Source organism: Cydia pomonella, chromosome 2 (assembly GCF_033807575.1).
Source record: "Cydia pomonella isolate Wapato2018A chromosome 2, ilCydPomo1, whole genome shotgun sequence".
NCBI classification, from domain to species: domain Eukaryota; kingdom Metazoa; phylum Arthropoda; class Insecta; order Lepidoptera; family Tortricidae; genus Cydia; species Cydia pomonella.
In genome coordinates, this window is record NC_084704.1 from 7,448,531 (window position 1) to 7,509,478 (window position 60,948).

Below are 60,948 nucleotides of genomic sequence, written 5' to 3' on the forward strand. Positions count from 1 at the left end.
TATATATATATATATAGTGTAGTGTAGTATTAGTTTTAAAAAAAATACCAAATGTTAAGAAAATGAACATTCAAAAAATATTATTTATTTACCTTGTGATTGGCATCCAAGAGATTTCGAACATAGCCATCCCCCAAAATTCCATGACTTTTTGTGGGCTCTGGAAATATTACTAGAATTTCGTAACTGGCACAAATTTCAGCCAGGGAACTTAGAATAATTACCAAGATCGTTCGATGAATGAATTCCATTTTTAGCTGAAAAACGAACAGTATCAAATTATGAATGTTTTACAATTTAAAACTACAAACAATTATTTTTTATAAAAAACTAATCGAACTTAAATTGACAAAAATTCATACCAAACTATCACTGGACAGTGATTTTGCATTAAGAATGTACCTAGCCCTACTATTACTACTTACTAACTTCCGGTTGGTTTAAATAATTAATTTTCAAACAGGCTTAACACAAATATGATCTAGGCCATCATTCATCGCCAATGATAAATGGCTCCACCTTTTTACCCTATCTAGGTCATAAATACTCAAGACATCACCAAGTCTCCTAATTATGGCAACATGCCAAATCTAAAGATGAGCTTCCACTGGTGCTCTGCGGCTTCGATGCGATGTTACATAGCATAGCGAAGCTGGGAAATTCTGTGAGAGTTTTCAACAGATACGTGCGAAGAAGCGGAGCGTAGCGAGGATGGGTTCTTAGGTAGCAAAGTTGTAAATTGTGAAACTTTATGCAGGTGAGAGTTGCAAGAATTTTTCTTATCTGATGGTTAAGGGGAATAACGAGTGAAAAGTGAGTTTGAACATGAAATGTTCAAATACGTGATGGCTTCCCTTTTATAGACTTCAGTTATATTGAAAGCGTAAGCATCCATAGATCTATGTTACAGAGACACGGTAGTTGGTACGAAATTGATCAAGTAAACCGTAATAATCTCCGGCGTACACATTTTTCACAATGTTTAGAATGTTAAAAATAACGCATATCCACTTTATCTTAGCTGAGCCAGGCAAGAAAGTTAAGAATAGGTATACCTGGTAGTATCGTTTTTTTTTTTTGCGCAACTCACCGCTGCCTCGCACAGAGATCTGGTGGATGCTCACCTTTAAATGGTGAAAATGGAACTATCACACTCGACGACCATATTTTATACTAAGCAGTTTATTACGTGTCATACAATTTGGTTGTAGTGTCAGATAGCGGTGAAGAATGAATGTAGTTACGTTGCAATGTGGATATTCGAGAAATGGTTGGTAATAAGTTTGGTGTGCGTGGGTGAAACATAAGTTGATGCCGTTACTATATGATAGAGAAGATAAGTATCTTTTTGCATGTTGTAACAGCTTAAGTTCAGCTTAACTTATTATAGAAACTACTTAACCTAAATGGTTTTCTTTCTTAGATCCAGAGTAATTTACGGTACTGTTTGTTGTCAATGAATAAATAAATAAAACCATTTCAGAATAATGCTTCATGTGTTTGAAACACCCTTTTCTAAAGTATGTTAGAGTAGCTGACAGACGCACCGCTGCGTTATGAAAATATACAATATAAATAGTTAGTACCTGGGCGACCGAGCTTTGCTCGGTTATAGCTATTTATTGTAATATGGTGATGTTTAGGTGATAATCTACATAAACTTAAAAAGTAGAATGTGAACTGACAATTACTATTATTTACAATCGATTTTTGTGTAAATCAGGTGTTTAATTTCAGTGATCCTAAAAACTGATATGATCACATGAAGCCTTTCCTTACTTTTAAGGGACAGCACTTTGCCTCCGAATGAAACCCAATTTTTTTTACCATAACAACACGAAGAAAATACTAACTAAGGAATACCAAAAAAATTAAAGCAAATCTAATTCAAATGAACGTAATAAAAAATGTATTACTTATTCAAAATCATCATGTAAAAGTCAATTCTACCATTAAACATAAGGAAACAACTCGACATTTTCATCTGATTACTTTGCCTTACATGTTGATAAAATGCAGCTTTCTCATTCGTTTTTGAACAATCAAGAAGGCCTTTGCCAGTTATTGTGATGAAAAACTCTTAATCATCAAAAATAGACGCTTTTACATTACGCTGGAAGCCCCATCATTCTGTTGTATCCCACACACCATCATATATTTATTACAGAAACTTATGTATATCCCTTAAATTCGATTTTACCTTATAAGTATTTTTAATTTATGCCTGCACAAGTCGAGAACTTGGACGCAACTGAAATTAGCGGTCGCACTCTCGTATAGGTACAATAATTAGTTTGGAAGCCAATTCAAATTAACATTGTGATATCCAAAGATTTCAAAAGTAAAGATAATTCACATAATTCCGACCGAACATTCTCGTAAACTGTGCCTCGGTGGAATGCTACAACGCGATTGGTTGATGAGTTAGCATCACGCGCGCGATTGGTCGCAACTAGTTGCGTTGGACTGCACGCTTGGCTCGTATTCGTGCACCACGGTGTGTCACTGTCACCATTCTTGGTGCCCGTAACGGGCGACGGGCCGTCTTTACGAATGAAGGTAGTCCGAGAGACTGGTCCAGGTCCCCGCGACAGCCGCCGCAGCCGGAAGGCGGAAGCGGCCCCTCATATCCCCCTGACGGGGGGTATCGAAAGACATCCAGTCTGGTCCAGGTGGGAGACTTGAACCATTGTATTAAAAAAAGTGCCAAATTAATTATTTATTTTATCAGTACTCCAATATCACCTAACGACGTCATGACAACTGCATGCTCAAAAATAAGTATTTCTATTTTTACACTTTTCTTTATATAATGGTTAGCTCCCACCTGATCAAGTCTCCCGGACTCCCCTAATATATGTAAATGGTGATATCTAAATGATTTATGTGTCCGTACATGTAGTGGTTCGAGCGAGACGCACTGGGGGTTGACATCATTTTGATATCACAATGTAAGTTGGTATTGGTCTCCCGTGCGCTATTTCTGTAATCGTCTCACGTGCGCTATATGTGTAATTTTCTATAAAAAGGAACCTTATTGTCTTCGCCATCTTGAATCTCAACGACAAGCCCTTGCCTGTCAAAAATCAAAAGCGGGACGAAAATCGGAATGATATCGTTGGAAATATTTCATTCAGATCACGTAAAATTATTTGCTTAATATTTAAATACGTGATGGCTTCCCTTTTGTAGACTTGAATTATATTTAAGCGTAAGCGTTATTACAGAAACACAGTTTTGGTACGAAATTGATCAAGTGTTTCCGTAATAGCTCCGACGCCGACTGTACAATGCTGTCAGCCTTGTGTTGTTGACTATATGTGACAAATGAAGTGCTAAGAGGCTTTGGAGAAACTTGCTGTAGGCAGTACGATGAAGAGGGTTGACGTATTACAGTTGATGGGACTTTGATGCTGGGAGTGATTGCTTATATTCTAATATGATGTAGGTTCGTAGATTGATTTAGTTGATTTTATTATATATCCGCCGTACAGTCACCATCAGATATATCGCAGCGGCCCAAGTACTCACAAATATCTGAACACACCTCTATATCAACACGGTAAAGTGCATGTTCAGATATTTTTAAGTACCTTGACCGCTCCGATATATCTGATGGCAACTGTACACCACGTACCGTCACGTGGAACCATTTCGAACTAAAACAACCTTTCATGCTGTTTTAGGTCTGCCCAATTGAATTATTGTAACAATGGCAAAATACTGGAAAAATTCTTCAAAGTGTTATTTTGTTCTTACCTACATATGATTGCGAAGGACATTAAACAATCGGATCTCTGTTCCTGTAGACCACTAATGTCAAACGAAGTACGGCGTCATGTATTGCAACCCTATGAGGTAAGAACATTACGGCCCAAATAATCTGGAACTTCCTTGATTCCACGGGCATTAGTAATGAACTTTAAAGGGCCGCCACAATAGATCACTACTTGGTCGACGTGACACTCAAAAGCCCCCAACACCCCAATAATAATAATAATAAAAAATCGGATTTGAATTGAAACGGACTTTCATAGATACTCATTTCATGTGAGATTGCACCTTATTGATTAACTTTAGACCCACCTCCTAAACCTAACTTTAGACGTAACACTCTGTTCGCTAGCAACTGTAAACCCAATAAACTATGAACTCCTAGCCAAGAGTAATTAAGAAAACCGAGGTGATTTGATTAGGTTAGTCATTTCCTGCTTTACACTAGTCTTGCTTGTTAGTATTTATATCTACAAAATAAATACAGAGTAGGTATCAATAACGCTACAGAGCATGTAGTTATTGCATTAGCTTAAAAAATATTTTAACATATGGCATATGATTAACTAGGTAATTAAAAATATCATATCTCGTGCACTATGTCATTGTTTTAACTCTAATGTTGATAAATAAAGTCTGGTTACTCGTACTCTTCCTGTATTCTGTTAGTATATTATTCCAAATACCTTTTAAAGTGGTTTTCGTACCTGTATGTAATGTAATCGAATCTTTATCCCACTCCACCACACATTCCCGTCCAACTCAACAGTTAAACTCTTCTCGCGTTACTGAACCCAATTTGAGTTTGTTACACGTTTGCTGCTCATTCGGTAGTCATCGTACTCGCTTTCTACGAAATTCAACCTTAATGCATTAGAGAAAAAGATCGAATTCGATTGATCGAGGGTGAAGGTGTAAACAGGAAAATTATCAGATCCTTAATTGATGTAAACTGAAGATTTAATGTGTTTTTACGAAGTTTTTTTTGAATAACAAAGAATTCGTCAGTTCTTGCCGCGGCCACAATCTATTTTCAGATTTAAATATTTGAAAATTGTTTTAATAAGGGGTATTACTGCAATATTCTACCGCCAGAGTGCAACAATGGCACATATTGTTAACCACAAAGTAACTTATACATACTATGCCTTAAACAGTTTTTTGAAAAGTTGATGCATCAAGGCGGTTTGTTTACAGAGAACCTATCGCGAAACGTGTAAATCGAAATTTCGTTCTGTGCTTCTATATTGCTCGAATATACAAGAGTGAGAGAGGCGGATAGCGAAATTTCGATTTTTGTATTCCGTGGTAGGCTGGTAGGCCATCAGTATGTGCTGTGCTAGTGGCGCTCACTACGCAGAGTTTTGTGAAATACCTATTTCCTAATTGAAACATTCAAAGCGCAGTGTAATTATGCGTAAAGACAGAAGAAAGAAGAGTCAAAATCTTATTATAAACTTCATGTTATATAGGTGTATTTCTCATAATTATATTAAATTACAACTTTTAGCGGGACTATCTATGAATTATAATTGAATATAATATATGTTCAAAACGCAAACGTTTAAAAAAATGTTTATACGAGTATTAAGGCAGTGTGCCACTATAGTAAACACCCCTATAATGGAACAGGCACCAGTAATGGGATGGTATAGACAAATCCTGTAAAACAAGTATTTACCATCAGTTTTTAATCGCTGGCAACATTTTACCATAAACAAGAGTTGCTTATGTTAAATTTTTCAACGATATTTGTTAGTTTGAAAATTAATGGCGCCATATATCCCATGACTAGAGCAAAAAACCATAGTTTTAATTGGTTAATAAACCAATTGCAATAGCTTTCATTAAATACATAGAAAACATAAAAGACGAATTGGACATTCAACTTTTAAAGCATAAAGCGGTAGAAATTTTACAGATGTCGGTGAAACATAAAAAATACTCCATATTTTCTCTTAAATGTCCCATGATTGGTGCCGTTAACATATATCCAATCCAACTGGTATGCACTTCTTATATAAAGGTGACATTTGTAAATCAACTGCAGCTGCATTACTGTTGCGACATTACTGCTTCGACGTTGTTTTTGCCGCTGCATCTGTCAATTTCCGTGATAAAATAAGTGACATTCGCTGCCACATAACTGCCGAGATTATGACGATGAATCCATCACTGATTTTCTCCTGCCTGTTATTTATTTGCCTTTTGGTTTGGCAACTTCAACCCAGGGGATACGTAGTACCTGTAAGGTAACTGCTGCGGACGCGAGTAACATTCGAGCCCCAACTTTTTGGATTGTATTCTTTTGGACCCGTTTTATTATTGCGCGATAAAACTACACAAATAAAACAACAATTAAACAAGATATGGATTTTTAAAGTCTGAATTAAATTGTTTTTATTTTATTTTATTTTAAAACTGTAAATTTGTGTCTGATGTAATTACCTATTTTGTAAAACATGGCATGCGGCATTGGGCTAGCGTGGGGACTATAGCCCGAGCCGTCTCGTGCATGAGAGGAGGCCTGTGCCCAGCAGTGGGACGTATATAGGCTGAATTATTATTATTATGGTGCCATGCGGCTAAATAAAACTACAAGGAAATTTACAGATACAGCGCCCACGGTAATGTCTCAACAGGGTGCTTAGCCAACATGCCAATCGTTAACGTTCCGTAGCGTAGCGTAGTCACCTCTCTCTTTCACTTTTCCATAACAAATATAATTATAAGAGCGACAGTGACCGTTTAATTTCGTTCTCTACGCACCCAGTAATGCAGCTGCAGTTGCCATCCAAACGTTACCTTAATTCACCTTACTTGTAGTTATTTTTTAAGCCAATCATTTTAGCAGCTCGTTGAAATGCATTTCCGGGCACCTATGGATGTGAACTACTTATCTCTCAGTTTTCCTTTGAGACAGAATCGAAACAAGCACTTATCTAAATGCAACCAGCAAGTGGGTTATGAATAAATGATAGTATTTTCAAAGTTACTTAAGAGACTTTTCATACATAAGCTTATTTTGTCAACATACCTACAGTTATCTATATGATATGAGTAACAATTTGTGCTTTCCAGTTTGGCGAGTACACTAGAGTGCAGTGACTCTTTTCAAACCGGTAATGGCTGCTCAAAATCCAAAAACTTCAGTACAAGCTGTTTTGCAATTGTTATGAATGACCATTTAAGATCACGTGGGTTCACTTCAGGTTCTTTCCTCACTCTCACTGAAAGTAAACGTGAGCAAAGATGGCAATTGCGTGCCAGGGATCACAAACATCATGTTTTTGAATTTAAATTTTTCGTAAATTTTAAGAATAAGAATTTCGATGAGATTGATTAAAAAATAAAATTAACCTTTTTTCATATTAGAGCAAGATCCCAGAGCCTCATGCCTAAAATGAAGGGGATAATGTTTGACATTATCTATGAAAAGGAACCTTATTGTCGATAGCACTTACGCCGCACTGCGTAGCGCGGCGTTGTGTATAATATGGGAGCATCGTTGATAATGGCGTAAGCGCCACCGACAATAAGGTCCCTTTTCATAGATAATGTCACATATAGTGTTAGTATGTACTTTTAATGTCTGCATACTTGCTATATTGGCCCGACGACCAATTGTCCGGTACAAGGTGCTAAAGGTATGTAAAAATATTACTAACTTTTCTTAAATTCTCATGGCTGATTATTAAGTATGTTTCAGAAAATGTGTTAAAAAAATGTACAGTACATATGGTGCTACTTTACCGCACTAGTGCGAAAATTAGCATATTACGTTACTGTGTCGAACATTTAAAGGGCCATATGTACTGTAAAACGTTGTACGATACATGTGCGAATAGGTAATTCGCAACTCGTGTCGATTTCACTCGTTTCGAATTTCCTATTTTTCGCACTTGTATTGTAATGCACTAATAATCAACATAGCCAGACCATTTCCGCCGGCGGTAACTACTCGTATTACCACACGCTTTAAAGCTGTCAAAAAAATATTATAATTTATTAATATTCCCACTCTTGATTTTTACATATGCTACTCAAGAAACAAACAGTGAAACAAAGTGGTCACAACTGGCTGTCAAAATATATTTTGTAACGTTAATATCCACGGGGCGAAATGGAGACGACGCATGGAAAAGTGATCGTCCAGACGACTGCTTTCCTCTTAAGCGAATTTCTAAAAAGGCAAAACAAAAAAATGCTTTTTTATGGGAAAAATAATTATACTGTGTCACTGCAAGGGAGTACATAACATTTTGCAACATAGAGGAAAATCGTTAATGAAATATGCACAACTTGTAGAGTAACTGCATTTAACTATCTTTTACGCAGGCAGGCACGGTAAATACCCGATACGGTTTCTTTGCAAAAAGAGTATGTTTGAGTTACAAGCGCATAGAGGGTTAAAACTGGAAAATATACAACTGTATAGGATTCGTTCAATTTAGTTATCAAACCTTTACAATCTACACGCATCCCAGCCAAAAGATGATACTTTCTATAAGATTTCTTCCTCGCAGAGAGTACTAATGGTGCATCATTAGGACTTTGTTGTTGATTTTTAACCAACTGCTTGGTTTATATGGGTGATATTGCCGCCGTGATATTAGAATTTCTTTGCATACTACGTATTTAAAAGTAAATTGCAAAGAAAAAGTACTTTAATTTTGAAAACATTTTGTAACAATAATTAGTCAAATTAAATTACATGCATGTAAGTGTGCTAGCGTAAGTTGTAGACTTCTGTTTTAAAAATAATAAATATAAGTACAATATCAATTTATATGAATAGTGTTCATAAGAAAATCAATAACAAAATGTATATTTGCGTAAGTATAGTATCAAAGTAGTCTCGAATTGTGTCTATTTCTATATCAACTCTTTACAATCCTGCACCAAACCACACCAAACTATTTCTGTTTAGCCCATTGGTTGAATGGTAGAGAATGCCTTAAGGCGTTAAGTCCGCCATTTGTACTCTTTTTGTAAATTTGTGCAATAAAGTTTAAATAAGTAAATAAAATCAAATTAATTAACTATGTACTAATTAGACTCCATTAATCCTTTTTTCTGCAATTCAAAAGGAATTTCTCACTCAGTCCTTTGACAAATCAGTGCAGACCTTGTTGATTCCATCTAATTGCATTAAATATAATTAATAAAAATTGCCAATTACGACTAGGTACCAAACCAGTTATGATTTGATCCTTATTTATAAAGCTTATACCTAACTATATAAAGCTAAATATATCAGTTAAACGGCAGGTACCTACATAATATACCTTTATTATTTTATAAGGCACATCGTGATAGGCTGAGCGAATCTTAGGCATATCATGCAATTGCGACGTTTCATGATACGTCTAGGAATAGGCCAATTCAAACGTGCACTGACAAATATCGATATTAGAGTCATATAACTTAGCTGTCATTTGCGCGTTCATCTTGCTCAGACTTGCCCGATGTCCGCACAAGTATTATATAAGCCACGAGACGCCCGCTTAAAATTCCGTCATAGTATAGTTAAATCGCTGCCGCTTGATATGTGCACCAGCCCGAGCCTGACGTGATCTCGTCCAATATTTACGGTCGATCAGTGCGCATGGGCACTTCATTTGCGATGCCTGTCAGTTTCCTGTGAGATTACATTTTTATAAAGGTTAGTTTTTATTCATATTCTAATTTGATTATTAATAAAAAAATAATAATAACGACTAGGGAACAAATCAAACTTTTTTGTAAATAAAAATCATTTGTGTTTTTTAAGTAGTCACAGTCACACTGCCATAAATTATACACTAATCCGCCGCGTAAGCTGAAGACGCGGGTTCGCTTCCCGCCTCGCATTAACGATTGAATTTGAGCGATAGTTTTGAATATAGAGATAAAATTTTCTTATTAAAATAACAAATAACAATTTAATAAAACGGGGCTTAACCGTGGTTATAAACAATCGTGTTATAATAGAGAGCTTTTCAGTACCGTGTTTAGGCAACGAAGCTTGCTGAGTTGCCTAAGTTAGGTACGGGATGGAAAAGCTTGATTATATCACTATTGTATACAATACATTTTCTACGAGTCATCTATAATAATATTTTTCTTACTATAAATGATCAATGAAAATTGGTAAGTATCTCAGTAGATAAAAATGTAGTAAGTACAAAAGACATAAACGCGCGACTCCCGCCTCGCACCCCTTTAGTCTTTTTTATGCGAGCGTCGGCACGTGATTAGTATTTTTTTTATAGTTGACTACAGCGTATCGAAGCGAATCTTATAGTTGAGTTGGGAGCCCATACATGAAAAGCACGCAATTATAGTTTAATATACGAAATCTTAATTCAACCATCACAGACGACGAGTAGAAAAACAAAATTGTTTTACTCTGACTAAAGTTGACAACAACATCATCCTTTATACCTATAGCCACCTATAGCCGTGTGCACTTTTCCGAATTACCCGCACTTGTTCTTCTTTGGAACGTCGGAGGAATATTACAAGCTTATAAAATAAGTATTTGATTAATTACAATATTTATGTACTTAGCCAAACAGCTTCAAATACCTAGGGAATCCATGCACACTGAAGGAAGCAGTGAGCAACCGGAAGACTTTGCTAGGATTTGTGGAGGAGCTGGGGTGAGAGTAGCGCTACCTCGTTTCACGCAAAATAGGCACAATTGTTGTCAATTTACGGAGAATGCCCAGCAAAACTAACTAAGTAACCAAATCTAACCTAATGTTCTATTTTGTCGCTCGGTTTTTATGCTCAAATTAGGCACTGACGAATTTTTGTGACGAAGTGGATTAGGAGAAATCATACTAATCATTTAAATTTATACGCTTTTCAATTTCCTTTCTTATTTCAGATGTTACAAAGAATTATCGCCTTAGCAGTTCTGCTTCTGGCGTCAAGCGAAGCGCTTCGGATTCTGGTAGTGTTTCCCATGGCCTCGAAGAGTCATAGTATACTAGGCCATGGCGTAGTCAATCATTTGCTGCAGGCTGGGCATGAGGTGCGCCTTTTTCGATTTTTAACATGCTTTTATTAGGTCGACCTGTATGTAACTAACTACCTAGTATGTAATGGAATCTAAGGTAAGAATTTAACCATCTTCCAAGGACCGTAGCATCATGAAAATTGGTAGCTGTATGTAGTTCTGATGACAATACAATAATATGGCACTGTCGAACTGATCTGATGATGGAGCCGGAAGATGTGAACTGGAACTTCATGATGGAACATCGTATCATAGCTGTGTTTGGATTAGTTAGACAAGTCTTGTAATGAACTTAGACCACGATTAGGTTTCAAGGTCTGATGATGAAGCCGGAAGATAGGCACTGGCATAGCATGATGGAATATCGTATCATAGTCGTGTTTGCACTTGTGAGAAAGGTCACGGAATGGACTTTGAACACGATCAGGTTTCAAGGTTATAACAAACCTATTATATATTGACTTGGAAGTTTTTCAGTCATCTCAAATATATCCTGAGCAAAAAGAACAGCTTAGCCGCGAAATGCATATTTTTGGTTTATACGTGCATTTATAAAAGCGTGTTTTTCTAGTGTTTTTTAAACTATTAATTTATTAACTTTTTATTCGTATGACAATAAGTAATATTTAAGTTTACAAGTAAGGCCAAGATAACTCTTTGCGATTTAAGCGAAGATAGCGACTTGGATAGCACAGACTGTGCAAGTTTTATTTATAAGTCATAATTTCATGGAAGTCTTAACGTTTAAAAGAACACTTGCACAGTCTGTCCTATCAAAATCGCTGCAGAGTTATTTAAGTTATTTTGGTCTTACTCTAATTTTTAATATGTTTCTGATAGTTGGCCACCGAATTCGTACATAACTATTTAGTAGTTTAAAACCCCACTGTTGGATACAAGCGTACTCTCATGCACAAGTGAAATTAGGCTAGACTCCACGCTGGACTAAGAAAGAGAGTTTAAACCTTCAAATTTCCATAAGAGATAAAAGGTAAAATATTATGTAAAATTATATTTAATCCAGGGTTATCCACTAACTCTGGGTTAACCGGTTAAACCCGGAGTTACCAGTACAATTTAACAGTGGGTTAACGGTTAACTCTGAGTTAGTGGTTAGCCACTATTATGACTCCTCTACACGATGGCCCAGCGCTGGACCAGCGAGATGGCCATGCAATGGTTGAGAGCACGCAATATGGAATGGGCCAGATGTAGATGCGTACGCACCATCGCTGACCCACTACCTTTGATGTGCGGACGAAAAACCGACACCGCGGCCATCCCATCGCCATCCCTCTGTGCCATAAGCGATCCGACACCACTACCCTCTCTATTAAATAAGGCTAAACTATACTAAAGTCGCAAAAGTTATAGCTGAGCCCAATCTCAAAGTGTCTAATCTAATAGCAGCCACCCTAGAGTTCCACTACCCATCTTGTAGCTCCATTATCAGATCAATTCATACATCAAATTTTTGTACTGCCATCTGTATTATATTATAATATATATTTGGAAGTTTTTAATCAACAGCTATTAAAATTGCCGTACCTAGGTTAAAAACGACTTGCAAGATTTTATTACATTGTTATACTTCGTTTTTATGTAGCATGGTCAATACGCAAATTTTACCGCAAAAAATACCCGATTTGGAACTTCAAGCTTACTTCTGCGAAGTATTTCTAATGCTAAAAACTAAGAGAGAAGTTAATATACATAAGTGCATATGTGTTAATAATAGGGACCGATGACTGTATTTTAAAGGGTCAATCAGTAAAGAAAATCTTTCCTAGAATCTATAGTACTTAATATAATGGGATAGTACGACCGCAATTCGGTTTTATTTTCCCCTGTTTGAAAGTGTAAACATTTCAATAAAACTTTGCTTGACCTCAATATGGTTTGAATCGCGCTCTCGAAACTTTCTCAAACGATGAATAATTCCAAAACAAATATTCTGCTGAAAACAACGGCTATTTTAAAAGTTACCTTTGAGGAGTTTAAAGGAATAGGTTGGGAGCTCTCCGGTAGTCGGCTTCAAGTCGCAACGAGAAAATCCCTGGTATTTGACGTATAAACCACGAATTTGTTTTAACTAAGTTTTGCATTTCCACCAGTAGTTTTTTTGATAACGAGCCAAAAGTTTAAGGTAAATCAGGGGATTTACTGAGGGGAATTAACTGAGCAGTGTCGACTACTCCCTAGTAGTGCTCAGTTACAACTCCTCCGATACAAAGATGTTCAGAAAAGACACATGAAAAGATGCAACATTGACGCCTCTCGGTGGGAAGGTTTGGCAGCACATCGTCCTGAGTGGCGCAGGCTGGTGCAGGGCAATGTGCGCGATTTCGAGGAGCAACGTAAAGCTGACCTCGACGCTAAACGCGACGAGCTGAAAACGCGCCAGCCTGCGTCCATTCACTACCACTACCTAGCTGGTGTCCTCACGTGCCCTCAATGTGCGCGGGGGTTCACCTCAAAGATCGGCTATGTCAGCCATCTTCGGGCGCATGAGCGCCGAGCTAACTAGGAGTCGAAGTGGTCGCCATGGTCGAAATCGGCCGGAAAGATCATCATCAGTGCTCAGTTAATTGGCAACTTGGCACTTTCAATCAAATTGATTAGCGAAAGACGTATTACAACTAGAGTGATAAGCATTACGACGATTACCTCAGTTACTATCTACCACTGCTGCACTGGTGATACGTCCGTATAACCCGACTCCAACAGGCTTGCCAAATTTAAAACAGCTGAGCAACTCATCTTACAGGTTTTAAGTTAAAGATTTTAAGGATTCGTTCCGAAGGTCGTGAAGTTGGAATCTCGACGCAATGCGCGGTTTAATTATTTTGTCATGAGCGTTCCGACTGAACGTCTAGCGACCTTTAAATCCTTCAACAAGGAAGAGTTTTGGCCAAAGGATGTCAAGTTCCAGCGGTTCCGCGGCGCGTCCTGCTCCCTGACACTGCGAGGTTGTGTAACTCATCGCAACCACAGTGTATTTTGTGGTTTTTAATTTTAAGATATATTGTTTATAATGTGTATGCTAGTTTTAAGGTAGGCTATTAGTTGCCACAAGTAAAATTTTCATTTCATTTAAAAATAAAGCTAGACAAATTTGTTTGCTTGTTTAACGACTATAAATTACGCGCTGCCACTGCTCTTTACCCTTTTTTGTCGAATTCATTCATTGGAAAAGTAAAGTGCAGACTTCCTCACGCAGCATTACTTGCGCGGTTACATTACTTGTGCTTGCCGGCCGTGCAATTTTGCATGATATCAAAATCTCAATAAAATTTTCGAATGAAAATTTGTCACATCAGATTGGATGCGGATTGGAATCAACCACTTGCTTAACCACTCAATCACTCACCTGAGTGCAAACTCGAAAAAATGATAATTGGAATAGATTGTAATCAGACAGAGTCTTACCAAATGGAAGCCGAGGTAAGTTCTCATTTTACACGACCGCAACGAGGGAATGAGTCCCACTCGGCCGCGGGAAGTTTTAATTAGATAGTTCGGAGCGCATCCCAAACCTGTGTTACCTACACCGACTTGCCTAGATAAAACTGTCTCATACTTTGCTGATGTTTTTACACTTTCACATAGTCAAATTAAAATAAACTGGTATTCAGTTAAAGTTATTAAATAACAATAACGTAAACTATTTCCATAATTTACGCTGCGTTAGACACTAGAAAAACATATATGAGTGGTCTATGCCCCGTAGTTCGGATTATAATATGTATCATTCTCTAACAGCTAAACAAAAAGAGATATGCCTTTATGTATATGTAGAATCATTAGACTGTAAAATATCAAACCTCAACAATTCGCGTTCAAAAGTATTCCAAGGTGGCAGATACTTTTGCCATAGTTGTATGTAAATTGACACAAATTTAACATTTTCCTCTCCAAAAGTAAGTCTCCAATACGTATCGGCAACACAAAATGAAGAGTTCCATACCTTGAGGGATTTTATTGAGTAAGTATGTAATTACGTGCTTACAGTTTGTTTCGTGTTTCAGGTCGTTCACGTTACTGGTTTTCCACGTGACAAACCGGAGCTAAAACTAAAAGAGATCATCGTTCCTAACATCTTCATGGCAATTGCTAAAGAAGATCCGGCGGGATGTAAGATATCTACTGAATAATTTAGAATAATAAAGTAGCTGAATAAGGTAGGCCACTGATGGATAACCAAGTTTCCAAAATGAAATGACACTTTATTAAATATTGAATTACAAAGAGCTCGACGCTTTTCGTGTTCGCGTAACAATTCATAGCAGCTTCACCCAACTTTAGAAACCGCTGCATTATAGTTTTTTTTTTCACGATTAGGTTATACTGCTTCCCATCTCTTTAACCAAATAGATTATATATCAATAATATGTCCCAAATAGATTGTCAACCTCTTATGTGCATCCATGCAGTCATTATGATATTTTCAAAATTGGATCGTAAGCTTAAAATATTAGCGTGCGAAGAGTAAATTATGCCAACCGATACATTTGATACTTGGTAAAATTAAACAAGTAATTATTTGTTAAACAATAACTTGCAAAAAAAAGAGTATTACTATTTGAGCAAAATAGTTCGCTACCTAAGAGTATCCAGACTGAAGTATAATTTTTAACATTAGTTAAAAACCCTCTTTTCTTCATTTTGAACAAGTATGACATTTGGAGAAGCATATATTGGTCAAACATCAGACAATAATTATCCGTTACCTACTAATCCAATAAGCCGTTCTGCAATATTAAACAATAAATTGCGGGTGGTATGAATTGCATAGTAGGAAAGCCTGGGTAACGTCTAGAGCAAACTTATTTTGGTACAATGTACATGATATTGCATAAGAGATATTTATTTATTTATTTATTTGCATGATTGATGAATAAAAAGTCTATTTTCCAGTAAAGCAATTTACTTCCATTTTCTAATACTAATAATTGGCTCAACTCTCGTATCTGCCGATCTTAATCCATGTTGGTGACTAAAAATTTCATCAATAACAGCAATAATTACAATACATGTATTGGGATTTAAGAGTATAATGTATTATCTCTAGTTATTTTAATAATACATACACACTTTAGTTTGTTTAGTCATAAATTATTGGAAACTGGAATTTTTTTCTTGTACCGCAATATATGTCGTATAACGTACTTATGTTATTTTCCTGTTTGTGTCAAAAGTATTTACATGCTCTGTACAACGTTCTCTTCAGTTCTCAACCTGATGAAATAGGTATAGGTACTTATTCAATATTACGCACCGTACCTACCTATTCCATAAATATTAATATCACAGTATCACCGCTTGTGAGGCATTATATTAACTAATTGCCTTTGTGAATTACCAGGCACTAGTGGTATGTTACATCACATTTTTAGCATAATCTTTTGAAATTGCTAAAATTATCGAAAATAAATCTCCGATATTGGATTTCGTATGGTAATTTGGTGATGTAGAGAGTGCCCTATGGTGTCAAGTCCGCCATTTTTGCATTAAGTTTTTTTAGCAATAAAGATTTCTTATATCTTTTTAAAAACCTATCTGGTCTAGTGGATATTAGTGACCCTGCCAATGAAGCCGATGGCCCCGGGTTAAAAATCCTGGTAAGGACATTTATTTGTGTGATGAGTACGGATATTTGTTCCTTAATCATGGGTGTTTTGTATGTATTTAAGAATATATTCTTAGCATCTTCGTCTAAGTACCCACAACATAAGCCTTATTGAGCTTACTGTGGGACTTAGTCAATTTGTGTAATAATGTCTAATGTTTATTTATATGAATATATTCTTAGCATCTTTGTCTAAGTACCCACAACATAAGCCTTATTGAGCTTACTGTGGGACTTAGTCAATTTGTGTAATAATGTCTAATATTTATTTATATGAATAAATAAACACATAAAAACATCAGACAATGAAAAAAGGCTCTAAGAGGAGTCCCAGTGCTCATCGATCACTCAAACGTAAAACTTTGACTTTTTCCAGTCGCAGCGTTCAATTTGCAAAACATAGCTAACTCGGGAAACCCCGGTGCATCATCGTTTTTCTTCAACATAGTGTTCAACTTTCACAAACTATTTTTTGAAGAACCAAATATTGTGGAGTTTCTCAGTGATCCGCAAGAGAAGTTCGATGCAGTTATTATCGAGTGGTTCTTTTCTGATGTAATTGCCGGGTGAGTTCAACTTCTTTTTAGTAAGCAAAATTAGAAGACTTATTTTTAGGGTTCCGTTCCGTACCAAGAAGGTAAAAAGGAACCCTTATTTCTGACCTAAAACCTGAACTGAAAAACCCACACATTACACACATAAGGTCGTAAAAATTAGTTAGTCAATTTGCCAATAGATGACGCTGTATACACCTTATATACTTATAAGTACTTTATATACTTCAGGTCAAAACTCGATCATGTTTATAGTTGCAAGAGATAATCGAAAGTTTGTACGGAACCTGGGGGAGTTAAACAAATACGTACTCGACCTGATTTTTTTCTTGCATTTCAGTATTGCACCTCTATTCCAATGCCCGTTGATATGGGTGGGTTCCACGGAAGCCCACTGGCAGGTGTTGAAGCTAGTGGATGGTGTCACCAATCCGTCGTACAACGCTGACGTATTCTCGGCGAACACACCGCCTCTAACCTTCTGGCAGCGAGTAGAAGAACTTTGGACCATGGTCAAAAGAATTTTTATAACCAGGTATGGCATTATTGTACACATCGGCGGCCAATCGAAAAATTAGGCAGATCATGAAATTCGGCATATCGTGAAACGTGAAAATCATTGTCTCGGTTCTGAGTCGACGGCGCCCCTTATAGCAGGGGTCCTATTTCTGGATGGTTTGCCCTTTGGGCATCTGAAGCAACTTAACGAACCTATCCTACCTATTGGTTTAATATGACAATCGTCAAAACATTTTATGGGAACTTTATAATCTGCCTAATTTTACAATCGGCCGCCGACATACATAACATAAATATGAGGGAAATTAAATCTATTTTACTGAAGCGTAAGATTCCGGATTCCCGTACATTCTATTCTACATCATAGCTATGAGCTACATATGAGCTATGAACTATGATATATATTTTCCTGTTGTTTAGAATAGGTATAATATATATAATTATACGCACCTACATTTACCGTTTTTATGTTAATCTTAGACAATTTTTCCTTGTTTTCAGCTTCATTATTACTCCCAAAGAAAAAACATTATATGATTCCTTCTATTCAAAAATAGCTGCTTTACGAGGAGTAAATATGCCTTCATACGACGAAGCTGTATACAATGGATCATTCCTCCTACTGAATTCACATCCGTCAATTGGGACTCCGTTTAATTTGCCGGAAAGCGCAAAATATGTGGGAGGATACCACATAGATAGCAAAGTGCCACCTTTACCAGAAGTAAGAACTTTATTAAGAAAAATCTTATGTAATTATTTAAATTATTTTGGCTTTTCGAATTGATGCAAAGAGCGGAATTTAAAAGCACGATGTGTGTAACTAACACAATAATCGGTGAAATTAATCAAACAAGATATGAGTTTATAAAGCACAGATCCTAGAAGTTCCCAATCAGTTTACATCAATTTTAATTTAATCCGAAATATCTGAAACTTGTAATCAATGTGAGAGTAAAATCTGATTTAATAACGTGAAATATATCTCTGCAGAATTCCGTGCGACGAATCATCATATTTCTGAAAGAAATTGCATTACCCCCGAATGCTTCCTGGAAAACATTGCATTTGGAATTCGGATACGTAGTCTGTTAACGAACACTAGTAAGTATCGCTTGGCTGAATTGAAATACTAAGATTTTTCGTTCAGTATAAGATGAACATTTGATTTGATTTAAAAGAAGATGTACATTTGTGATTAAACTTGAAATTGGCGTGTCTCTAAAAGCATAATATATGATAATTATGCTTTTTAAACGCTTGTGCGTGCGTCTTCTTCGATACTACTGTAGTGAAATGATTCTTTTTCGGTGGACAATGCTCGAAAGATAGTAGTAAATAATTTGTCTACAGGTCCATCATACCTATAAGTGTTTAGTAAAATGTACCCTGTAGGGCCCTACAAATTATATAAAAAAGCCAACAATTGACAGACTCTAAAGGATGTTATAATTTAGATGTATCCTGCACTGCAGAACCATTTTCTTTAAAAGTTTGCTGACCTTTTGAGAAGGTTAATTAGTATTATTACTCATTGCAAGGGTACTTGCAAAATTATGTGCTACATAAAGTAAGTAAATAAACATAGTAAATAAATACCTACTAATTACAATCGTTAAATAATATTTATCATATTATCCTAAATTGTATTCTAGACTTGGTAATGTGCATGCGATTGATATGTAAGGGAAATATTATTTTAGGTAAATATTATTCAGCCCAAAATTAAACTCTTCTACTAAAAAATAATTGCACAATAAAATCAATTACTTGGTACTAAATATGTCGATATAAGGAATCACTGAAGCCTAACTTAATTAATTACTAAAATAAATATTTTACCTACTTTAAATTACCTTTGTAGGGCTCACTATATATACAAAAAAACATCATTAGATAATTCCAATAATTAAATGCTAGTAATGATACCCAGTATCAAACATTTTGTCTTGCCATAACGTTAGAAGGTTGCGATATATATGCGATCGCATTCAGGTATTTCCTGTATGTTCTCAGTACAGTTCCCAGAGGAGTCGTGCAGATCATCGCACTTAAGCTATTTAATTTAGCAAAGATAAGAGCCCGCTGTTCCCAGAGGTGTCTATTGATCGTTACTCAAGGGAAAGGAAAATTTTGTATGCCAGTAAACATTAATTTGTCCCTGCAATCCCCCAAGGTTCGAACAAAGAGATAGAAGTACGGAATGCGGCAAATTATTTTTAAAATTCAGCTCGGCATGGGGAGCTGACACAGTAAAGTTAGTGAGATGTTGCTCCTGCAATCCTGTGGGACCACGTATAGCACTTCTTTTACCTATTGCAATTTGAGGAGGAGCTGTGCCAAATTTAGATTTACACGTGCTTTTGCACTATTTATGAAACAACGCACATCTCAGGATTGTTACACCATGAAGGATTTCTATAGACGTTTTCAGTAATACAATAAATAAAATAGCACCTCACCAACAAAGCAAAAATATCACAACGAACGTGGTGATCATTTCAGGGCTTATGAAGTCCATCTATTCGTCAAGATTTTGTACCCAATAGGCACATACAAATATCTTGATTCAAACACAATGTAATTTGTTTGAAATGAGATATTAACATTTTATGAGCAAAATCGAGGTTAATTATTGAATTACTAATATTGTAATATAATGATATACTGATAAATAGCTGGATTAGCCTTGAAATACAATGAAGCTCTGAAGATCATTGCATAAATGCTATACTATTTATAAATGAATATAATAATAGCTATTTTTGGCATCCGAACTTATTAGATCTATAACAGACCTTGAACATGACATTGAAGAAATAAATTTATTAAATGAGAAATTTATAATAACTTATTCCTCGAAAACAATTTACCTACTTACAACATTACGAAAATGTAAAGTGGATCCAGGTATTTTTTCCGAGTTTTATCACTCACCCAGGTGTTGTGGATTTGAAGAACAATAATATAACTGGCAGTTAACAATTTCAATACAACGAAATATGCAGCAGGTCGTGCAAAAACGAATATAAAGCGTAAACGAATATTAATGGACGACACAAATGGTACATTTCACGAATAAAACATATTTTTCAGGATCTCCAAAAGTTGATGGACAATGTCAAACACGGGGTCATATACTTCAGCATGGGCTCAAATTTGAAGAGCGTCGACATGTCAACAGCGATGAGGGAGTCCCTATTACAAATGTTTGCCAAGCTCAAACAAACAGTCATATGGAAATTCGAGGGCGAACTCGATAATGTTCCGTCAAATATTCATCTCGTCAAGTGGGCACCGCAACAGAGCATTTTTTGTAAGTAAATGGACCTTGTGTTTTTAAGGTAAAGGTCGTTTGTTATTATCTGGTTCAGTCTTATGCACGAACACCTTGTTTAGTGTCATTTTGTACATTTAGGTTTTTTTTTTTACAGAAAGTAATAAAACATTTTTTGTAGGTGTTATCTAGGTATTCTTTTGGTTTGATAATTCACTAAAGTCTAATAACGTGGAAATACTCCCATGGCCCACCTGGGTGCACCCAGTTATTTGTGTTACAGTAGTTGCTCTATATAAGCACTACCAAAATATACTTTGCAATTTACGACAATATTCAACGCAACTTCGTATTGAAGACTACCAATTTTGTTCAAGTAAATACTTGTCTTCATTGGTGCTCACATGCTGCCACCTACACATTCTGACTAAAACTAGAACACTCGTAGCTTGAGTTCCAAGTGTTCCAACATACAGTTCAATGTTGTTGGGAATACGGTAGTATTACAGAAATAAACTAGATGTCGCTGATTATCACTATTTCACAAATAAACTAGGTGGCGCTGAATATTACTATTTCCGACATTGGCAAATTTTCCGTGACATAATCTTTAAGTAATAGAAAAACTTCACAAAACAGTTTGCAATACCGTTAAAATTATTTACGACCATAGTGCATCTACACGCGCTGCAACATCATGTTTAATAACTGTAGAAAGAGATGACTAGTCGTATTAGCACTCATGATGCTAATAACGTAATAACAACGTAGCCCAGAACAATAAAAAATATTTTGACGTATGAGTAGTGTTTAGTGTTGATACTGTACCTACACTGTTACAATGCATAATAAGATTAATAAGTATGTACGTTTCAGCTCATCCCAACCTAAAATTCTTTATAACTCATGGCGGTCAACTATCCACTACTGAGGCCATACACTACGGAGTGCCCGTGATCGGCATCCCGGTGTTAGGAGACCAGTACGTGAACATGGAGGCTGTCGTGCGGAAAGGTTTCGGTATCAAGATCCGCCTGGCCGAGAATATGGCCGAAGATATTTATGTCGCGATCCAGGAGATGCTATCGAATTCATCGTAAGCTATATATTTGCACACTGGCTAATAACTATTGATGAATATTTGAACAAGTTTGACCTAAAATAAATTTTATAAAACGTTTTAACGTCGATATCTTAACTCCAGCAATGGCAGCATGGTTCCATTTTTATCACTAGTCACTATATACACCTCACTTTCGCGCTTGTTTACATACTTGTTAGAACGTCACAGCCATGGTGATAAATAATAAAGAGCCGGCCATATTAGCCCTACAGGAAACAAACACTAAGCTTGTAGTTGAAAGTATGGTCCTTCGAGCCAGATTTTTTATAAACGATTACAGTGAAAAATAGTTTTCGATGTAAAAATTTAAGTAAAACATTTGTACAGATACGGCAAGAATTTCTGCTACTCCTATAGTTTTTTTTTTGTCCAAAATAGCACTCTGTAGTCACCTCGGTATGTGTTTAGCTTTATATAAGGTTTCTTATTTTTCTTAGGTACAAGCAAAAGGCAAAGGAAATATCCCAGATATACCACGACCGTCTAGTACCCCCGGGCGCGGAGCTGGTGCACTGGGTGGAGCACGTGGTGCGCACGTGCGGCGCGCCGCATCTGCGCTCCCCCGCGCTGCTGCTGCCCTGGTACCAGAAGATGTACTTAGATCTCGGTGTATTAATTTTATTCGCTGTTTTGATACTAATAAGTTGTATTCCGAAAAAAACAAAACAGACCACACTAAAAATGAAGGAAAAGAAAAAATAGACATACCTTACATTGTATTGTATTTATTACCTACCTAATTTTGTACATGTATATGTCACCGTAAAATTGTAAACATTCATCAGTTTAAAATCCCACTAATTAAATTACTTATACACTAACGGTAGGTAAATTACAAACCAACATATAACCTTTTTAACGTTAGATTGTAATCTAACAGGTGCACAATCTTTCTGTGTCACATACATTGTTTAATAAATGTAGGTAATTCAAGATCAACAAATTCATGCATTCTCATTTACAAATAACCAGCTTCCACTCTTCAGACTTAAACAATGCATAGAGTATGCAATGCAAGTGATGTGTGGATGGTACGCGTAAGTTGGGGAATCCGAAATCACGTCTCATTACGCATCTAAGTAGTTCAAATTCAAATCATTTTCGAACACGAAATGCGCGGGAGACGCGGGGGCCGTTTTAGTTTGATTTGTTTTATTGATTAGTGATTACTGATTAGCTTTTGCTTAGTATGGCAAAGTGTAAGTTTTTCATTAATTACGGAGCATGCAGCATGGGTCGTACAAGTGCATATACAGCGACGGTAGACATTTATAGAAAATGTGATATTCAAATATTATCAGCATTCTTTTTATTTTTATAAGTTATTATTTTTATTTAATTTTTTTTTATTGGTATTCTGCCGCTGGACATTCTATATAATTATTACACTATTCCATGGCTCTCCAAATAGATCAGAAAGCATAAAATTGATTCTGATTCAAATTGATTGCACGGTATACTGACAATGACCATGGATAGATAGTAATTAAGCCTTCAAGAAACGCACATACGTTTGTGGTCACGATTACCTAATTATTAGAGCAAATCAAAATGAGATTACTGAATCAATTCAAACCAATGAATCATGACCGAAAACTGGCCTAGATAATTAATTATTACCGCGCCTTATATTTATTAAATAGCAAGTCAGACACTAAGCGATTTAAGTATACATGTACCATGTTCTGCGCTTGCACTCAAAAGTAACTAAAAAATATTTGGAAATTATTAAATATCATTCAGGAGAAAACAAACATTTATAAAGTTTGACAAGACCCAAAGTTTATGACATCAATCCCGGTTGTGAGGCCGTTGTGCGGAAAAGGCTTGCGGTCCAATTCGAACAATGCACATGAGATGTCACAGCAATACTATACCGATCTGTCAGTGTCAAGTGACGTTTTTGGTTGAAAAATAGCGTTGAAAAAATCGGTATCGTAACGCTGTGACATCTTATAAGCATTGTTTGGGTTAGGACGTTGGTGCCTATCAAGATAGCGAGTCAAGAGACGCTGGAAAAACATAACCTTTACATAAAATGACCCATTTATCACTTGGTCCATAACATATACACTGAAATCTTGACCGCAATTATTGCCATTGTTCAGTTACACAACTCGAGACACAATATATATACAAGTAAAGGACGAAGGAAATATCCCAGATAGGTAGTTATATCACGACTGTCCGGTGCTCCGGATGATCTCATCCTGATGATGAACATTGGTCCATTTTGTCCATTTTTTCTTCCTCAGGGGTCGTCCTAACGCGACAACGCGATTATCGCAAGTTCGCATCAAACATATTGAACTCGAATAGGTGTCCTAATTGGTCGCGCGATTGTCAATTAGGACACCTATTGGAATTCAATATGTCTGATCGCGCGATAATTGCAAAGTCTCGTTCTATTAGGACGACGCCTCACGTTGTCCCGGCATTTTGCCACGCCTCGTGGGAGCCTGGGGTCCGCTTGGAAACTAATCCCAAGTATTGGCGTAGGTACAAGTATTTACGAAAGCGCCTGCCATCTGACAGACTAACTAGGTAAACTAGGCCTTATTAGGATTAGTCCAGTTTCCTCCCGATGTTTTCGTTTACCGAAAAGCGACTGGTAAATAATGTCATTCAGATATCGTGCATTTCGCTCGTAGGTATTTGTCCTATGATATTCGCGCGAGCGGGACGCATGATGCGGGATGACATCATCCAGATATCATTCTGATCTGATATCTATCTGTACCTGTCAACTCCTGCTTACCTACTTCAAATAAACTGTCTGTGACCTGGGACTCATGCTGTTATGACCCTTGTCTATTATTAGAATCGGCAAGGTCAGTACTCGAACAATATCATTATTGAATCAGACACACAATAAAGAAGTACCATAGGCACCTAATATATTCAATAATATATTTTACATTTGTAAATTTACGAATACCTACAGATAGTTTTCCTAGTACGGTCACGTCTGAAAATATCGATACGAAAAAGTGCCAAAAACATGTATACAACTATACATTTCCCTAATATATGGGCCATAAAGTCGTGTATCCATATTTTTGGCACTTCGATCGTGTCGATATTTTCAGACGTGACTGTACCTATATTTTTGTATCATTCAAACCTTAATTTATTAACAACGAGTTACGTTTTGTATCCAAGTACGATGCAATGCAATAGCAATCAGTAACCAAGGCAACTACTGCGCGGCAAAGACGCCTACCAGGCCGTTCCATATAGCGACACTGATAACTATCGATTAAACCGCTGTTATCTAAAGTTACCTAGATCAAAATAGTATCATAACATGTAAAGCTAAACATATTATTTAAAAATGTTTTTTAAAGTTTTGGTATTTGTGAGTTTAGTATTAAGCGCAGATACGTACAAAGTATTGGTGTTGGCTCCGACCCCGTTCCGGAGTTTGGGTGTGCTGGGTGAGGCCATTGTGAGGCATCTTGTTGAAGCGAAACATGAAGTAAGTAGACAATTGGTTAACAAAAAAACGCAAATATACTCATTTATTATTAAGGTTGTCATCACCAAAAAGTATTTTCATGGTATTTACGGTTTCTTAATAAAAACATTCTTAACAAACGTTAAAGCATAGGTATACTAAAGGTGTACATCTTTAAAATTGCCTACTTAGAATAGTACACTATACTATACTGATGTTCTCGGAAGATTGCCGCTTGTCGGTTTATTGTCATAGGCAGTTCTTATTATTTCACGAGAAATTGTCTGAATTGCACAGAATTGCATTATGTTATCTTAGAATAATATTTTTACTCTACTTATACAATAACACTGCAAATGTATCGTAGTGCAAAATATTCGCATAAAAATTGCAGGCGTTTTAATTTTTTTCGTGGTAAGTATATAAAATTCTCTATTAGGTCTTAATTGTATAAGACAGCTAAAAGGTCACAGTCACAATATTAAGTAATTTAGATAGGTACTACATTCGGACTCGGTCGCAATTTAGTACCTACCTCATTTATTGTAGGGTACAAAAATGGGCTTACGGAGACAATTCAATTAACTCACTCAAATATAATGACCGAAAAGCTGACCCTAACTGTCAATTACATTCGAGATCACAAACATCTTTACAAGGCAAAGTTCTACAAAAAAAAATTTACACGACACACTGGCAAATAAGATCTTCCCACTATATAATTCGCTATAACAACCCTAAGAGTATATCGTTAAGAACTATTTTCGCAGCATCACAATCGCCTCATTAGATGATAGGTGATAGGTACCTATTACACGTATTTTTGGCAATTCATAACTATATTTATTGCGTCTGTGGTGGGATGAGAGGTAAACGGTAATTAATGTACCTACATTTTTATGACGGTGTGTAATTAAATTCGGGGAATTGGGCTGAATGAACGCAACAAGCGACCTATAAGCCCGTCCCTAACTACATACACATGCATTGTAATTAAATTACGTATCCCTATTTCAGGTCACATTTGTCACGGCATTTCCAAAGGAAAATACTAAGAACTATCGTCAAATCGATGTTAGCGACAATGCACTAGCTCTTGGTGGTAAGGTTCAAATTTTAGAGTGAACAAAAATTTCACATAGCCCACTAAATACAGATACGTGCCAATTCTTCATAGATATAGATATTCTTAGTGAGCGTCAGGATGGCAGGTGGACCTCAGCAAATTTCAACGAGGTACCTTCTGTGTACCTCAGTGTACCATTAATAGAAATCAGTGTACCTCTCCCTGTACGAAATATTTAAACCCTTAATATTCTGTTCCCTGAGTACGAGATATTAAAAAAAAGGTCCGACCTTGACGTCAGGTTGGGGGGGTGAACCTATTAAATCTTACATTGGTTCACTCAAAATTACGTCCAATATAACTATATTGTACATTCAGTGTACCTTAGTGTACCTTCCTTAAAACGACGGTCCACCAAAGTGGACGTCACTTATTTTTGCGAGAAATGCAGCTATTTTTACTAAAAGTATAACCACATTAATTTTATATGAAATTTAATAAAGCAAGTTTTTTTTTTTTTTTTTAATATTATAGGACATTATTACACAAATTGACTAAGTCCCACAGTAAGCTCAAGTTTTTATAAGTCCACTCTGGCGTTAGGAAGGCGGGTAGAGCTTTTTTTAAATATCTCGTTTAAGGAAGAGGTAGACTGGTTTCTATTGAAGTTACACTGAGGTACACTGAAGGTACAATATAAATAAATACATTTGATTCGCCGCGTTTAATCTTGTATTGTTATTATATATATTAGCCTGCCTAGCAATTGACCGACATTTCATATTCCAGGTGGTGATGATGGTGCTTCGTTAACTGTAGCATGGGTGCTGGAAAACCCCCAGCTTATGAACGACATCCGCTATCTGCAAGATGTAGCGTATATAATTGCAAATGAAACATTCCAAAATAAACATTTTTTGAAACTTTTACAAGATCCCAAAGAAGAATTTGATGTGGTCATCAGTGAACTATACGAAACTGAGTTGTATGCCGCGTGAGTTATACCATAACATGGTTTGAAGTTTTTAAATGGCACCTTTTAAGCGAAGCTTTTTTAAATAAATTAGGTAACTAAGAGGGAAGAATAGCTTTGCGATCCTAACGAAAAAAGGTACTTTTTCTATGAAATTCCATTTCTGGAGAAAACGGTTTCCACTAACTAAATCTTAACAAATTACTTAGATTTTGATGTCGATCCCTTCAGTATAATATATTCTATATAATAGGTTTATAGGTTTCGATTTTTTATTTTTTTTGTTCTGCAAGTTAAAAAAAGGAAAACCTATGAACCTAGTTTTATCATTGTGTCAATAACATACAAAAAAAATCATGGAGAACGGAAAATATTAAGAAATGGAAAAATATTTTTTCTTTTTGTATGGGTGAGTTTGAGTACGTGCTTTACTCTTAAGACGTATAAAATTTTGGCTCTTGCTTTAGTTTTAATGACACAGGTTTATTTTTTAAGTTAAATGAAACTTAACATTCTGAAACATCGGAAATATAGGTAATTTTTTTTTCGATATATACGATTGTAAATAATGACTTTTAGCTTGGCTGCGTTATACAAATGCCCATTAGTCTGGAGTTACTCAATGGGTGCCCATTGGATGGCTTTAAGACTGGTCGCAGAGGCCACTAATCCAGCGTTTGCCATGGATTATCTCTCACCGGAGGTACCTCCATTCGACTTTTACGGAAGACTCAACAAGCTTTGGCTGCAAATACAGTGGAGTTATATTAAATGGTAAGACTTTAATAATCTTAAAGATACAATATTTACTGCCAACTGTACTGTGCTTATGGGTCATTCTCAAAAAATATGTCTGCTGTCTAATGGCCACGACCCATACAAAATGTATGAAAAGAGTTGTGGCAATTATACGCAGCCGCAGACATATTCTCAGAGAATTACCCTTATAACAATCATCATCATCATCTTCCTCGCGCTGTCTCGGCATTTTGAGACAGATCATGGGAGCCTGGGGTCCGCTTGGCAACTAATCCATCTGACCTGTTAACCCATAGGGTAAACTAGACCTTATTGGGATCAGTCCGGTTTCCTCACGATGTTTTCCTTCACCGAAAAGCGACTGGTAAATATCAAATGTTATTTCGAATATACGTTCCGAAAAACTCATTGGTACGAGCCGGGGTTTGAACCCGCGTCCTCCGGATTGCAAGTCGCACACTCTTACTACTAAACCACCAGCCCTTCGTCAACAATCATCATCATCAAATCATGAAAACATGGAGGCCAAAGGTGCTAAAGTTGCACCATCAGATTTTATGGCATAATTGTTTTCAATTCCATTCAACTTGCAGCACTTGAGTTTTAGTATTTGGACCTAATTTAACTAGATTGATTTTGAGGCAACCAAGAAAAGTGTAACTAACAATTTAAAAGCTTATAGATCGACTTCAAAATTAATTTAATCTTTTCAGGGCAGAGACCATGCCTAAGGAAAGAGCTGCTTACGAGAGATTATTGAAGCCAATATTCGAAAACCGAGGGCTCTCTCTGCCAAGCTACGAGGACGTAATGTACAACGGTTCTCTGATATTAGCTAATGACTATAAAGGCAATGGTCTGATGCCGAGTACGCCTCAAAACTTCCAATTTATTGGAGGCTACCACGTAGAGACACCTCCAAAACCGCTACCAGAAGTAAGTTGGTCTTTGTAAATAAACTATACGAATGTATATTCCTCAACATAGGGTCAATACCAATGAAAAACCGGTCAAGTGCGTAAGTATTCCATACTTCACAAAAAAAAATCACAACGGTTTTTTCACGCTTGACTATGTTTTCCTGTCATCTATAGGTAGGTAAATAATTATTTTGTGAAGGTGGGTTCTTTGAATTCCTACTATTCATTGTGTGTTGTTTCTACCAGCGACGTGAGAACAAACCTTATTTTTTAGAATATTAAGAAAATATTGGACAACGCAAAACACGGTTTCATTTACTTCAGCATGGGCTCTATCTGGCAAAGCAAAGACATACCTGTCAACATTGTCAACGGCCTGCTGAAGGTATTTGGTGAACTGAAAGAAACAATTATTTGGAAGTACGAAGACGTGCTACCTAATTTGCCAAAAAATGTTCACATTCTAAAATGGGCACCGCAGCCTAGCATTTTGGGTAAGTTTTATAGTTTTAAGGTAGACATTAAGAAGCAATTGTTTTACAATATATTTTACCATTTATGTATTTAGTATATTTAAGCGCTTTTTAAGCTTGATGGAACCAAGAGCTCAGCAACAGTTTATCGTAGTGAACACACACGTTTAAATTCCTTGTGAAAAAAGCCATGAAACTCTTGTATGAGTGGAACAGTCTTCGACGTAATAGATGTTTATATTTACAGAATGCTTACATGTATGGTAATAATAAAACATGATTGTTAATTGATTTCTAGCTCACCCCAAATGTCTGTTTTTCATCACGCACGGCGGACACTTGTCTTCGATCGAGACCGTCCATTTCGGAGTACCTACAATAGGGATTCCGATCTTTTTCGACCAGTTTATCAACATCAACAAGGCCATAGCCAACGGATACGCCACTAAAGTGGACCTCACTTACAATCTCCACAATGACTTGAAGATCGCCATTAACAACATGCTTGCAAATTCGACGTAAGTGTAAATGCAGTATTACGAGATCGGTTGTTATGACGCTGAGATCTTTGCTAACCTGAATTGTTATTACGACTATTGTTGAATAAATGTAAATGTGTATTTTAAATTAATCATGAACATGTGTACTTACCAGGTTCAAAGAAAAAGCGAAGGAGTTGTCCCAGATATACCACGACCGTCAAGTCCCACCGGGCGCGGAGCTGGTGCACTGGGTGGAGCACGTGGTGCGCACGCGCGGCGCGCCGCATCTGCGCTCCCCCGCGCTGCTGCTGCCCTGGTACCAGAAGATGTACTTAGATCTCGCTGCAATAATCATCAGTGTTGTAGCCACCGCATTTATTTTATTCACACGATTGTTTCGTCGTAATTCTCCCAAGGTCAACTCGGAAAAAAAGGAAAGTTAAATTATATTTGATACTGTAACACTGTATGTATAAGTAGCAGTATTTTTTTGAAAAACTACGATATGTGCTACTAAGGTAGTTAAAATAAAAGGTAATAAATGTAATAATACATATTGACATTTTGTTGTATGCTCTCCTAACAATAAGATAAATAAGTAAGTACAATAAGTTTTTGACAAAAATTTCATTGCTTTTATCGCTGACTGTACTTTTCTTTCCACATGAAACTAATACTCATCGAGACGATTCTAAAAACCCCAAACAGAAAATTAGGTTGTATTGTTTTATCACGAAGTTGCCATGGCCACCTCCTGTCTCTATCATCAGATCAGTTCGATGGTACCATAATATTGCATTGTCACCAGACTTATATTATGTATGCAAAATTTCAGCTCAATCGAAAACCGGAAAGTGGGTCAAATTTAGCTTCCAAGATTTGACCCACACAAACATACATACATTAGGTAACTAAAAGGGCAAGTTAAATAAAATTAAAGATTGTAAAAACGAGATCTTCATAGACAAACTCTACAAAATGATCAGACAGACAGATATCTAATGTACATTCATAACCAGCATGATCTTTATATTTTAGCAAATAGGTTAATATTACTGGACAAAGGTTTTTCAAACCTCTCCAACATGATGGGGCGAAGTGTCAAGATCGCTGACAACCCTTAAATGAGGCCTACACTACAACTGTTGTAGAGGTGGTCGAGGTCGAAAGGAGCCGACATGTAGACTTGAGTGTACCACAAAATAAACAAACCAACTCCAGAAGTCAGTGTAAAGAACATGCTTATTATAATATTACAGCTATTAAAAGGTCACAGAGGCTAGAAGGTCGCGGTCGCAGACGATATATTTTTATTAGATTGCAAAGTAAAAAAATAATACCCAATTTATTCATTCCGGCCCTGACCGCCGAGTGCGATTGACAACAGCACGGTTGCGTGTGTCCCCGAGATGTTTAAATTTGCATTATTGCTGTGTTCCCTATCATATCTCGATGCGTACAAAATACTGTTGCTGGCTCAAATGCCAGTGAGGAGTCTAAATATTCTAGGAGAAGGATACGTCCGGCATCTGCTGGACGCCGGGCATGAGGTCAGTGTTTACTAAGATAGTGTCAAATCAATTATGAGGTGCAGTTCAGAACGTCCGGTCTTGACTGATAAAATGGATTAGATTGAGTTAAACTATTTTATGTGTTTATTCTGCTTAAGCCTGATTATTTTTGATAGCATTGAATATACAAAATATAAAATAATAATAATACCCCAGCGACCCGCGTGGACAAAGGGCTGTTCAGGACTGTCAGAACATCTTTGCAATAACCCAGTCTCATTGTCCACCCAGACTTCAATCCATATACCGTTTTACTATTCACTTTTTATTTATTTGATAGAAGACATAAAAATAAGCGTGACAGAGTGGTCAGAAACAAGACAACGAAAAAATTTTTGACCCAAATATCATACATTTTGTAAAATAATTGTTATAGAATTTAGAAGAAGAAATTTGGGCAAGCAGATATTGCTGGGAGCATCTTAAAAAAGAAAAAGGTATTTGAACGCTCCTTTAGGTAGAGTGGGGTAGAGAGGTTGAAGAGAATACCGTATAGGTGAGTAAGAATGTGAGAATTGCGTCGCAAACGTATGGGAAGCCACTTGAGCTGCGAACGATAATAGGATAATAGGATTACATTATCACATTTTCGCAAGTCATAAATTAACCGGATGCAAACATTTTGAAGACGTTCGAGGTTATTTCATGTGTAGTTGTCATAATGTTCCTGTGGTACAAAATGGTACTAAATACTAAGAGTACTAGAGTACTACTATGTCCTTGCCATTGGCTTATTGTTTCACAGTTAACCACCACCTGTCTTTGTGAATTAAGAACACAACTTACTTAATACATACAAGTTAAATATTGTAGAGAATTGAAGAGAAGAAGAAGAAGAAATTGCCGTCCATGCCTAAAGGGTCATTATGGCAGGTATTGAATTAAGTATAGATCCTAAATCTACGATAAATGAGCTATCTAATATAAAAAGAATCATGACCCTAAGTCCCATATTTAAAAAAAAACATCAAACCTACACATGCTAAAATTGCACTTTTGAGAAATCGTTAAAAGAATCTAATTTAAGTTATGTTTTTTTTTTATTTGACTTCCAGGTCGTGAAAAATCTGCCTTTGATTAGAGTAAGTCGCTTATAAGAACGAAATTAAGAAAAAATAAATTTTCGTACTGTTCTTTAATATGTTGTAATTTGAACCATAGTATATATTTGGATATAATGGAATTCACATCTTAGGATAGAAATAATACCACAAGCTATACAAAATATATATTTTTTATCAAAATGTCATAGTGATTATATTTTTATCTTCCTCTACATATAACTAACAATTTTTATACAGTGACTTCTAAATTATATTTAATCAGTCTATAGAAGTATCACAAAAGCGTTATTATTATTCTACAAGTTTCATTTCTCTAGTTATAAACGATTTGAGTTTCATAAAAATCACAAATTTACTCACATACATTTGGGAATAGGGTCCTTATGACCAATCACAGGCAAAAATTATTGATAATTACAGTATAGCACTATATTAACACTATTTATTTACTAATCTTGTATTAAAACATAATACCGAAGAAAAAGTGTTATCATAAGTTTACTAAAAATCTTAATAAATACAAATTATATTCAAATACTTAATCATAAGAGTGATTCTCATAAACGTTGTTAAATTATACATTACTGAGTTATCCCGGAAGCGAACTAGTGTCCGACCGAAGCTTCGGTTTCGGTTTCGGCCATTTTCGGCCAAAAAATTATGTTTCGGCCGTAGTTACAGGTTTCGACCAAATATCGGGAAACCTTTCGGCTGACCCAAAACTTACGTAATGGTACTTCGTTGTGGTCACATAGTGTGAAACTAAACTATGTGACAAAGACAAAAAGTTGGGGAACAACTAGGACGACAAAATTAATATACTGATTAATTAAGAATACACAATTCCCTTAATGCGAACGCGCCACTAGACGGTCGATGCAGTCTTTATATATGTATAAAAGCGGTCTTATGACATTTTTTTCAACGATTTGAACAAGTCTACAAAAGTTTCCGCCGAAACTAGAGCCAAAGCCGAACCTTCGGTTTCGGTTTCGGCAAAAAAACATGTTTCGGTCAGACTAACATGTTCTGTCTAAAGCGAACACATTTGCACCACCAACCACCAATCGGTAACCACTAAGGAGCTAAGGTGCAGCGAGCGAATTGTCGCGTGTAGGAGAGAGACGGTGATAGCGGAGGTAAATGACAAAGGAAGAACGGCTATGTTTTGCCACGCCGCCGCCAAGTGAGATTTTGGTGAGATTTGACGTCGGCAAAAAAAATTGTACCTACCCATAAAATAAAGTATACCTATGTATTGTGAAGGTTGGAAACCTTCACAGTCTCGAGATAGATAACTGGCAACGATTATTTAAATTCAGAACTATCGCCCTGCTAAAGGAATAAAGATCTGCAGGCGATTTCATTCTGAAAGTTGCAAGCATCTGAGTTACTCGATAGTTGTATTGTGTTATTTGTGTTGTTTGAAGAAAAAATGTATATAAAATAAGAAATCTACCCGGAGCGTTTACATTCCCCACCTCAGCTAGACCGTATCTCTTTTACAGTATATAAATAAAACGTGCTTATAAGAAACAGTTACTACTACATTTTATTGAACAATTTTTATCAACAGATTTATCATTCTTGTATATGGTCTGCCATAAGGACCCTTTTCTACTAAATTTTGAACCCAATTTTAATATAGAAATACTCAACGTACACTTGTGAAACCGAGCTACAAATACACGTCTATCTGTATATTTTACTATTTTGTATACAATTTAAAAAAAAAAACGAAAATTTTGAAGCATCTTACAAAAACGTCAATATCTCCGTAACTAGAAACTGCCATAAGGACCCTTTTCTTATGGACAGTCACAGATTAGAGGAGCTTATGCTTAATAAATATGCCTTTAGTTAAATAGGTAGGTATGTGTCCATACGTTTCTAATGTACATACATATGTAAGTAATTGAGATACAATAAAATAGTGAATTCTTGCTCGTAGGTGACCTACATATCAGTTTACCCGCCAAAAAATATCCCAGAAAAGAATTTTCGTCACATCGACCTCAGCAATACGCATATGGATCTTATAAGCCGTAAGTATTATTTTGGAGTCCTGTGTAGCATCATCGTTGAAGCAGACATATTAAATAGGTACAGGGTCGATCCAAAGCTGTTCACTGAGGAGTGGAAATAGAGACAAACTCCACAAAATGTAAAAAATTTAAGGCAAATATTTTCTTGACTTGACATATGTGCTTCGTTGCGTTTATAATGATCATCATAAATATATGATCTGCATTCTTGTGGATGAAACAATCTCCATGTACATATTTCTTTCTTCAGCTTATCCTTGGCAGCCTAATACGACACGATGTTCACTTTCCTCTTCACTTAATAGATTCCCTTTTGGCCTTTTCTCTCTTCCTATTTTCTTTTCTATATTTATAAATGCATCTCGCAGTTGCTATCTGTATCATTCCATCGTTTACAACATTTAATAACCATTTCGTAAACCTAATCACAATGAGATAAGGTCGGGTCGGCCAGTTTGGTCAGTTAAACGTGTTGCTGATAATTCTCAGTGTATAATAAACGAAATGTCAACGATAACCTTAAAACGGGGTTACATATATTATAATATAACAGCACCATACTTGTCTATGAACAAAAAACTCTTGTTAATATGTGGAAATAGGTATAACCTGTCTTATAATTTCAGAGGATGATATACTTAACATAGGTCACTTAATGCGGCACCCACCTGCTGAACGTGCTGACATAGAGTACATACAGAAAGTGGGTCTTATAACCGCATATACCACATTCGAAAATGAGAAAGTGAAAAAATTTTTAGAAGACACAAGTGAGCACTTTGATGTGGTAATCAGTGAACTTTTTGAATCCGAATTGTACGCAGCGTAAGTACCTATGTATACGATGAAAGTTGAAATGAAACATACGTTTGCAATAAAAGTATACCCGTAATTTCCTTATCATTATTTATTATTCAGATGCATTGTTCAAGTACCTATACCCGACCAATACAAGTAACAATATGTGCACAGGTAGATCTCTGCAATAGTTCTACCTGTGCATACGTGTACCCGCAGTGCGACAGCATGATACCAATGATAATATAGTTAAATCAACCACTCACGAGATTGATGAACAGTGAAATCTTTATTTTTATAAAAAGGGTCATGGCTGGTAGCTACAGCTACCATAATCAAGAGTAAAACTAACATATTTAACCTACCTTACTTAAATAAATTATTTGGCAAAATAAACATCAAAAGTGCGGATCATTGCCAATTAAAATCAACGTCATATAAGGCAAGTTTATTTATTATTATCTGTAAATTACAGATTAGGCTCTCTATACGACTGCCCGTTCATCTGGGGCTACTCCATGGGCCCGCACTGGCCTGCCTTGCGACTCGTCGATGAGACCACAAACCCCGCGTACGCGATAGACTACTTGACGCCTGACATCCCGCCGTTCCACATGTGGGCACCCCGGCTATTAAAGTTCTGGACTCAGATCAAATGGTTCTTTATAAAAATGTACGTAAAACTTTCGTTAAATACCACGTTTATACCACGACGGTGGCAAACAAGCGGCTCGCCTGATGGCAAGCAGTCACCGCAACCTATGGACGCCTGAAACTCCAGAGGTATTACATGCGCGTTGGTGTGAGGATGAACACCTTTCCGACGGCAAGCGGTGCGGTGATAGAAAGTGGCCGTTGGCATCATTTCAAACAACTCCTCAGAGCACAGCCCATTGTACAAGCGGTAGAACACGCCCAAGGAGGCAGTCTCTCCTTAGACTTAAAGGTTCAATACCGCTTGCGAGTTTGGAATCGTCAACGATTCGTACAGCGCGCCTTTGGACTGAGTCGAAGGGTCCAAGCTGGCATACAGGTGCTCCTGCCCAGACGTGACAGCAATACTCCATATGGGGTCTGACTTGCGATTTATATAGCAGCAGTCCTTGTCCCGAAGTAAAGTATCGCCTCGCTTTATTGAGCACACCGAGTTTTTTGGATGCCAGCGCAGCCTTCCCTTCCAGGTGGCTACGGAATTGGACGTCACAGGTGATGTCGATACCGAGGATCCCAATACTCCCTGACAATCTCTTCATAATCCCAATACTCACTGATCATCATCATCATCTCATTGTCAAAGTCGAAGACAAGCAGCCAAGTGAGCCAAGTAATCTTCATAATACCCACGCACAGTAAGTAGCTTGCAGCGTCAGAAATAGGGTCCACAATCACTCATTCGCATAATTATAACACACCACACAAATTATATTATCACAAAAAAATAACTGCTAAAAACCCTTGAAAACCCCTTCAAACATACTGATACTGAACACAACGTAGTTATTTACATTCTCTTTGACACTGACACTGACATTGACAATCCGAGCCAAGCGGCCAAAGGAGGTCGTGTGATGTGATGGTATCACGGACGTAGACCTAATACAGTCTCTGCGAAAAGATAAGAGTCGTAGAATGTATGGGCTCCCTTACATTCCTCGACTCTTCTCTTTCCGCACAGACTGACTTAGTTGACTTGACTTAAAGTCCTACGTCCCCTAGGTGGGGCAGAGGGCGTCCACAGTGCACCGCCATCTCGTTCTGTCTTGGGCTGCGTGCTTCGCCTCAGGCCATGATAGCACGATTGCTGTCAACTCGGATGCCACTGAGCGCCGCCAGGTCTGTTTGGGACGGCCTGATCCTCTCTTGCCTTGCAGGGTCCATTCTAGGGCTTGCCTAGGGATGTGGTCGGGATTTGGATCCGTACAGACTAGCGGTCAAATAATTACATTATGTGTCTTTAGTCAACCAAAACTTAACCATAACACCGCGAAAGATGTTCATAGGAGACTTAAGAAAATGGTCCGTAAGAAAGCATCAATCCCAAGAATTGTCAAATCCATATAAGCGCCATCGACATATACCTTTTTATTGCCTTCCCTATAACGTAACATAATACGTGTTGGGTTGGGGGTACGTGGGGGTAAGGACTTAGGTACACATAGCGTACTTACACGTACTTTGATAAATCCCAACCCCAACATATGTATTGTGTTACATTATTGGGAAGGCAATAAAAAGCTATATGTCGATTAAATACAATAAGTTACGTATAGGTAAATAATCAATTGCGATAAAAAACGGGACTATAAGAAAACATAATATATTAACGCTCATTGTCAATACTAGGTCATACTGAAAGTTCCTGGAATCTATTTTTTTTAATCTTTAAAAAAATCCCTGACATATCATTTTCAAACAGCATTCCAAAAATACAAATCATCACCGAACAAATTGTATCTAGGAATAGACAATAAGTTATATTTTCAACAAATAAACATTTTCAGTGCGTGACCTCTAAATGGCTCATTCAAGAAACTTTCTGTATTACCCACCCACATTAATAACTGCATACGATAATTGTAGTCAGTTAACTAGTTGTCAAGTCTACAATATTTTAATCCTTTAATAATTACAGGACCAACGTTATAAGACAGGAAAGAACATTCTACAAACAGTACTTTGAACCACTCTTTGCAAAAAGAAATAAGCATCTACCTGACTATGAAGACGTAATCTATAACGCTTCGATGGTGCTGTCGAATGAGTTCCCTGGAAATGGTTTGATGCCAAGTGTACCTCAAAACTTTAAATTTATAGGAGGTTATCATATCGAGACACCTCCAAAACCACTACCACAAGTAAGTATACTTAATGGTATTTGTGAAAGGTAATAATTTTAATTTTACTGAATAAGTAGTTTTGTCTCTGATTAGAACTTACAATTTAGCCCCAAATAAGTTAATATATGGCGTAGCTATTATTTGATATACTTCATCAAGAACTTTTCAGGAAATACGTACAATTTTGGACAATGCCAAACACGGCTTTATTTACTTTAGCATGGGTTCAACTTGGAAAAGCAAGGACATACCAAAAGAAATCACGAAAGGTCTCCTAGAAATGTTTGGAACTTTAAAAGAAACTGTCATATGGAAATATGAAGAAGACCTGCACAACGTCCCAAAAAACGTCCACATTTTGAAATGGGCACCACAAACTAGTATATTAGGTAAGTATTTACAGACTTTAGTTTTTTTTCCTTTTGACTGACATTTTTAGTAAGAAATGTTACTCAACATTCATACAAGCTAGCAACCGTAAAGCTTTCTGGAAAGAATGGAAGTTACTTTGACTCTGTATCTAAAACACTCAAGCGTTTTGATTTGTGCTAAGTGCTAAGGCTACTCTACCTCGAGGTCTTTTAGGACTCTTGCTATCAATAAGGGGTATTTTATAGATAAAATTTAAATATGTTTTGTTTTCAGCTCACCCAAATATTCTTTTCTTCATCACCCACGGAGGACTGCTGTCTTCCATTGAATCCGTGCACTTCGGAGTACCAGTCATCGGTGTACCCATATACTTCGACCAGTTTATCAACATTAACAGAGGGGTACAAAGGGGAAGCGCCCTCAGAGTAGACTTGTCAATGAATTTGCCTAAGGACCTGAAAGTAGCGATTGATGCGATGGTTAAGGATAAAACGTAAGTTTGCTTAGGAATAGTGGCTACCTTCTAGGAGAAGCTAGGGTAGTGAACACGAACTGTACCAGCCCAGTTAGATACCAGCCCCCACCCTCTTTTCCATCCCGTAATTTTTTTTTATATTGATCACGTGTTATTTTTTAGATTCAAGAAACATGCAAAGGATATATCTTCGATTTACCACGACCGTCCGGTCCCCCCGGGCACGGAGCTGGTGCACTGGGTGGAGCACGTGGTGCGCACGCGCGGCGCGCCGCATCTGCGCTCCCCGGCCTCCCTCATGCCCTGGTGGGAGAAAATGTTCCTCGACGTTATAGTTTTTATTATAATAATAATCACGATTATTGTACACTATGTCACAAAAGCAATAAAACGCGTGTTTGGGTCCAAAAAATTCGTAAGCAAGAAAAAGAGAAATTAAATATCGTTTACTTTATACACAGTATTTTTTTCTTCTTGAATTCGTTTAGACTAAAATACCTACCACCATACAATCTTACTATAATAGTATACCATCTTGACATGATAGTATATAAACAAAGGACGCTCAATAGAATATCTAACGGAATATACAAATCTACATGGGCGCTCGCTTATACTATACCCATTTATGACAAATCAAGCTCATAAATAATCTCATTCTACAGCACAACATCTTGCATATTGCATATCGACAATTAGGACTTTTACGCCTCGGACACTAACCGCACTTAAAACGTAGTGATTATATGCTCTTTGACCGCACTCTCCGAGCGTTACGAGCGTGCACTAAAACGTAGTGATTATATGCTCTTTGACCGCACTCTCCGAGCGTTACGAGTGTGCACTAAAACGTAGTGATTATATGCTCTTTGGCGTGCACGAGCATGGCGAGCATTCCGTGAGTTATGTGACCCTTGGGTTATTGTGAAGAAGGCCGAGGGCCACACCGATACGATTCAAACCCTCGACAAAAATGAAAGCAGCGCCTTCTATTGAGATAAAATCTATCTTACTTATCAGAAAACCTCAAGCTGGTGATGAAGCTAAATTGCTAACAACAATTTATTGGTATTTGTTCATATCGCTTAGAATACTGCTCGCACCTATTAATAAATGAGTAATAAATAAGGGTTAGATAAACTAAGATTTAAGCCATATCGCCCATATATCTCAAATATATGAAGCACAATCGATACAGGCCGCCGATATATAAATAAATAAGTAAGCATAATGTCTACACCAAGTCCACACCTCCTAATGAGTATTGAATTCTTTGTGGTCCACACTCCATACATTAGATACAAACATATGTATAATCTCAAAAATAAACTCGTGTACTTATGGAAACGTAGTGATTATATGCTTTTTGTTATGGATAGGGAATGCTAACCGGTTAACCGGTTAACCGGTTACCCGGTAATTTGACCAATATTACAGTCGGTAAAATACCGGTAATTTCCAGCCGTAACCGGGAATTTACCGAACGTTGTATAGGCAAATAAAAATATAACAACCTGTTGAATTAGCCCATCTATGTCTTCGTACTTACAAAAAAAACCAATTACTACGGTTTACGATTACGAAGAGACACCGAAAATACTTACTTTTCTGCATCTTATGATCTCGTCGGAGTAGGAACTAGGAAGCAATGTTTTGTGACAAATGAGTGGTCGCTAATCCCTCGCCCTTTCCCTTCTCGCCACCCCTACCTGATCCGCCTTAATCTTAATAAATAATTAAATGATGTATAAGAACAGTTTCAGCAAATGTTGTAGATTGTTTAAGTATCAAAATTACGTTGAAATTAAGTCAATTTTCAGAGAAATTGTCACTTGTTTTGAAGTAATTTCTGGAGAAAAATGATTTCGTCTAACTTTCATTTACACTACTTCAAATTTATAGTAACAAAAATGTAGTTTATTAAAGTTGAAGTACAGGATATGTGTAATACAAAATTACCATTTTTAGCAGTCATAACTTAACGAAATTTAGATCGACAAAATCACTGCTTTTCGCGCGTTTACCTAAACGTCCATCAGAAAAAAAATCATTACTAATTAAGTGAGTCTGTTTTAAAAAAAATAATATTATAATGAAAGATAACAAGACGTGCTAATAGAAACCAGTACTTGTTATTTTTAATAGTTAGACATTTTTGCGACTAAAATCGATAACGGCCTCTTAAAGTGCAATTTTAAAGTAACTAGTGTTAAAATGATATGAAACTAATCTGTTAAATATTTTTTTTCTTATATTTACTAGATTTTAATGAATGTTGATTACGGTTTTAGTTACTTTAATAACAATATTATATTGATAGATGTGTAAATGCAAACGTGTATGACATTTAAATGACGACTGTCACTTTTTTGTTACCCTTTGATTACTGCGATTTTTAAAGAATTAAAATTTTTAATGTTGCTTATTTAATGTACAAGTTCATTTCGCTTTGAAATGATACATGTTTGATTTTTTATTCAATATGATTAGTAAATATATCTTGTTTAATGTTTATAGTTTATTTTCATTATTTTGTTTTGTCGATGTTTCTATAAAGTGCTGTTGATTACTTTTAAAGGTTACTGACGAAAATAAGGACACAATCAATAATAATGCAAAATCAATGTTTTTTATTTCATAAACGTATAACCGGTAATTTACCGGTTAACCGGTTAGTGGGACCTCGCGTCGGTAAATTACCGGTAATGAAAAACGCCCGGTTATTGCATTCCCTAGTTATGGAGTGGGCACTCTATGCTTAGGTACTTATTTCTCTATCCTATATGTAGATAAATGTAGATATAGCAGGTGAAACGAGCTTGTCAGTACAAAAAGGCGCGAATTTCAAATTATCTATGGCACGATCACCATACGCGCCATTGATGTACGTAATTTTACCTACATCAATGATACGCGCCAATTTTTTTTTAAATTTGCCGCTTTTTTCTCCTGACGGAAATGGCTTGACAGAGTATAGGATTTATTTATGTCAATCAAATGAAATTGCCAATACTTGGAAATCACAGCAAAATTGGTATAGAAACCTTTTTATTGAAATAGCCGCTTAGAAGAAACATTCGAACTTCATATTTCAAAACTGTCATGAAATGAAGCTAAATTACTAACTGAAATTCCAAATTTTTATTGTTATACATATTTATTTACAGTTTTTAATTAACATGTAAGTAACTTTTAGAAAATTAGAGCAGTAACTTTAATGAAACGCCTGGAAACATCATAAATAACATGCTGGTTAATTTCGATTTTATAGATGAGTGTAGTCCATGTAGATGCTCAAGCAGCATAGCTGCTTTTTATGTTCTTGCCTTAAGGTTAGGTGAGATAAGGCAAAAATAGTTTATTTTTCTGGGCAAGACAAACAGTATGAGGATCCCATACAAGTGTTTCTCTTGCCCCGGTCATAAGTCTTACCCCACCTTACCTTATATGTGTAAAAAAAATGGAAATATCTTGCTTATAAACGGATGACAAGGATGATGGAAGTTGAGGATACGCTTATTTGAAGTTCTTTGGCATTTTATACAACGCCTATATCCAGCAGCAGATTGCTCTATCCTATAGGAGATAATAGATGTCCTAGTGGTGATAATTGACCCTAGCTTCGTATGGAATAACCTTTCAGGCCCGTTCCTCATCACGACGCGTGGCAGGGCTGTACTAAGCCCGAAGTGTGCGCTTCTTCGTTGCGGCTTATGAAGATGACCGTAAAGTATTTTAGACACCATACAATTTTCACTTTTTATATTCGTGTACTTTATTAAAACCGAAAATATACATTACTTGATAACAAATTAAAACTATCTACAAAACTAAAACGAATACAATACCTAATAAAATAAAAACTTTGGTGATTTAGTTCAATTATATTAGGCTGTGGTTACGCTAATTATATTAGGCTAGATCAACCAGGTCCGTCCCCTGCGGAAGGGTTCCCATAAGGCTGATTGCGTTCCCCCTTTAGATCGTCATGCCTATCCGTAAGGCAAGGAACACCAGATCAACTCGTAAAAGTTCTCTTTATTCTTAAAAAACTACGAATGTATCATTTTATCCACAAGAATTTAATGCAAATTTTGAATTTTTTCCTGGTGTTGGTGGCTAGAATTGACTTTTAGGTCATGATTTTTAATGATAATTTCCAGCACATTCCTCTGCCCCCTCAACAATAATGGAGGGTGGTGGCGAGGGCGTGGTAGCGGTGGTCAGCTGGCTTTCGGACGCGGGACTAGCCTTTAGTCTTGTCAGCAGCTCTCTACAATGCCGACCTCCGGAAAAGCTAACGGGTGAGCTAAAACCTATCCGCTCACTTGGTTTTGGTTGATAAAGATAGTTTATTTTTTCAAGTAGACATATTAAAATGCGTTTATAAACAACAAATAAAGCTACGCCAGCTTCAACCCTACATCTATGACCCGAGAAAATGTACAGATATAGTACATAATCTTTTGCCATCGTATTTTCTCGGAAACGTTCGTTTTTGTCATGCTACTTCAGTCAGCCTCAGTACTTTTTGCACTGCGACTGACTGAAACAGCATAACACGTTCGCGCGTTTCCTTGTAAATATGATGGTAAAAAATTATACACTAACTTACATCTTTACTTTAATCCCTCCTTTATTGTAGGAGAGTATCCCAAAATGGGACCAACAAGAAACTCGACGGGACACGTCTTTTCAAAACATTAGATATTATAACTAGCATGGAAACCTATCTCTACAAAATTCATATATTACCGGCCAAAAAACCCAAATTCATTTGTCCAAATTTTAAGAAAAAACGTATCCTCTATCTACCGCGGCCGGAGATCTCCGTCTCGTATTTGTTACGGACGGAGATTGCCAGTTTTGATACCCGCAGTCGAAAAGCAGCTTCATTTATATCAAAATGCGTATACATATGTATACGTTATATACGGTTATCGCCAGCCTAGATAGGTAGGTAGATAGAGGGGTATTCTTTTAAAGTTTCGTATGTGACATAGTAGAAATTTGACTCACTAGATTGCTAATGCAGAACGTTATCATTGCCGCTGAGAGCTGTAACTACCATCCGTCGCCGTTATTAGGTACCAAGGCAATAGAATTCCATGAAAAAATCTATGAAGCAAGTGAGTGAAAAATCAATGAGGCAGTGTCCCTTTTGACAGTTAAACAGTCCGTTAAAGCTCCTGGGGAAAGGCAAAAGACAAATACTGCTGATCTCCTCAGCCGTCTTATATTACTCGTATTGTGCCATGAAGCTCTAATAAAAAAACATTTACACAGAGGCGTACATTACTTGTACCGCCATTGGATTCTGCATTGGAGGCATTCGTCCTGTTATTCTATTTTTGCAGCACCGCGGGCGTCTCGCAACCCCTCAAACGCAGTAGCATCACAGACCGTCTCCGAGCACAATTATAAACGTCGACACCTATCTCCAGACCCGTATGCTAGCACCTATCAGGTATTCGAGGTTTTTAAACCAAAAGCATGAATTCAATTCCACTATTACCTAAAAGAAAAGTGGCGTCCAATACTACTTAGTAATCTTGGGTCATTTGGGTTATTTAAGTGATTTTTCTGACCATAAATTGTTGTAATTATGCCCTTAGGTATCCCACTGCGGCGTGGACACCCGGTCCTTTGCTTGTACGCACACAGAATTTCCGCCACAGAGGAAGAAACCATCATCAGGTTCGTCTTTCTAAAGAATGATTCAACTGCCCTCCTTATCTGTGCGATACCGTGAGCTCGTCACCATAATTAAACTAACTAAAAAAACTAAGTTTAAAGAAGGCGCAGCGCTACCTATTGACGATTTTCGAACTTCATAAAATGACTAGAGATGCCGAATAGTGATTTTGGCCGAATACCCAATAGTTGGCCTCTCTCCCAGCCGAAGCGCCGAATATTCGGCATAACATGCGAACATTGCGGCATAACAAGTCCCGTATTCGTTTTAAAACTACATATATATATGGACGAAAGTCGTGTTGGTTTAAATCAATATATAACATGCGAACATTTAGAGTCACATTAACTATGAAAACTGTTCGCCAATAAGGCACAACGTTTACTACGATTTCATTTTTAGGGTTCCGTAGCCAAATGGCCAAAAACGGAACCCTTATAGATTCGTCATGTCCGTCTGTCTGTCCGATTATGTCACAGCCACTTTTTTCCGAAACTATAAGACCTATACTGTTCAAACTTGGTAAGTAGATGTATTCTATGAACCGCATTAAGATTTTTACATAAAAATAGAAAAAAACAATAAAATAATTTTGGGGGTTCCCCATACTTAGAACTGAAACTTAAAAAATCTTTTTTCATCAAACCCATACATATAAAGACATGACGAATCTATAAGGGTTCCGTTTTTTAGGGTTCCGTAGCCAAATGGCATAAAACGGAACCCTTATAGTTTCGCCATGTCCGTCTGTCTGTCTGTCTGTCTGTCTGTCTGTCTGTCTGTCTGTCTGTCTGTCTGTCTGTCTGTCTGTCTGTCTGTCTGTCTGTCTGTCTGTCTGTCTGTCTGTCTGTCTGTCTGTCTGTCTGTCTGTCTGTCTGTCTGTCTGTCTGTCTGTCTGTCTGTCTGTCTGTCTGTCTGTCTGTCTGTCTGTCTGTCTGTCTGTCTGTCTGTCTGTCTGTCTGTCTGTCTGTCTGTCTGTCTGTCTGTCTGTCTGTCTGTCTGTCTGTCTGTCTGTCTGTCTGTCTGTCTGTCTGTCTGTCTGTCTGTCTGTCTGTCTGTCTGTCTGTCTGTCTGTCTGTCTGTCTGTCTGTCTGTCTGTCTGTCTGTCTGTCTGTCTGTCTGTCTGTCTGTCTGTCTGTCTGTCTGTCTGTCTGTCTGTCTGTCTGTCTGTCTGTCTGTCTGTCTGTCTGTCTGTCTGTCTGTCTGTCTGTCTGTCTGTCTGTCTGTCTGTCTGTCTGTCTGTCTGTCTGTCTGTCTGTCTGTCTGTCTGTCTGTCTGTCTGTCTGTCTGTCTGTCTGTCTGTCTGTCTGTCTGTCTGTCTGTCTGTCTGTCTGTCTGTCTGTCTGTCTGTCTGTCTGTCTGTCTGTCTGTCTGTCTGTCTGTCTGTCTGTCTGTCTGTCTGTCTGTCTGTCTGTCTGTCTGTCTGTCTGTCTGTCTGTCTGTCTGTCTGTCTGTCTGTCTGTCTGTCTGTCTGTCTGTCTGTCTGTCTGTCTGTCTGTCTGTCTGTCTGTCTGTCTGTCTGTCTGTCTGTCTGTCTGTCTGTCTGTCTGTCTGTCTGTCTGTCTGTCTGTCTGTCTGTCTGTCTGTCTGTCTGTCTGTCTGTCTGTCTGTCTGTCTGTCTGTCTGTCTGTCTGTCTGTCTGTCTGTCTGTCTGTCTGTCTGTCTGTCTGTCTGTCTGTCTGTCTGTCTGTCTGTATGTCTGTCTGTCTGTCTGTCTGTCTGTCTGTCTGTCTGTCTGTCTGTCTGTCTGTCTGTCTGTCTGTCTGTCTGTCTGTCTGTCTGTCTGTCTGTCTGTCTGTCTGTCTGTCTGTCTGTCTGTCTGTCTGTCTGTCTGTCTGTCTGTCTGTCTGTCTGTCTGTCTGTCTGTCTGTCTGTCTGTCTGTCTGTCTGTCTGTCTGTCTGTCTGTCTGTCTGTCTGTCTGTCTGTCTGTCTGTCTGTCTGTCTGTCTGTCTGTCTGTCTGTCTGTCTGTCTGTCTGTCTGTCTGTCTGTCTGTCTGTCTGTCTGTCTGTCTGTCTGTCTGTCTGTCTGTCTGTCTGTCTGTCTGTCTGTCTGTCTGTCTGTCTGTCTGTCTGTCTGTCTGTCTGTCTGTCTGTCTGTCTGTCTGTCTGTCTGTCTGTCTGTCTGTCTGTCTGTCTGTCTGTCTGTCTGTCTGTCTGTCTGTCTGTCTGTCTGTCTGTCTGTCTGTCTGTCTGTCTGTCTGTCTGTCTGTCTGTCTGTCTGTCTGTCTGTCTGTCTGTCTGTCTGTCTGTCTGTCTGTCTGTCTGTCTGTCTGTCTGTCTGTCTGTCTGTCTGTCTGTCTGTCTGTCTGTCTGTCTGTCTGTCTGTCTGTCTGTCTGTCTGTCTGTCTGTCTGTCTGTCTGTCTGTCTGTCTGTCTGTCTGTCTGTCTGTCTGTCTGTCTGTCTGTCTGTCTGTCTGTCTGTCTGTCTGTCTGTCTGTCTGTCTGTCTGTCTGTCTGTCTGTCTGTCTGTCTGTCTGTCTGTCTGTCTGTCTGTCTGTCTGTCTGTCTGTCTGTCTGTCTGTCTGTCTGTCTGTCTGTCTGTCTGTCTGTCTGTCTGTCTGTCTGTCTGTCTGTCTGTCTGTCTGTCTGTCCGAGTCTTTGCTCCGTGGTCGTTAGTGCTAGAAAGCTGAAATTTGGCATGGATATATAAATCAATAAAGCCGACAAAGTCGTACAATAAAATCTAAAAATTTAATTTTTTTAGGGTACCTCCCCTACACGTAAAGGGGGGGTGAATTTTTTTTTTCGCTTCAACCCTAGAGTGTGGGGTATCGTTGGAAAGGTCTTTCAAACTAATAGGGGTTTTCAAGAAACATTTTTTGATAAAGTGAATATATTCGGAGATAATCGCTCCGAAAGAAAAAAAAATGTGTCCCCCCCCCCCTCTAACTTTTGAACCATAACCATAAGTCCAAAAAATATGAAAAAAATCGTGGAAGTAGAGCTTAAGAAAGACATTTAATGAAAACTACAGCGGAAATGATCAGTTTAGCTGTTTTTGAGTTATCGCAAAAAGTTTTCCCTTCATAGTAAAAAGACTTACTTTAATTAGGTACTGATTATGCAAATTTGCCTATTTGTTTAACTCGGGTGAAAGGTTCCGTTTCATCCCTTGGTTAACAATTTACTATACTTTAAGCTCCAGTTTAGCTTATTGTGACGGAAGAGTAACTACGGAACCCTACATTGAGCGTGGCCCGACATGCTCTTGGCCGGTTATTATTGCCATTTGGCTACGGAACAATAAAAATTGTGTCACTGTTGTCTAAAACAACATAACTCTCCCGTTCGAACATTTGTGTTAGAAGAGCGTTATAGGCACTTTGTTGACAAACATGTTTTCAGAATTTGGCAATTTTGAGGTGGGCTATATCAATCGATGTAACTCCCCTGCACGCAGTGACATCCATAGCTACCGAAGAAAATTGGATACACTTGGAAGCAGAGGTATTTTTTACTCAGACAGTTTCTCCTTTACATTTGTTCCTATATAGGATTCCTGGCGTATTTTAGCTCACTCAACACTATTTAATGGAATTTATTATTTATACAAAACCATTTGTCGGTTAATAGTCGTGTACTTTAAAAGACTGAACATTAATCAGGTCCTATATAATAAATAAAATAAAAAGCCTTACATTTCATGCAAAGAACAATTACAATCAGGTCCTATAAACAATAGTTATTGATTCTAAAGGAATTCTATCATAGATCTGATAGCTTATTGGACGAAGCATTGATATCATCAGATTAAATTTTAATATAATTTTAGGTATTGTCCCTGTGTACTCGTATGTGACATTCCAAATCAAAAGGGATCTTATGGCGGTCGGCGCTTACACCATTATTAGCGGCGCGCCAATACTAATTCGGTACTACGCGACGTAAGCGCCAACCGCACATATAATCACACATAACATATAATTACAATCTTAAAAACCTGGCATGTAAATTCACGTTGATTTTTACGTTGGTACATATTTTAAAGGATGCCAGTTCAGGCCGCAGCAGGAGCGCGACGTAGATGCGTTCGTGAGCTCGCTCAGGAAGTACCCGAGCGTGACCGAACATTCGCCGTCTGCTCAACTGCTGCAACAACTCCTCAAAACTTCACGAAATCACTGTAAGGCCGATATTTGTCTTTCATTCATCTCATCGGGTTAGAAACTACATAAATTATGTTTAAGCTAATGCTCCATTTAGTTTGATTATTTAGAGGGACCAAATAAATAAAATTAACTTGCATACGTTTTTCGTTATATTGCGGTATTTTGTCGATCGACTGAATTCATAGTAGGGTACCTAACTCTGTACTCAGCAATATATCGAATATTACATGCAAGTTCTCGATCCGTCTAAATGAGCCTATAGATTGTACATCAAATGCTGCGTCAAATTATCATTGTCAATCTAATTGCTGACTAACATTATCTACTTAGTACCGAAGAGCATACGAGGGACTATCATTTGCTCGCGTTTGCATTGTTTTGCCATTATTTAACACTAATAATACTTACTTCCAGACAATTGTAATGTATTTCACCACGTATACCTGAAAAAAAATTTTTTCAGCCCCAAAACAATCCCATGCCCCAGCACCCTCAAAGAAGCGCCGTCACTATTGGGACAAACCGCGACCCTTCGCGTCACTCAATCCTTATTCCAATAAACAGAAAGAAAGTTACAGAAGATCACGCAAGAAGAAACACACCAACACAGATGTTGATTCAAAGGAGAAGGAATGTTCTCTGCGAGGTGGACTTGTAAGGTGAACACTTAAAGATGTTATGCTGTAACTTTGCATGCTTTGGCTAAATATATGACACAGTTATGCGATAGACTGTGATGGATGTAAGTGAATATGGGATGGGTGTACTTTTAGAAATAGAATTGGTTTAGATTTTATATAGAAGGAGTTATTACTCCTTACTGTCATAAGGATATAATTTTTTTTGAGCCTGCCAGCCACCTTAATCTTAAATTTATTCCCAGTGTAACCGCCTTCGACTACTTGAACAGCGGGGCCCGATCGTCAGCAAGGAACTTAAATAAGAGAATAGAAAATACTATTTTCAAGAATGTTTTTAGAGAGAAGAACCGGGACAAAGGAACACCCGTGGTAAGTTATTTAATTACTATCCAAAGCAAGTAGGCTTCGGCGCTTGAATTTTTAGAATCCTTGTTATCTACCAGTTGCACAAAATACTATATTTGTTCGAATGAAAGCGTTAATAATGCAAACAATAAAAGGACTTTATGCCATAGGGCATTCTCTAGCAGTTGTTTTTTTCAAAGGTTATCCGAAATCGAATCGGAGAATGTGAAAACGCTCTTAGAACCCAAATGAGCAACTGTGGCAGGTTTTTAAATTTTTAACGGAAATTTACCAGTAGCTTCCAAAGATAAGTTTTTTTTCAGACTGCCTTTCCAGTTTGTCCGATGCTTCAGAGCAGATATGAGAAGCATTTAAAGAAATACCATGCGGTAAGTAAGCCTATGGAGGGCTTGAACGTCTTTACTAACCTAAAACGTATATTCAGATGTGTAATTGGTGAAAAAAATGTTAGTAGGATAAGTACAGACATACTGTGATACTGTACCTAGGCACAGTCAAGGTATTAAATATGGATACGGACAAAATGTGAAAATAGTATTTTATGCAACAGTTGTATAAGAAGGGTCAAAAAAGGCGAGTGGCGTGAGTTACAATGTGAGCCGGAGCCGAAGGCGTAGGCGAACATTGTAAGGGAATACGCCACGAGAATTTTTTGACCTACTTATACAACGTTGCATACAATATTTTTCCTACGAGTCAACAAAAATAAATCTTAATTTAGGTAAACAAATTACAGCAAAAGTATATAGCCAAGACGCGCGAGCATACCTTGTTACGCGCCCGGCCCGCCCCGGGCCGCGGCCGGCCGGTCGGCGACACCTCCTCGTAACTCATGAGGCCCTGGTACTTGCTACTTGCTAAATTAATTTTTTGGACAGTTTTTTCTCAATTTTGGCCACCGTAGCCTACGGAGACTAACAAGCAACGCTAAGCGGTCTTCGTAGTCTATGGGTGTTGCTATATTACGGGTGTCACATGCGTGTTTCTGACTTATGAAGTAATTATTTTTACTATGCAACCAAATCAATATTTTGTAAGTTGGCAGCAATGCACTTAGTTTAAAACTGTATTCGTTTTGGTTTTGTTAGGTTGGTAGCTATTAATCGCAGTAACATTATAGCTTATAAAAGCACAAGAGCTTTTATGAGGAATAGACAATATAGACTTTTCTTGAAATCTTTTATGTATGTTCTTATATTCGTATTAATGAATGCATAAATCACAGATAACAGTAGAGGAGTAGGAAAATATATACTACCTTATTGCTTATCTATATATTAAGTTAGTGTGTACATTTTTTTGTTACTTTGTCCGTACAATAAAGTTTGCTTTTTAAAAATAACATCTACGGGATTTTTTTTAATTAATCGAAAGAGGTGATTTACTACGGCAAAATTATTGAACGGAACTGAACTAAATTGATATCGTGCCTGTACAGGGCACAACTTAATACATCCGTAAATGTATATGTTGAAAACATTCTTACAGGGGACCTCTAAAATCCCTCACGTGGACTTGGGGGAACTGCAGACGTGTAGCAAATGCTTGCAAAAGCGGCCATGTCCCTGCGAAGCTGCTAAACGCATCCGTCGGATTGTAGGTAAATGAACACGTATAAATCGTCTTATTCACGAAGACGCGTGCCTTGACTCGTATTGTCATGTCATTAAAGGATAAATTGGCAAATCTGTGTGTCATTGTGGATGACACGAACTATAATTTGCTAACTAAAGGCTTGCGAAAAAACATCGCAGTTAAGTACAGTCCGTGAGGTCTAAGAATGATCGTCGGTGATCAGGTAGAATCGGATGTGATCTTGTTATCAAAGATGACAATGTCTTTTTGATTTATACTATTTTTCAAACAGGAAGGGTAAGCTGACAGATGCCATATTCGCACAATTTTGGGAGATCGCATATCTTTAAGATACATTTAAGATTATAAATTATATGGAGATGACACCTGTTACCGAACCCTTCGTTGGTGAGAAACACTATAGTTGGAGTCTTAACTTGTAAAGAGAACATCCAGCATGCATAAAATAATAGATTGATATTTTTCAGAAATTGCTTTATATAGTGGTGACGTTAGCTAAAAAACTGTAAATTTATATCAATATTACGACATTAACCGATTTATTATTAATATTATCATAAATTAAATGGCTCTGATGTTGAAGAACAATTACACAAATTTTTCAAGTCTTATCATTTTTTACAGGTGATTTTTAAGTTGTGAAGAGTATTACCACATACCCCAATAAAACTTCATTAAACTAATGCTATATGCTTGATCCAATCCTTTCGACGCATAGTACCAAATTCGCAATGTGCCATTTGGCGTTTCGCGGAATGTTATTTTTAAACACGCAAAGCACCAAATTCTCACAATACCAAATACGCTTAGTGCCAATACGCGTAGTGCCAAATTCGCAATGTGCCATTTGGCGTTTCGCGGAGTATTATTTTTATACACGCAAAGCACCAAGTTCTCACAATACCAAATACGCTTAGTGCCAATACGCATAGTGCCACATATGTTGCGGTAGAGGTAGAGGATAGTTTGAAAGAATATGTATAGATCTGATATATGAGTAGGTATATTATTCATCCTACTCTGGGGTGGGGTAATTACAATCCAACGTCGACAGGAAAAAAATACGCTTAAAAATAATACTCAATATTTTATTTACTTCCTTATTATTTTTTTTACCTTCAACAAAAATAGCACTTAAAAGTTATCTTTTAATACATAATGTAATATAAGGCATAAGTGAAAGCCTGCCATTGATTTAAACCATGGTTTTAGATCATAGTCTTGAATATTTTTTGTAAGGCTGTCACTTATACCTTCTGTATACGTTAACCTATCATATAATCTTAGTGTTAAAAATAACATCTACATGTTCGATGACATTACTTCAACAATTTCAGCAAAATTAGCTTCCGAAACATATAGCATTCGTAATGTTTATGCTTTGCTTATGCGTAGGTACGTTATGATTATGACTTAAGTACGAAATTTGTCATAATCAATGTATTTTTATACAAAGGATGAATAATTTCATATAAATATACTATGACAGTTCTTTGTAAAAAGTAGGGTATCCATGAGACTCAAGAAATTTAAGTTAAACATTTAACTAACTATAACAAAATACATTTACAGATTTTTAAATATTCTTACGAACAAGTGTTTATGCTAAGTGTACAGAGTAAGAAACAATTATTTATGATCACAACTTAAACTGTACATATTTAAATAAATAAATATTATAGGACATTATTCCACAATAATTGACCTAGTCCCACAGTAACTTCAATATCTAAGGCTTGTGTTGTGGGTACTTACTTTTATAAATACTTGAATATAGAAAACATCCATGACTCAGGAACATCACACGAATAAATTTCCTCACCAGGATTTGAACCCGGGTCACTAGGTACCCACTAGGCCAGACAGGTTGAAAAATTGTAATATTAATTTAAAATATTCGCGCGGGTGTTTGTGAATTTAAGAATTTGAATGGAGAATATATAATATAAAAAAAACATCAATTAAGGATTTTACGTTGTTGGATATTCTTTACTTAACTTTTAGTCAGCTAGAGTTATTGATGAAGAACAGCAGTCTTCATTCGCGTCTCATCGTTGATACCCGAAGTATCTTTCTTTAGCCCGAATTCTAAGACCTCACGGAGCTAAATTTACTAAAAACAATAAAATTAAAATACCCCATTAAAAAAAAAACAGAGTTGTCGCGATTCTATCGGTCATCGGTGCCTCGTTAGCCCATTTTCAAATAATAACTTGATTTGCCTCTAGATAAAGATGTTGAAGAAATAAGACAATTTGAAGACGCCATCTTTTCCTGGCTTAAAGATATACCTGTATATCCAAATGAAAACCCACAGGACAAATTTATTAGAGACGCCATTGTCAAAAAATTAGCAGAAACTCTTAGTAAACTCAATGGTGCAGACTTCGCTATAGAGGGGAAAGAAGAAATTAAACGCGCTTTGGATAAAATGCCGATGTGGTACCCGAAAGGAGAAAAAGAACGAGAGAATTTTAAAAATGATATTATTGACAATTTGTTAGAGAAAATAAAAGGCGTTCAAGAAATGAAAATGTTTAATCAGGCTACACAAGACTTTTTTGATGACATAAAGTTTGGAAAGGAAGTCGATGCAGAACAAGCATTAGATGATATTATTAGAGAATTAAATAAAATAGCGCTTAATAGACCAGAAAATAATAATGTATACAGAGATCTATTAAAAATGAAAGCGTTTGAACTACTGGATGGACTTAATATTAAAAGTAGCGGAAATAAATACGAATATTTGAATAAATTGTCTGACGAGCTTGCAGATCGTTTATTAAATGTATCTATTAAATCCCAAGATGCAGAACAGAAAAGTTACTTGGATAACGCTATCAGAAACATGCTTGATGAAACCAATGTTCGTATCAAAGATAGAGATAATGTTGAGGAAAAGTTGCACGCTATTATCGCTGATGTTATTGCACAAAATATTGATAAAGATGAGGCTGAAATGCATATAAAAAGTTTACTAGAAGGAAAAGTTCCAGAGAGTGAAATCGAAAATATCACTAATAAGACACTTACATTGGCAGACACGAGTCAAGATGTAATACAGATAGATCCGGACACCACAGAAAGTATACTTGACGACATACGTGATATTCTTGATGACTCCGAAGCACAGATCAGGAACAGAGATCAAACTGAAGAAAGTTTACGTAAGCTTGTGTGTGATATAGCCACAAAAGGCATAAATGAAGATAAAGCTGAAACACAAATTAAATCTTTACTCAAAGGCAAAGTGTCGGATAATCAACTCAAAAATATTACTGATCGAGTACTAGAATTGGCTATTGAAGCAAAACAAAGTCTATTTCAACCGATAGATCAGGAAACTAAACGGATTATAAACGAAGACATACGTGATATACTTGAACACTCTGATGCGAATATAAAGAACAAAGATAAAGTTACAGATAATTTGAATAAACTTGTATCTGATGTAATCACAAAGGGTATGAGTAAAGAAAAGGCAAGCTCTGAAATAAAATCTATACTTAAAGGAAATGTCCCAAAACATAAACTAGAAGATATTACTAAGCAGGTACTAGAATTGGCTGAACGAACGAAAGAAATAGAAAAAGACACGAAAACAATAAAAAGAGATATACAAGACATCCTTGATCTTTCCAACGTTCAAATTAAGAATAGAGTGAAAGTAGAGGAAAATTTAAGTCAGCTCGTATCAGATATAACCACAAAGGGCATAGAAGAAGATAAAGCAAAGAGTAAAATAAAATCTTTACTCAAAGGAAAAGTTCCGGACAATAAACTCCAAGAGATTACTGAACAGGTACTAATATTGGCTGATCGGATGAAACCGATTGATAATGAAACAAAACAAGTAATAAAAAGAGACGTACAAGACATCCTTTCTGATGCTCAAATCAAGAACAAGGAAAAAGTAGAAGAAAATTTAAGTAAGCTTGTAGCAAATATTACCAAAAAAGATATAGATCAAGACCAAGCTGAAACACAAATTAAAGCCATTCTCAAAGGAAAAGTATCGGAAGATACGCTAAATGATATTACTGAACAAACACTAAAGTTAGTAGATCGGGTAAAACCGTTAGATAGTGAAACAAAACAAATCATTAAAGGAGATATACAGGATATTCTTGACCTGTCCAACGTGCAAACTAAGAATAGAGGGAAAGTAGAAGAAAATTTAAGTAATCTAGTAGCTGATATTACAACAAAAGGAATGGGGGAAGATAAAGCTAAAAGTCAAATTAAATCTATACTCAAAGGAAAAGTATCAGAAGATAAACTCGAAGAGATTACTGAACAGGTATTAACATTGGCTAATCAAGTGAAACCGCTTGATAATGAAACAAAACAAGTAATAAAAAGAGACGTACAAGACATCCTGTCTGATACTCAAATCAAGAACAAGGGAAAAGTAGAAGAACATTTAAGGAAGCTTGTAGCAAATATTACCACGAAAGATATAGATCAAGACCAAGCTGAAACACAAATTAAAGCTTTTCTCAAAGGAAAGGTATCTGAAGATACGCTAGATGAAATTACTGAACAAACACTAAAATTAGTTGATCGGGTAAAACCGTTAGATAATGAAACAAAACAAATCATTAAAGGAGATGTCCAGGATATTCTTGACCTGTCCAACGTACAAACTAAGAATAGAGGGAAAGTAGAAGAAAATTTAAATAAGCTAGTAGCTGATATAACAGCAAAAGGAATGGAGGAAGATAAAGCGAAAACTCAAATTAAATCGATACTCAAAGGAAAAGTATCAGAAGATAAACTCGAAGAGATTACTGAACAGGTACTAACATTGGCTAATCGAGTGAAACCGATTGATAATGAAACAAAACAAGTAATAAAAAGAGATGTACAAGACATCCTGTCTGATGCTCAAATCAAGAACAAAGAAAAAGTAGAACAAAATTTAAGTAAGCTTGTAGCAAGTATTACTAAGAAAGATATAGATCAAGACCAAGCTGAAACACAAATTAAAGCTCTTCTCAAAGGAAAAGTATCGGAAGGTACGCTAGAAGACATTATTGAGCAAACACTAAAATTAGTTGATCGGGTAAAACCGTTAGATAGTGAAACAAAACAAGCTATTAAAGGAGATGTACAGGATGTCCTTGACTTTTCCAATATTCAAATTAAAAATAGGGGAAAAGTAGAAGAAATATTAAGTAAACTAGTAGCTGATATATCAAAAGGCATGGATAAAGACAAAGCTGAAACACAAATTAAATCTGCTCTTAAAGATACAGTTCCGGAAAACAAACAGGATGAAATTATTAAAAAGGTACTTGCATTGGCCATACAGATGAAAACTAAAGTTAAATCAATAGATCCGGAAACAAAACAAAATATAGAAAAACAGATAAGTGATATCCTTTATCAGTCAGAACCTGATATAAAGGACAAACGCAAAGTTGAAGAAAAATTACGAAGTATTGTATCTGATATACTGATGAAAAGAATCGGTAGAGACAAAGCTAGACTGTCCATTAAAAGTATACTTAAAGGTAAAATTCCGGAGGACAACATAGAAAATATCATCCTCAAGGTCTTAGAGTTAGCTAAACGTATAGAGGATAATCTAAGTATGCAGCATTCTAAATTAGAAGAAACCCTAAAAGAAGACATAAGTGACATCCTTGATCGTACTAACGTCCGCATTAAGAACAGAGACAAAGTTGAAGAACATATACATAATATTGTAAGTGATCTAGTTATGCGTGGCTTGGACAAAAGTAAAGCTCAAGATTACATCTATAGGACGCTCAAGGGAAATGTATCGGATAGTCAGATTGAAGATATCTCTATGAAAATACTTGCCCTGGCTGAGAATCTATCGCGAAGCTATAGTGAAAACAGCGGCGGCCCGGTTGCTTCTTCAACTCAAAATGAAGAAAAAATATTGTTTGATCAGGTCTATGAAGTTATAAGAGATTGGTTAAAGCATCGCGATATCCATTTAAGTGATAAGAAATTAAATGAAGTAGCAGAAGCTATAGCAAATGAGACCTTAGACAGACGGAAGTATTTGCAGCTTAATCCAGGAGTAAAAATCTCAGAAGCTAAGGAATCGGAAATATTAAAGGAACAAATTTATAAGGTTTTGAACAATTTAATAGATAAAAAATCAGTTCAGTTAATTATGACAGAAGCTGATGATTTAATGAATTCTCTAAAACAAATTCATGCTCTTCATGTATCTAGGGAGTCTAGCAAAGGATTGGTTCAGGATAGCATACAATTTATTCAAGAAAACTTAGAAGGTGCTTTACTAAATTGGTTAAGGCAATCACCAATTTATCTAAGTAGGGATCTAAGAAACAAACAAACTCAAGAGCAAATAATGGTTGAGTTAGCTGAATCTTTAGCAAGTGTTCTTGGCTCTCAAGCAATACAAAAACCAGGTACGAATCCGGATGAAGTTTTGTTAAAAGAGATCATTAAACACATAGAGCGTTTCCCCTTAGAACCTGAATTTAAATCTAAGGAATACATTAGGAAGTTGGGTAATCACATTTTAGACTACTTGAAAAAAATACAGTTATTTCAAGATATTTCAGCAAGAGATTCACAAAGAACAAAGTCTTCTTTCATGTCTTCAACTAATCAATTAAACGACATTGTCAAAGATTGGTGTGATACATTGCCGCTTTCAAATACAGACGGGGCTTTTCGAATAAAACAAGATCTTGCTAATAGAATAATATTAAAAGTAGGAGAAATGAATATGAACCAAGACATATTTAATGACGACTTGTTATATGATGAAATACTGCGAGATTTTATTGATCAACAGGTACATGAGTTGAACCTGGAAACGCATATTACTGACGCCAGTAAAAAACTTCTCATTGATCAAATTCAACAAGTTAAACAAAAAATTCAAGACGATTTTATTGGCAGAAAATACAAGCAACAACTTCGCGACACTATATCGAATGTTTTGCCTTCAATAGCATGCCCGATGGCAGAGGACCTGGCATCGTTTGAGTTAATGAAAGAGAATCTTGCGGATGCTTTTATCAACCTAAATTATTCGGTCGAAGATGACACAGTTAGGGCTAAATTTAAACGCAGAATAATGGATGAAGTCAACAAATATGCTAATGACTATTTGAAACGTTGTCCAGCAACTCCCGTTAGTACAAGAAAGCTTAACGAAGACTTGTATAATGCTTTAAAAAATGTACCAGTACCCGGTGATGAATCAATGCGAACTGAAGTAGAGTCTGTGCGAATGAAAGACGTTATAAATGATTGGCTTAAAACAGTGCCTATGAGTAAACAATCTATATCGGAACAATTACATACGAATAAAGTAGTAACATTAATGGCGCAAAAACTGCAAGAATTAGAGAACGAGTTTCATCCCAATTTTGAAGAAATCGCCATAGCAGAGATTGCCTCATACCTAAAGAAGCTTCCTTTAAAGAATAAAAACAATCTACGAGAGATGGCTAAGAAAGTTGTCGACAAGATAAAAAATACTGCTGAATCAAGAGCATTTGTTGAAGGAACGAGATCTAAACTTACTGATGACTGTTTATGTGAAGATTTTCCATTGCCATGCATTCCAAGGCGAACTAGCTATCTTTCCTGTGCATCTTTTATCCCTCCTTGTGGATTAAGTAAAGAAGACCAGGAAATAATGCAACGAATAAGAGAGCGGGCAGTGCTTTGTGAAGCTGGTACACAATCACGACGATGTAGAGATGCTGCTGTGAATCCAGCGCCTTTGGATCACGAGAGTCAAACAGACATGCCTTGTAACAATAAATGTTGCCAACATGCAGGGAAGCCTGAACATGAGTGCTCTAAATCCGCTACACTAAAAACCAAACGAATACCAATCGGCACTCGTCCTTGCCCATCCACTGAAGGTCAGGCAGACTCATCCCCATACGTCCTAGTGAAAGAATATTATTGGGATTCGAACTTAGGAAACAAGGTAGAATTCGCAACCCAAACTCCCGCTGAAGAATCTGGCAGAATATGTATACCTTCATCATGTTTAAACACTGAGCGCTTATGTCGCCCCCGGTCCTCACTAACATCACGAAGAATTCCTGTTAAACCGCGCTCACGGCCAGAAGCTTCTACCTGTCAAAGGCCGACACCAAGAAGACAATTCACTAGCGCATGCCCAAACGAGTTCTTCAACCGTCCGAAACACTGTTCCAGATCTCCTCTCGTACCAGACAGGGATTATTTAAGAAGTAGTTACAGATGTGTTGGACCAAGTTGTGGTCGATTGAAGTCGCCTTGCTTGTCTTGTAAGAGAGATCCCACGAAAATCTGTGATAAATGCTTCCCAATGCATGTGTGTCCACATCCTACGTGTCTTTATTTTAAATGACCGGTATTTTAGTCTTGTTTTGTTTATGTTACGTGCGATATTGTTAATGTCAAGTGTTATTTTCTATTTGTTTAATCAAATTATTTTTTTTTTAATCAGCTTTTTATCATCATTCGTTAGGTACCCAGATCGCGGGCAGAAGTTATTACTGTTACGGCCCGATTCGATGAATGTTTAGGACAAGTTAAAGATCTTGGAAAGATCTTTAAAAGATCAATAACTAAACGACATCTCGTCCGAAATCCCATGGAATCGGTACATTATACCTAACATCAAATGAGGTAGTTCTGTTTTTTAATATGATGGTAGTGATGAAATGGCAATAACAAATCCAAGTTTTCCACCTCAAAAGCCCTTGGGATCATTGTGAAGTACATGAAAATCCATTTAATTTTAGGACTTTTTTCAATTTTTGTAAATCTTTTCCACTAAGAACCGGCGGAGTTACGACAAAAGTCACTATGCAAACTTTCAAGAAGATGAAATTTGCAAATAATTGACTATGATGATGATGATGAAATTTGAAAATGTTGAACTAACTGTAACTGCAAAAAAGGTTGTGCCAGCAGTTGTGGTTGCAGGAAAGCAGCACTCAAATGCTCAGCTGTTTGCAACTACGGCAATGTTCAATTCTGCGAGAATATACCTGACCGGAGATGTGTGCCAACATTGAAAAACCATCCGATGACGATTTCGATCCGCCTCATCAGGTTGACGAAGAAATGGTACCACACACGCTGGCCGCAAAAGTAGTGCTGTGGATAGGGACTGTGGTGTATGGGGTTTATACTCTAGCTGACCCAGATTGTTAGTAGAATTTGTAGAAAAAGGTGGCATATTGCAAATTAAAAAAAAATGTAAGCGCGAGGACTTCCCATAGAAAGTTTGAATTCGTGCCTTTTTCTACTAACAAAGTGGATATGTCTGAGTATAATCTGCCAAGCCATACAAAAAAGCGGCAAACAAAAAAAAATAGGTGCGAAGGATTATCTTGCCAT

At 36.9% G+C, this 60,948-nt stretch overlaps 4 protein-coding genes across 4 annotated transcripts in view; 3 read left to right on the forward strand and 1 right to left on the reverse strand.

Annotated features, from left to right (window-relative positions):
• The window catches only part of LOC133532653 (UDP-glucosyltransferase 2-like), an 11,308-nt gene extending 5,690 nt beyond the window's left edge, over positions 1-5,618 (reverse strand). The window contains exons 1-2 of the mRNA XM_061871414.1: positions 4,482-5,618; positions 93-257 (exon numbers count right to left, since the gene is read on the reverse strand). Coding sequence (XP_061727398.1) covers positions 93-251 — 159 coding nt within the window. The 5' untranslated portion in view covers positions 252-257; positions 4,482-5,618. The remainder of the gene's footprint in view (positions 1-92; positions 258-4,481) is intronic.
• A 3,686-nt stretch (positions 5,619-9,304) lies between these two features.
• Positions 9,305-22,825, forward strand: LOC133532644 (UDP-glucosyltransferase 2-like). Its single transcript, XM_061871404.1, has 9 exons — positions 9,305-9,439; positions 10,649-10,795; positions 14,809-14,914; positions 16,786-16,975; positions 17,304-17,498; positions 17,984-18,206; positions 20,579-20,798; positions 21,636-21,855; positions 22,320-22,825. Exons 2-9 carry the CDS (start codon positions 10,649-10,651, stop codon positions 22,582-22,584), a joined length of 1,566 nt encoding a protein of 521 aa, XP_061727388.1. The 5' UTR covers positions 9,305-9,439; the 3' UTR covers positions 22,585-22,825.
• Positions 22,826-24,631: 1,806 nt separating this feature from the next.
• Positions 24,632-39,628, forward strand: LOC133515634 (uncharacterized). Its single transcript, XM_061848203.1, has 16 exons — positions 24,632-25,360; positions 26,357-26,441; positions 27,195-27,399; positions 27,958-28,152; positions 28,851-29,073; positions 29,332-29,551; positions 29,829-30,048; positions 30,185-30,450; positions 31,375-31,562; positions 34,599-34,692; positions 35,319-35,517; positions 35,966-36,163; positions 38,123-38,345; positions 38,497-38,716; positions 38,973-39,192; positions 39,337-39,628. The coding sequence occupies exons 1-16, from the start codon at positions 25,217-25,219 to the stop codon at positions 39,611-39,613; spliced, it is 3,177 nt and encodes a 1,058-aa protein (XP_061704187.1). The 5' UTR covers positions 24,632-25,216; the 3' UTR covers positions 39,614-39,628.
• A 2,463-nt stretch (positions 39,629-42,091) lies between these two features.
• LOC133515635 (uncharacterized) lies at positions 42,092-60,046 on the forward strand. The gene is made up of 12 exons (XM_061848205.1): positions 42,092-42,355; positions 42,818-42,899; positions 43,338-43,478; positions 44,532-44,641; positions 44,790-44,871; positions 48,216-48,317; positions 48,859-48,993; positions 49,443-49,638; positions 49,863-49,989; positions 50,289-50,354; positions 51,475-51,586; positions 53,811-60,046. Exons 3-12 carry the CDS (start codon positions 43,364-43,366, stop codon positions 59,948-59,950), a joined length of 7,185 nt encoding a protein of 2,394 aa, XP_061704189.1. The 5' UTR covers positions 42,092-42,355; positions 42,818-42,899; positions 43,338-43,363; the 3' UTR covers positions 59,951-60,046.
• The last annotated feature ends 902 nt before the right edge of the window (positions 60,047-60,948 follow it).

Excerpts from the sequence above, each read along its gene's own strand:
- LOC133515635 (XM_061848205.1), top strand. The coding sequence starts at position 43,364 with ATGGAGGGTGGTGGCGAGGGCGTGGTAGCGGTGGTCAGCTGGCTTTCG. Across the intron at positions 48,994-49,442 it reads CAAAACTTCACGAAATCACT|CCCCAAAACAATCCCATGCC; the intron begins GTAAGGCCGATA and ends AAATTTTTTCAG. Across the intron at positions 51,587-53,810 it reads ACGCATCCGTCGGATTGTAG|ATAAAGATGTTGAAGAAATA; the intron begins GTAAATGAACAC and ends ATTTGCCTCTAG.
- LOC133532644 (XM_061871404.1), top strand. The coding sequence starts at position 10,649 with ATGTTACAAAGAATTATCGCCTTAGCAGTTCTGCTTCTGGCGTCAAGC. Across the intron at positions 14,915-16,785 it reads TAAAGAAGATCCGGCGGGAT|TCGCAGCGTTCAATTTGCAA; the intron begins GTAAGATATCTA and ends GACTTTTTCCAG. Across the intron at positions 21,856-22,319 it reads GAGATGCTATCGAATTCATC|GTACAAGCAAAAGGCAAAGG; the intron begins GTAAGCTATATA and ends TATTTTTCTTAG.
- LOC133515634 (XM_061848203.1), top strand. The coding sequence starts at position 25,217 with ATGTTTTTTAAAGTTTTGGTATTTGTGAGTTTAGTATTAAGCGCAGAT. Across the intron at positions 30,451-31,374 it reads CAACTCGGAAAAAAAGGAAA|GACCGCCGAGTGCGATTGAC; the intron begins GTTAAATTATAT and ends CATTCCGGCCCT. Across the intron at positions 36,164-38,122 it reads AAATGGTTCTTTATAAAAAT|GACCAACGTTATAAGACAGG; the intron begins GTACGTAAAACT and ends TAATAATTACAG.